Genomic DNA, 72,089 nt, shown 5'->3' on the forward strand with positions numbered 1-72,089 from the left:
CATTAAGCGGACCACAGAACTCCTGACAAGGTCTTATTGGTGGCCACACATGGCTCTGGACACTAAAGAGTACATTCAAGCATGCGTCTCTTGTGCTCGGAACAGGTCCTCTAGGCAGAGGCCGGCTAGGTTACTGTATCCCTTGCCGGTGGCAGACAGATCCTGGGAGATGGTCGGCATGGACTTTGTGGTCGGCCTGCCCAAATCTGGTGGCAGCACAGTCATCTGGGTGGTCACCGATCATTTCTCTAAAATGGTGCATCTGGTGCCACTCGCGCGGCTGCCTTCCGCTCGTGGTCTCGCCGTACTGTTCATAAAGCACATATTTCATTTGCATGGTATGCCAGACAAAATAGTCAGTGACCGAGGTCCCCAGTTTGCATCTCGATTTTGGAGGGAGCTCTGCAGTCTACTCAGTATTGAGCTTAATTTGTCCTCCGCATATCATCCTGAGACGAACGGGTTGGTTGAGAGAGCAAATCAAACTCTGGTCACATACCTGCAACATTTTGTTTCTGCCAGGCAGGATGATTGGGCATCCTTACTACCGTGGGCTGAATTTGCCCTGAATAACGCAGTGGCTGATTCCACTGGTCAGACGCCGTTCCTTCTCAATTACGGCCAGCATACGCGCGTCCCTTTTCAACAAACTTTATTGAATTTTCAAATATTAGCAGTAATATTATGTTATCGTCATATTACAATGTAAATTACAATATAACAGTAAAATATTGTTTCACTAATAACCAGTAGGGCTATCTTAAAAAAATTAAGTATTTAAACTTATTAACAGTAGTATATTTATATATATTAACATCCAGTGAGATGCAATAATACACTAACAGTAATATAAACATCACAATACTATTTCCATTAGAGAGGATATATTTGTTCAACCAAATTTTAAATTTGTTATATTATTTTACTAGTTATGCAATGGAAGGAGAATAAATAGAGTTCAAGACATATTTCTACTAGAGGCAAAATCCGCCCAAGATTTCCATCTTTTGTCGAATTTTACAAAATAGTCGTTCGCCAGAGCATGACTCTTCTCGTACGAGTAATGCAGCGACATTTTATCCAAAATGTCACTCACCTTAGGAATTGCATTTTCATTCCACAAGGACGCAATGGCGTTTTTAGTTATCAAAAATAAATGGATAACCATTGAAATATGAGAAGGATGGAATACATCAATATTTATAGATAATAATGCCATTTGTGGAGATATAGGAATTTTTTGTTTGGTCAATGTTTCGACTATTTTAAATATTTCTAACCACAGTGGTTTAATCTTAGGGCATTCCCAAAATACATGTAGCAAGGTACCTGGAAAACCGCATTCTTTCCAGCAATCAGGAGACCTGCCTGGAAAGATTCTGGCTAGTCTTATAGGGGTAAAATACCACCTGGAAACTAATTTGTAAAATGACTCATGCAAGGAAGCACATATGTTAGATGAATACGTGAGTTGAAAGGCTTGTTTCCACTGTTCTAGAGGGATCTGCACAATTAGATCTTTCTCCCAGTTTATCATAAACAATGTTTTCTCTGAGATTTCAGGATTATTTAAAAGCTCGCAAATATTACTCATTTTCCAGTAAAGCTTATTCTCATAGTTACATAATAATCGGCTAGTAGCCTCAGTAATATATGATTTCTTTCTCAAGAATTTCAAGATATGTTTCTTCAGTAAAGAAACAAGTTAAATCCGAAGGAGAAAATCCAAATTGAGACATTAAAGTTTTGTTGTTTTTAAATTTTTTACCGTTATGTAGATCACCTACTATTTTAATATTGGATTTTTTCCAAGAAGTCGGTAGTTCCTTATTTATTAGTAAACCAAAAAATCTCAAAGAAACATTCTTGAGCTGCTCATATCTTCGATTTTTATTTTTCTGAATTTGAGGCTTAGCCAATTGTTTCCATGCTACCAAAGTAGCTGAGATTGTTGGAGAATCATATTGTATTGGAGTTGAAGACATAAGACAATCCAAGATCGACCTTAACAATGAAATATTTTGGACTTGAAATCTCTCAATTTCCGCCCATGCTGGGATATTATGTGTGTTAATCCAGAAAAGGGATTGCTTAATCAAATTAGAATAATAATAGTTAACTAAATTGGGAAGAGCTAATCCGCCGTCCTGTTTACTTCTCGTTAATATATGAGAAGCTACCCTGGCTCTCTTTCCATTCCAGAAAAATTTGTTAACAATAGATTGTAGCTTCCTCAAATATTTCAAAGGAGTGAAAAGTGGGATTGCTCTAAAAATATAGAGGACTTTCGGAAAGGTAAATAATTTAAATAGAACGATTCTTCCTAACCAGGAAATCTCATGTTTTGAAAAATTATTTAACTCGTTCTGCGAAATTTTAGTTATATTCTGCATATTAAGCTCTACCGTTTTTCGAAAATCCCTAGTAATTGAAACGCCCAGGTATGAAATGGCCTCTTTTTCCCATTCGTATTGGGAAATACTTTTAATACCTAAAACAGTTGAGTCATTTAAGAAAAAATATAGAACTTTGTACTTAGACTCGTTTATTTTATAGTAAGAAGACTTAGAAAAACTTTCAAAAATTGGCAGAACTGCTTTTATAGAATTCAATGGATCTGACAAGCTGAGAATTACGTCATCTGCGAAAAGGCCTATTCTAAATTGACTATCACCTATTTGAATTCCTTTTACCTCTCTTTTGATTCTAATAGTCTCTGCGAGTGGTTCCATTATTAAAGCAAATAAAAGGGGAGACAAAGGGCACCCCTGTCTAGTCCCATTAGTGATTAAGATTTGCTTAGAAACGTGGTTATTAACATAAACCGTTGCAGAAGGAGAGGTATATAATGCCATAATCATCTTTATTACATTGTCGTTAAAACCGAATTTTCTTAAAGTGGCTATTAAAAAATCCCAACTGACTCTATCAAAAGCCTTTTCGGCGTCAAGAGCTAGGAAAAGGGATGGTATCTTCTTTTTTTTTTTATAAAATTTATAATATTAAAAGTTCTCCTTGTTCCATCACTAGTCTGACGCCCTTCGATAAAGCCAAGTTGGTCTTTGTGGATTATATTAGGAAGAATTTTCTTTAATCTACTTGCAATAATCTTTGAAAAGATTTTTACATCCATATTTATTAAGGAAATAGGTCTGTAATTTTTTACTAACTCTAAATCTCCTTTAGGTTTGGGTATTACAGTTATATTGGCTCGTAGCATCTCAGGTGGGAATTCACCAACCCGAGTCGCTTCATTAAACATTCGAGACAAATACAGAGATAAAATATAGGTGAAAGCTTGGTAGTACTCATTAGAGTAACCATCAGGGCCAGGTGATTTTTTCTTTTTAAGAGACTTGATGGCTTCTATAACCTCAGGTGTAGAAAATGGAGCTTCAAGACTAGTTAACTGCTGCTGACTAATTTTTGGTAAATCCAGAGGGGAAAGGAAGTCATCTATCCCTGTACTATCAGGTTGTGGAGTATCAGCATCAAGTTTAAGGTTATATATGGTGGAATAATATGTTGCGAAGGCATCGACAATTTTTTTAGGGTGTTCCAAGAGAGATCCATTGTGTTTTATTTTATTGATATTATTTCTAATTCTCATTGCTCTAAATTTTTGGGCCATAAGTTTTGTTGGTTTATTGAATGACGAGTAATAATTAGATTTCATGGACTTCGCAAATTTGTCATATTCGTCAAATAAAACTGACCTTAATTCCAATCTTAATTGAAGAATTTCTGAGTGGATATTAAGTGGGGGTAAAGATGATTTCTGTAATATTTCTTCTTTATTTTTGAGATCTAATTGTAATTTGTAAATTTTTTCCCTATTTTGCTTTTTCTTAGTAGACGTCAAATAAATCATGACTCCTCTAATTACCGCTTTATGAGCGTTCCAGATTGTAAAAGGACTCATATTATCAATATCATTTTCTGTAAAATAATTTTTTAAAGCTATTTCAATTTCTTTCTTTGAATCTGGATTAAAAAAAAGCGCAGAATCACACTTCCATAGAAAGCATGGTTTAAGATAAGATAGGATAAGATAATCCTTTAATCATCCCACCATGGGGAAATTCAGAGCATTACAGCAGTAAGGCAGGAACAAGTACAGATACAGATGCACAAAGGCATTACATTGACAGTAGGTAGGTACATATACGAAAAAAAAGAAAAAAAAATGTAAAAGGACTGTCACAACTTTGGATCTATCAGTTCACTGTTTGGGTCGTTCTCCGTTTTGGACAGTGCTGGTTATACAGCCTAACTGCAGCAGGAAGGAAGGACTTTCGATAGCGCTCCCTCTCACATTTAGGATGAAGTAGCCGGTCACTGACAGTACTGCACATCTTTGTCACGGTCTCATGCATGGGATGGGAATCATTCTGCACCATGTAGCTCACCTTGGCTAGTATCCTCCTGTCGCCTACTTCCTGAACTGGGTCAAGGGGGCATCCCAGGACAGAGCTGGCCCTTCTAATCAGTTTGTCCAGCCTATTCCTGTCCCTGGTTGATATTCCACTACCCCAGCACGCCACACCAAAGAAGATGACTGATGCCACAACAGAGTTGAAGAAGGATGCAAGGAGTGCCCCTCTAACTCCGAAGGCTCTTAGCCTTCTGAGCAGATAAAGCCTGCTTTGGCTCTTCCTGTACACTGCATCCAAGTGATGGGCCCAGTCAAGCTTATTATTGAGGATCACACCAAGGTACTTATAGGTGTCGACTATCTCAATGTCATTTCCCTGAATGTTCACCACTACTGGTGGATTTTTGCCCTTGCGAAAGTCCACCACCAATTCCTTGGTCTTCCCGGAATTAATCCTAAGGTGGTTCCTCTGACACCACTCCACAAAAGCTTGGTTAGTGTCTCTGTACTCTCTTTCATCACCTCCTGTGATGAGGCCTACTATTGCAGAGTCATCAGAATACTTCTGCAAGTAGCAGCTAGATGAGTTGCACCTAAAATCCGCAGTGTACAGTGTGAAGAGAAAAGGGGCAAGAACTGTACCTTGAGGTGCCCCTGTATTGCAGATCACCGTGTCTGACACACTGTCCCGAACCTTTACAAACTGAGGTCGGTTCGTGAGGTAGTTAAGGATCCAGGTGGAGAGTTGGAGGTCCACACCAACAAGGCCCAGCTTGTCTCTCAGTAGACCTGGCTGTATGGTGTTAAAAGCACTAGAGAAATCGAAGAACATTATTCTCACAGTGTTCCCAGGTTTCTCCAGGTGAGAGAGTCCTATCTAGAAGGTGGATAATGGCATCATCCACACCAATGCCTGGCCTGTAGGCAAACTGGAGAGGGTCCATATCCGAGCTCACTAGAGGACGGAGACGTGTGAGAACCAATCTCTCTAATACCTTCATCAGGTGTGATGTCAATGCTACAGGTCTATAGTCATTAAGGTCTTTCGGATAAGGTCTCTTCGGAACCGGTACCACACACGATAATTTCCATAGTTGTGGTACTATACCCATTCTCAGGCTCATAGTGAACAGATATGTAATGATCTCACTCAGCTGGTGCCCGCAGGTTTTGATTAGTCTTGCACTGATGCCGTCAGGACCTGCAGCCTTCAAAACTTTGATCTTATTCAGTTCTTTTGCAACCTGGGTGCTTGTGAAGAACAGACCCTGGCTCAGTTGACAAGTTGCAGCAGGGTGTGAGGTTATTGTAGCAGAGAGGTGTGAATGGTATGCAGGGGCAGGAGCAGCCAGTGTGTGATTAAATCTGTTAAAGAATAGATTAAGTTCATTAAGCCCCTCTTTATCTACAACCATCCTGGAGACAGTCTGTCTATGCCCAGATATAGACTTTAGACCCTCCCAGACTTCATGGATCCTTTTCTGTGACAGTTTCAGTTCAATTTTTCTCTTATAATTAGCCTTTCCCTGCCTGATTAGATTCTTCAGATCTTTCTGCACTTCTCGCAGACTGCCCTTGTCACCTGATCTGAAGGCCAACTTCTTCTCTGTGAGAAGAGCCTTTATTCCGGGGCTGATCCATGGTTTGTTGTTAGAGAAGCACCTCACTACTTTTGTGGGTATTCCAGCTTCCCAAAATTATCTCGGCAACGATCGGGGAATGGTCCGAGAAAGATCTGGGAAGAATATCTATCTTTTTAAACTATGAAATTGAGAGAGAATCTGTCAAGAAAAAGTCGATCCTGGAAAAGGTTTTATGTGCCTCAGAAAAATGGGTGTATTCTTGAGAAGACGTATTCAAACATCTAAAAACATCAAGATACTCATGATTACTAAGCCATTGTCTAAGCTCCGGGAATGAAGACCTAGTGGGAGAAGTTGAATCAATTAAACCATTTGGAACAATATTAAAATCTCCAATCAGAACAGTAGTGCCTCTCTTAACCTCTTCAACTTTTTTATCCAAATCATTAAAAAATCGCATTTGCCCATCACTGTGTGCATAAATATTTACTATTGTAGTAAGGTGATTGTCAATCAAACAAATTAGAATTAAGTACCTCCCTGCATGGTCAGAATATTCACTAATGAGTTCAAATGAAACTGTGTTTCTAATTAGAATAAGTACTCCTGCCTTTTTTTTTTCGTTTAAAGATTTAAAAATATACGGAAAGTTTTTGTTTTCAATCTTGGGATGTCCCTCTTTAGCTAATTTGACCTCTTGAAGGCAAATAACATCTGCCTTACTGTTCCTAATCTCCTTCCATGTATAATACCTTTTGACTGGGCTATTTAACCCTCTCACGTTAAACGATAAAATCTTAACCATAAATATAGTACAAAAATGTAAAGATACAAAAATAGAAAAATACAAATAAAGAGGAAGACTCTGTAACTTACAGATACTCTTCCTTAACTGGGAAAGTTCGTGAAAGCCTCTCAGGGCCTCTGCATGTTAGAATATGGAGACATAACGAAATATATCCTTGCATTCATCCAGGCGGTCCCCCTTCTTTATTCAACGTTGCAATGAAAGACATACCCTCTTTGACAGAAGAAATTGAAACAACTCTTCCCTCATGATTAATCAAGAGTTTTACTGGAAAACCCCACCTGTATATTACCCCTTTTTTTCGTAGAAGTGTGGTGACCTCATTAAAGTTTTTCCTTAGTTGGATTGTCTCTTTAGAGAGGTCAGCAAATATTTCAATATGGTCAAATGGTTGAGGAAACTGCTTATTAATTTTAAGGTAATTTAAAAGCTTTTCTTTAGTGAAAAAAAATGAAACCTTAAAATTGTGTCTGGGAAGTTCAGACGGTACAGATTGTGGGCGGGGGAGTCTATGGATCCTGTCTATCATTAATTCCATGTCCGGAATGGAGGGTAAAATTTTAACCAAAAGTTCTTTGACATAGTTTTGTAGATTATTTTGAGTTATCTTTTCCGAGATACCCCTTACTTTAATATTATTCCTTCTGCTACGATCCTCAAGGTCAGCCACCTTGTTACGTAAAAACTGTACCTCTTTTTGAGTATTCGTTTGTTCCTTTTGCATAGAGACTGAAGATTTTTCTAAGGTCTCTATCTTTTTTTCGTTTTTATCAATTCTGGTATACATCACCTTGAAATTAGTCTGCAAAAGCTCAGTATGCTTACTAAGAGTAAGTTCTAATTTTTTATCCATAGCCTCAATTTGCTCTTTAAGAGATTTTACTGAGTCATCTTCCAATGAAACACTCTTTTCCAACCTGAGCCTACTTTTATCAGGACTTTCAGAAGAAGTTTCATAGAACTCCTGATCAGATTCAGACAAAATGGATTTACCTCTCATGTTACCCCCTTTTCTTTTAGTTTGTTTACTAGCAGCAGAGATATCCATTTCTACTTGGATACTATCGAGTTCCTGTAGCAGTAACGTATTCACGTCTCCTTTTTGATCAATTGAAATTCTGGGAGATTTCAGGGAAGAAGGGGGGCTAATAAGTACAGCCTCATCCAATTTAGTAGTGTCTTTCCTTGATCCAGATTTGTCTCTTTGTTGCTTCGGTTTAGTATTTCTTTGACTCATTTTAAAATTATCAAACAGCAGTATTGAAAAAAAACTCCCAAATAAGCGAACAAAATCACTTTTACTCTACCTGGAAGCTCCTCAATTTTAAAGTAAAATGGTTCAAAGAATAAGAATCTATAGACCAAAGCTTTTTAGAAACAAATATGAGCCAAATACAATATTGATTAACCTATGTGGGAGAAAATAGTACTTTTATAAATCCCAACCCAAAAGAGAAGTATCCAACATAAAATTAGCCTAAAATAATCTCTTTAGTCCCTGGCACGACCTAAGACTCAAGGTCACAGATAGTATCAATGAATGCAATGACTCTGAAAATCTTCTTATTTAGGAGAAACAATTCCCTACAACTAAGGACTGTAATGATTTTCCTGAGTATCAAATCCCAAACCCCATAGAAGGACCCAATTCTTGAAAGGTATCCCTCCTAATTCAGAGTAGCATATATCCACAATAAACATAAAAAAATATTGCGTGTCCAGGAAACCGGCACGGCTATGGCTCAAGAGCCGGTTCTTACAAAAGCCCCCCACCACAGACGATTTCAATCTGTTTCTCACCAGGAGGCAATCAAACCCGGTGCCCCTGTCTCCAAAGAGCCCAGAGGAACTGGCCAGATCCACAGTAATAATCCACAGGTGATCGCTGCAGCAGAAACTCACGGCGGGTCCCGAAACAGCAGCCGCTGACAGTCAAGATCCGGCTCCCTCAGTACCTCCCACCACCGATGGCTTTAATAAAGAACTCTCCGAAAAATCAATGGAGCCTGGCGTGCCCAAGCCCTAAACACTCGGGGGGAAGGTCCAAGTTCAATGAAACAGGCTCTCACCTGATCCAAAGTCGGGGATGTCCACTGTATTCAAACTTCAGCGGCGGATCTAGGGGGCGGCTGCCACAGCTATGAATCGGCTCCTGCAGCTCCTTACTCCGCCGATGATTTTAGCAAAGAACTTTCTGAATATTCAAAGGATCTCGATGTGCCTGGTCTTGAATTGTTCAGGGAGATGATCTTTATCTGGATAAGCAGGCTCCCGTTGGATCCAGAGTTGCAGATGCCCGTGGTTGCCCAGGAAATACGGCGGATCCAAGAAACAGCCACTGCTGTCGTTCAAGAGCCGGCGCAAAGAACCGGCTCCTCCAGCTCCTGACACAGCCGATGATTTTAGTGTATAACTTTCCAAAAACCCACCAGTTCTCGGCGTGCCCGGTCTTAAATCTCTCCCATGGGCTGTTCAGACCCAAAGGGACAGGCTCCCGAGTGATCTACCAACACAGATGTCCGTTACAGCCAAAAATCCATAGCGGATCCAAGAAGCAGCCTCGGTTGTCATATATGAGCCGGTACAAAGAATCGGCTCCTCCAGCTCCTGACACCGCCGATGATTTTAGTGTAGAACTTTCCGAAAACTCACCAGATCTTGGCGTGCCCGGTCTTAAATTGTTCAGAGGGATGGTCCAGATCCAGGGGAACAGGCTCCCGTGCAGTCTCAAACTGCAGGTACACGTGGCAGGCAGCAGTTCACAGCGAGTCCTGGATTTAGCTGCGGTTGTCGTTCAGGAGCCGGATCCTTTAGCCTCTCCCACCGCTGATGATTTTCTCTTAAAACAACTTGGATAAGTCGCAAAACCCGACTTGCAGAGTCTCAAATTATTCAAGGAGGGAGCCCGAATCTAGTAGGCTAGGAGGAGGCCTCTTCCAGTCAGTATGACCTCTTTAAAACAGGGTGACTTGCTATGTGCTCCGGATCACCGGAGACTCAGGCTTCACCGCTGCTTCCCCACTGCAGGCCGCACTCCTACTCTCCTGTATTCTGTTAAGTAGGTGAATATAGGGAAATATCCCCACGGTCCAGGGGATGCCTGAAGTCCAAGGAAAGATTTTCCAATACTGGATGCCTCCAGATAGTCGCTTTAAATCGTCGCTTCTTCAGAAGTCCCTAGGAGCTCTGCAATGGACGTCTCACCCCATCCACCAGCAGGACACGCCCTCCATACGTGCGTCCCTGTCCCGATGCCAGTATCTTCCACTGATTCCAGGGTGACAGACTGGGCAGTGGAGGCTCGGAACATTTGGGATCGCACCCAGGATGCTATTTGAGCCTCTAAAGAGAGAATGAGAGCGTCAGCCGACACACATCGGCGTCCCGCTCCAACTTTTTTTACTTGGTGTGGCTCTCTGTGCGTAATATCAAGCTGCAGGCTGAGTCCTCCAAGTTCGCTCCGCGATATATTGGTCCCTTCAAGGTCCTCGAGCGCATCAGCTCAGTGGTCTACCATCTGGCTCCTCCACCACACTTGGCCATCTCTGACGTCTTCCATGTGTCCCTTCTCAAGCCTGTTCACATGGCTCGGTTTTCCGAGTCATCTGCCTGGACATCAGACCTGTCCTCGGATGAGTTTGAGGTCAACGCCATTGTGGGACGCAGGATTGTGCGTTTCAAAAAATTTGATTTGGTGGACTGGAAGGGTCATGGTCCGGAGGCCTGGACCTGGGAGCCAGTGAAGAACTTCCACGCCCTGCTCCTGATCACGGCATTTGAGCATGCTGAGGTTCAGAGGGGGGGTAATGTTAGGCGCCAGGTTCCTGCAGCTGCACAGCGGAAATCCAGAGCCTTGCATCCTGCGGTCTCCCATTCTTCTCTGACCGCTCAGGAGCCTGCACAGCAATGTCGGCGTCGCAGGCGCTCTGCTCAGACCAGCTCTGTAGGACTGGTTGTTGCTGCCACCTCTGGGTCAGCAATAGCAGCGCAGGCTGCCCTGCAGCAAGCCAATCCAGTGGCTAAAAGTCCTCTTGTCACGCTACTGGGCATGCTCACAAGATGATCTCACATTGGACATCGGGAGTCATGTGCTCAGGGCCTTCTCCTGATCTGATTGGTCCATCCCAGAGATCTGGAAAGTACCGCACGGCTATAAAAGGTCCGCATAGCTGCTCGGCCATGTGCTAGTATAGTCTCTAATTGCTACTGTGTGAATGTTGATGCATGCATGAACCTGCGAATGACTCATTAAGTTCCTCTCCCTCTGATATTACATGTGTGGATAGGGACTTAGCCTTAGAGTCAGCGCCAGTCAGTGGCATGCTAGAAGCCATAGTGCTCATCTCCATAGAGCTAGTGTCCGACAGTGCGCCCCTCCTGAGCATTGTCGTATACCCATGTGCGATATACCGCCATATTGTGCGTCTGCCATTATATAGCAGCAGTTTAACACCTCTGCACGGTGGACCCCGGGCGGCGAACGCACTTTCTATTATTTTATATTTAGTGCATTCCGCCATCCCTAATAGTCGGTCTCAACACCAACAACCACATTATGCACCTTCACATGGATATCAGCCTCCAGGTTCCCTTCCCTCCATCCCCATAGTGCACTTGGGAAGGAGTGCGATACAGCACAGATGTTACCAATGTGGGCAGACTGGGCATCTGCAAGACACCTGCCCTCAGGGTCAATTGAGAAATGGCCCTGCACCAAATCGGCCTATCAATAATTTACAGCCAAATACAAGGGAGGAAGAGGTGCCACCCCTCCAAATTGACTTGCCTAATGGCTCAGACACCCATGTTCGACTATTAGGGGTTTATGGGGTGCGGGTCACAGCCACGAGTTCCTTTAATCCCCAAAGAAAGCACTTACAGGAGGTTGCGCTGAATGATCGGAGAGTTCTTGGTTTTTGTGACTCTCGGGCATTTATCACCATCATCATACAGCATGGATCTGGGATTACCATTGAATTAGCTGGAGGCCAATGGAAGAATATCCCAAAAGCAAGTATAGAACTGGACTATGGCTTTGGCTTCAAGCAATGCGCAGTTGGGGTGATGAGGGGCCTGCCTTCAGATATTGTCCTAGGAAATGATGTGGGAGAGCTACAATGTCGATTTGTGGGTGCAGGAAGCAGAGCTTAAGTCAAAGACAATGTAAAGTGGAACTCGGCCTTCAACCCTACAACTTCCCCATACAATAAACATGTGGCAACACAAATGCTGATGGATTGTCCAGACAGGAGCCATGAGTTATGTCGGCCATATCTGCGTGTACTTGACATGTGAACTGCTGAGGTCACTAGTCTGTACACTACTTGAGGAGGGAAGGGGTTGTAACAGAGATTCACCCCCAGCCTGTACACATGGACCATACTGCAATCAAGCTTACATTAGCTTTCCTTGTCCTGAATCTGCTGGGGGCATGCTTGTCTTTTTTCCCCTCTGCAGGGAGCATCTCCACTACACAAACCTGTAAACAGACTGCAGACAGGGTTTCTGGAACATTCTTAATCCTTGGAGCTATATTTAAGGGGGTTGTGTTTTGGGATCAGCCCAATTCTTTGGCAGAGATACTAAGAGTGGTAGGACAATAATCCACATGTTCAGTTAGTTGATGCTGTGTCTTGGGAAGGAATGATCTGCAGCTGCGGCCAGGTGTTGTGTCATGATTGGAGATGGAAGATCATTGGCCACCTGGGATTGTGATGTCTTACAACACAGCTGGATTTAAGGACCGAATCTAGAGATAGTTGTTGCAGATTCCTTGGTGTCGGATTACCAGGTGGCGCCCCCGGGTCGGTTCCCTTTGTGTGGACTCATTGTGGACACATTACAGACGCTGTAGCATTATCCAAATTTGTGCTGCCCAGTTCCCTGTTCCAACAAATCTCGTTGGATTGTTTATCGGCCTGGTGTATCTTTCTGTCGCATGTCTCGATGAGACAGAAAGAGACAATATTGGAGAATATTGCAAATTCCGCAATCGTAAACTGAACATTGAAATATTCGCTCATCTCTAATGCTGGACACAGGGACAGAGTCACAGAAGATTTAATTCACTTTTATTGTATTCTTACACCATCTCACATGACACATCATTATTACATTACACAATTACTAATGAGTCATTGTCAGCTTGTTAAGGGGTAATATTAACATTAATTAGTTCTATCATAACAGTACATCTCCTAGTCAAATGCCAGACCTCACTAGAGCTGGTCAGTCCAGTATCCAGTGCCCACACTTAGTGACTGATGGCTCTACAGGTATATACAACCACAAGAGAAGCTGCCAATCAGTACTGTGTGGGCAGGAAAAACTTGACTCCCAGGCTTTGTCTTTGAGTGGGCAAAGGTTCCAATACTCAAAGTCTTTATCTATAAGTGAATAGAGCGTGCAGGACTCATAGGCTTTATCTCTAAGTGGACAGAGGTGCAGGACTCACAAACCTTATCTATGAGTGAGCAGAAGGTGTAGGTTTCAAAGGCCTTATCTGTAAGTGGGCAGAGGGTACAGGTCTCACAAGTTTTATCTATAAGTGGGCGGAGGGTGTAGGTCTCAAAGGCTTTGTCTATGAGTGGGTGAATGGTGCAGGACTCATAGGCTTTTTCCTATAAGTGAGCGGAGGGTGCAGGACTCACAGGCTTTTCTATTTGTGGGTAGAGGGTGCAAGACTCACAGGTTTTATCTATAAGTGGGCTGAGGGTGCAGGACTCACAGGCTTTATCTATTAGTAGGCGGATGGTGCAGGTCTCAAAGGCTTTGTCTATGAATGGGAGGAGGGTGCAGGACTCACAGGCTTTATCTATAAATGGGCAGCGGATGCAGGACTCATAGACTTTATCTATGAGTGGGCAGAGGGTGCAAGTCTCAAAGGCTTTGTCTATGAATGGGCGGAGGGTGCAGGACTCACAAACTTTATATATGAGTGGGCAGATGGTGTAGGTCTCAAAGGCCTTTGCTATAAGTGGGTGGAGGGTGCAGGTCTCACAGGCTCTATAAGTGGGTGGAGGGTGCAGGTCTCAAAGGCTTTGTCTCAGAATGGGCGGAGGGTGCAGGAATCACAGGCTCTATCTATAAGTGGGTAGACTGTACAGGACTCATAAGCTTTATCTATGAGTGGGAAGAGGGTGCCAGACTCACAGGCTTTATGACTAGATAGAGTGTGCAGGACTCACAGGCTTTATCTATGATTGGGTGGAGGGTGCAGGTCTCACAGGCTTTGTCTATGAATGGGCGGAGGGTGCAGGACTCACAGGCTTTATCTATAAATGGGCAGCGGATGCAGGACTCATAGACTTTATCTATGAGTGGGAAGAGGGTGCAAGTCTCAAAGGTTTTGTCTATGTATGGGCGGAGGGTGCAGGACTCACAAACTTTATCTATGAGTGGGCAGATTGTGTAGGTCTCAAAGGCCTTTGCTATAAGTGGGTGGAGGGTGCAGGTCTCACAGGCTCTATAAGTGGGTGGAGGGTGCAGGTCTCAAAGGCTTTGTCTAAGAATGGGCGGAGGGTGCAGGAATCACAGGCTCTATCTATAAGTGGGTAGACTGTACAGGACTCATAAGCTTTATCTATGAGTGGGAAGAGGGTGCCGGACTCACAGGCTTTATGAGTAGATAGAGTGTGCAGGACTCACAGGCTTTATCTATGAGTGGGTGGAGGGTGCAGGTCTCACAGGCTTTATCTATGAGTGAGGGGAGGGTGCAGGACTCACAGGTTTTATAGGTGGGCTGAGGATGTAGGAGTCACAGGGTTTATCTACGAGTGTGCAGAGAATAGAGGACACACTAGTTTGTCTATGAGTGTGCAGAGGATGCAGGTATCACAGACTTTGGCTATAGTGTGCAGGTCTCACAGGCTTTATGAGTGCGCAGAGGGTGCAGGTCTCAGGCTTTATGAGTGGGCAGAGGGTGCAGGACTCACAGGCTTTCTATATGACTGGGCAGAGGGTGCAGGTTTCACAGGCTTTATCTATGGGTGGGTGAAGGATGAGAAGTCATAGGTTTTATCTATGAGTGGGCGGAGGGTGCAGGACTCACAGGCATTGTCTATGAGTGGACAGAGGGTGCGGGTCTCACAGGCTATATGAGTGGGTGGAGGGTGCAGGTGTCACAGGCTTCATCTATGAGGAGACGGAGGATGCAGGAGTCACAGGCTTTGTCTATGAATGGGCAGAGGGTGCAGGTCTCACAGGCTTTAGCTTTGAGTGGACAGAGGGTGCAGGACACACAGGCTTTCTCTATTAGTGGGAGAGGGTGCAAGACTCACAGACTTTTTTATCAGTAATGTGAGGGTTGCAAGACCCACGTGCTTTATCTATGAGAGAGGGGTTCAAACGCAGCAACTGGTTTAACTCTGCAGTGTCTCATGGTACTATTCCCTAAGCAGGTACAGGCGCTTCTCACCAAATTAGAATATCATCAAAAAGTTAATTTATTTCAGTTCTTCAATGCAAAAAGTGAAACTCCTATATTATATAGAGTCATTACAAACAGAGTGATCTATTTCAAGTGTTTATTTCTGTTAATGATGATGATTATGGCTTACAGCCAATGAAAACCCAAAAGTCATTATTTCAGTAAATTAGAATACTTTATAACACCAGCTTGAAAAAATGATTTTAAAATCCAAAATGATGGCCTGCTGAAATGTATGTTCAGTAAATGCACTCATTACGTTGTCAGGGCTCCTTTTAAGGTTATCAGCCTGTGGCATTGCTGAGGTGTTATGGAAGCCCAGGTTGCTTTGATAGCAGCCTTAAGCTCGCCTGCAGTGTTGGGTCTGGTGTCTCTCATCTTCCTCTTGACAATACCCCATAGGTTCTCTATGGCATTAAGGTCATTTGAGTTTGCTGGCCAATCAAGCACAGTGACACTGGGTTTTTTTAAACCAGGTATTGGTACGTTTGATAGTGTGGACAGGTGTCAAGTCGTGCTGGAGAATGAAATTTCCATCTGTCGGCAGAGGGAAGCATGAAGTGCTCTAAAATTTCCTGGTAGATTGCGGCACTGACTTTAGTCTTGTTAAAACAGAGTTTTGTCAAGACCTTAACTCCATAGAGCATCTATGGGGTATTGTCAAGAGGGAGATGAGAGACACCAGACCCAACAATGCAGATGAGCTGAAGGCTGCTATCAAAGCAACCTGAGCTTCCACAACACTTCAGCAGTGCTACAGGCTGATCGCCTTCATGCCATGCCGCATTGATGCAGTAATTGATGCAAAAGAAGCCCCGACCAAGTATGGAGTACATTAACAGAAATAAACACTTCCCAGTTTATACACATGGGAAGAAGGAATCAATATCACCGTTACACACTGAACAGAAAACCACTGGGTAAATCTGACATGAACAAGGACTTGGGGATTCTAGTTAATGATAAACTTAGGCTGTGTGCACACACTGCGGATTTTGCTGCGGTTACGCAGCTGTTTTGGCCGCTGCGGACCTGCAGCAGTTTTTGCTGCGGTGTACAGTACCATGATTCCCTATGGGAATCAAAAACTACAATGCAGATGGTGCGGAATTTTCCGCGCGGATTTGCTGCGGTTTTTAATCTGCAGAAAGAATTGACATGTCAATTCTTTCTGCGGATTCCGCTGCGGTTTGCCATCTCCTCCATTGAGGAGATGAAAAACCGCAGGGCAAAACCGCAGAGCAATCCACAGGATGAATCCGCACCTAAATCCGCAGCATGTGCACACAGCCTTACCTGGAGCTGCCAGTGCCAGGCAGCGGCTGCCAAGGCAAACAGGATCATGGGGTGCATTAAAAGAGGTCTGGATACACATGATGAGAGCATTATACTGCCTCTGTACAAATCCCTGTTTAGACCACACATGGAGTACTATGTACAGTTTTGGGCACCGGTGCTCAGGAAGAATATACTGGAACTAGAGCGAGTACAAAGGAAATTAATAAAGGGGATGGGGGAACTACAATACTCAGAGAGATTAGCAAAATTAGGATTATTTAGTCTAGAAATTAGATGACTGAGGGGCAATCTAATAACCAAGTATAAGTATATAAGGGGATAATACAAATATCTCTCCCAGGATCTGTTTATACCAAGGAAGGTGCCGGTCACAAAGGGGAATTCTCTGCATCTGGAGGAGAGAAGGATTTTCCACGAACATAGAAGAGGATTCTTTACTGTTAGGGCAGTGAGAATCTGGAATTCCCTGCCTGAGGAGGTGGTGATGGCGAACTCAGTCGAGGGGTTCAAAAGAGCCCGGATGTCTTCCTGGAGCGTAACAATATTGTATCTATCAGTTATTAGGTTCTTTAGATCTGGGGATTTATTCTGACAGAATATAGGCTGAACTGGATGGACAAATGTCTTTTTTCAGCCTTGCTAAACCATGGTAAATAGATCACACTGTTTGTAATGACTCTAATATATGAGTTTCACTTTTTGCATTGAACTGAAATAAATTAACTTTTTGATGATATTCTAATTTTGTGAGATGCAATTGTATTTAACTTTACTGACATCTTGTATATCCATTATATCTGCTTCTGAGTGGCTCTGTTGGCTAATGTGAGGGAAGGTAGGATCCATAGTAGGCTATGAAAGCAACCAGCTTTCTTACACTCTCTGGGCTTTATTTTCCCCCACAGAAAGCTACTTAGCATTGCACTTGCAAGGCTTAGTCTTCAAAGCAACCTTTTGGTGTTTGCTAAGGCTAGTTTCACACTAGCATTTGGCCAAGCTACGGAGGGCTGCGGACTTCCTCCTTGAAGCTCTGCCCACTGCTGCACCTCCTCCGGTCAGCTCCGCCTATGTCTGCATGTGGCCTGCGTACCCATCTTCAAAATTTAGGCTGTGTGCACACGTTGCGATTTTTAAGCGTTTTTGCCGCGATTTTCACAGCGAAAACGCTGCGTAAAAACTTTAAAAACACATACAGAATGCACTCCATGCATTCCTATGGCCTTCCACACATGCTGTGCTAATGCTGCAATTTTTTTCCGCGGCGTAATAGCATCACGGAAAAAAACGCAGCATGCTCATTCTTTTTGCGGAATCGCCGCAATTCCGAAAAGAATTGCCGCGATTCCGCACCCATAGGAATGCATGAGATCCACTTACTTCCCGCATTTGGCTATGCCCACCATGCACAAAATGAGCGGCTCATGTGCGGATGGTACCCACGGTGTGGAGGAGAGGAGACTGTCCTCCAGGCCCCGGGTACCACATCCCTGTAAAAAAAAGAATAAAAAATAAAAAATTGGGTTGTATTCACCTTCCGGCGTCCAGCGCAGCCTTGCCAGGCCTCAGTGATGCTCCCGTTCCCAGTAATGCCTTGCGGCAAGTACCTGTGATGACGTAGCGATCTCGCGAGACCGCTACAGTATCGCGGGACTTTACGTCATCAATGGTCTTGCAAAGCATTACAGGGAATGAAAGCATCGCTGAGGCCTGGGAAGGCTGCGCGGGATATTGGAAGGTGAGAATATCACGATTTTTTTTTTTTTTTTTTTTTTTAACATTCTATCTTTTACTATTGATGTTGCATAGGCAGCCTCAATAGTAAAAAGTTGGTCACACTAGTCAAACACTATGTTTGATGAGTGTGACCAACCTGTCAATCACAAAGTGCTTGAATTTCGCACGCATGCTGGATGCTTAAACTTTCTCTATGAGTAGATGGGGTAAATATATTCACAGGTGTTTTCCATGAGTGGACGAGGGAAGCAGGACTCAAATACTTTCATTTTTTGGCTGCATGCTTGACTCTAAGAAGTAAAATCTTCTCCATATAAGTGTCCAAATAAATGAATGAACATTTGGGGGTTCAGGATAAATCATCTGGACTTGGAGTTGATTACTGCCATGGCCACTTGAATCCTTTCTGGGAAGAACTCTGCTTCTCTTTCTTCTGTGTGGAGTGGGCTTGTGCTGATGAGCTCATTCCAAAAGAAGGTGGTTGCTGGTGGAAAGTCTCTGGTTTCAATTGAGATTCTAGGTGAAGATTTGGCTGTGTTGTGGTATTTTGTCCAATGCTGCGGTTTCTGATTAGTTTTGGAGATTGCTGAGAGAGCACATACAGAGGATTCTGTAATGGTGACGAATCTTTGTTCTCTTCCACATTTTGAGGTCTAACAGCTGCAGCGCCCTGCTGTACCAAATGCTGTTCTGTATGCACTGGCCATGATGAGGATATGTGCTGCTGTGTTTCTGAAGGAGTCTGCTGGGAGGCTGAATGTAATCCATGACTCTGCCAGTGATCAGTATGCTTCTCTGAGCTATGAAACATTTGACTGTATAAGTCATCTTTCATATCTTGTTCACCTTGTAGGAGATCAGAAGCCCAGACATGGTGAGAAGGCTGACCACCATGAGTGTGGTAAGTATAATGTATCTCAGTGCATGTGACTTGACTTTGGGGAACATCGTGGGGCAACCCAAGTCCTAGACTTGATGGTTGTTCAAAACATGAATAATATTTCTGAGTATCCTGGTGGTCTGGAGGTGGACATGACTTGTAGACAGTCACATCTGCCCTCTGTATTGACTCCAGCTTCTCCTTTGCATACTCCATCTTGTAAAGACTCTCTTTTTGTTCAATTACCTGTTTCTGAGGGCCCCCCTGCAGTTTAGTGGTGTCTTTCATTGTTGTTTGTTCTGTGTGGGTTAGTTCTTGTTTGTGTATTTGGCCTTCATTCTGGGTCAGGTCTTGTTTCTGGGTCATTTCTGATTTCTGGTTCGAGTCTTGTTTCTGGGTCATTGTTGAGTCTTGTTTACCAATCAGTTTCAGAGTTGGTTCTTGCTTCAGGGTTGGCTCTGTTATCTGGGCTGAATATTGTTTCTGGGTTATTTCTTGTTTCTGAGTTAGTTCTTGTTTAATGTCTTGTTGGGAGGTTGGTTCTTGCTTCTGAATTGTGTCCTGCTTCTGTGTTGGGTCTTGTTTCTGGGTGGAGTCTTGTTTCTGGGCTGGTTCTTGCTTTTTGGTTGAGTCCTGATTCTGGCCAGAGTCCTTTTTCTGGGTTTGGTCTTGTTTCTGGTTTTGATCTTGTTTCTGGGTTGGGTCTTGTTTCTGGGTCGGGTCTTGTTTCTGGGTCAGCTCTTGTTTCTGGATTGGCTCTTGTTTCTGGGTCAGGTCTTGTTTCAGGATCATTTCGGATTTCTGGGTTGAGTCTTGTTTCTGGGTCTGTTCTTGTTTCTGGGTCGGTTCTTGTTTCTGGGTTGTGTCATGTTTGAGGTTTGCATCTTGTTTCTGGGTAATTTCTGTCTTCTGGTTTAAGTCTTGTTTCTGGGTCATTTCTGGCATCTGGGTTGGGTCTTCTTTCTGGGTTGTATCTTGTTTCTGGGTTGAGACTTGTTTCTGGGTTGTATCTTGTTTCTGGGTCATTTCTGCTTTCTGGGTTGAGTCTTGTTTCTGAGTTGGGTCTTGTTTTTGGGTTGGCTCCTGTTTCTGGGTTGAGTCTTGTTTCTGGGTAGAGTCTTTTTTCTGGGTCATTTCTGATTTCTGGATTGAGTCTTGTTTCTGGGTTGAGTCTTGATTCTGGGTTGAGTCTTGATTCTGAGTTAGTTCTTGTTTAATGTTAATGTCTTTTTGGGAGGTTGGTTCTTGCTTCTGAAATGTGTCCTGCTTCTGTGTTGTGTCTTGTTTCTGGGTGGAGTCTTGTTTCTGGGCTGGTTCTTGTTTCTTGGTTGAGTCCTGTCTCTGGTCAAAGTTTTGTTTTTGGGTTGGTTCTTGATTCTGGGTTTGGTCTTTTTTCTGGATTGAATCATGTTTCTGAGTTGAGCATTGTTTCTGGGTTGAGTCTTGTTTTTGGGTTTGCTCTTGTTTCTGGGTTAGTTCTTGTTTAATATTCAAGTTTTTTTGGGAGGTTAGTTCTTGCCTTTGAATTGTGTCCTGCTTCTGAGTTGTGTCTGGTTTCTGGGTGGAGTCTTGTTTCTGGGCTAGTTCTTGTTTCTTGGTTGAGTCCTGATTCTGGTCAGAGTCTTTTTTATGGGTTTGGCCTTGTTTATGTGTTGGGTCTTGTTTCTGGGTCATTTCTGTTTTTTGAGTTGAGTCTTGTTTTTGGGTTGAGTCTTGTTTCTGGGTTGAGTCTTTTTTCTGGGTCATTTCTGATGCCTGAGTTGAGTCTTCTTCCTGGGTTGAGTCTTTTTTCTGGGTCATTTCTGATTTTTCCGTTGATTCTTGTTTCTGGGTTGTGTCTTGCTTTTGGGTTGTGTCTTGTTTCTGGGTCAAGTCTTGTTTCTGGGTCGAGTCTTGTTTCTGGCTTGTGTCTTGTTTCTGGCTTGTGTCTTGTTTCTGGCTTGTGTCTTGTTTCTGGGTCATTTCCGATTTCTGGGTTGAGTCTTGTATCTGGGTGGAGTCTTGTTTCTGGGCTAGTTCTGGTTTCTTGGTTGAATCCTGATTTTGACCAGAGTTTTTTTTCTGGGTTTGGTCTTGTTTCTGGGTTGGGTCTTGTTTCTGGGTTGTGTCTTGTTTCTGGGTTGGGTCTTGTTTCTGGGTTGGGTCTTGTTTCTGGGTTGGGTCTTGTTTCTGGGTTGGGTCTTGTTTCTGGGTTGGGTCTTGTTTCTGGGTTGGGTCTTGTTTCTGAGTTGGGTCTAGTTTTGGGGTTTGTTCTTGTTTCTGAGTTAGTTCTTGTTTATTGTTCATGACTTTTTGGGTGGCTAGTTCTTGCCTCCGAATTGTGTCCTGCTTCTGTGTTGTGTCTGATTTCTGGGTGGAGTCTTGTTTCTGGGCTAGTTCTTGTTTCTTGGTTGAGTCCTGATTCTGGTCAGAGTCATTTTTCTCTGTTTGGTCTTGTTTATGGGTTGGGTCTTGTTTCTGGGTCATTTCTGTTTTTTGTGTTGAGTCTTGTTTTTGGGTTGAGTCTTGTTTCTGGGTGGAGTCTTTTTTCTGGGTCATTTCTGATGCCTGTGTTGAGTCTTGTACCTGGGTTGAGTCTTTTTTCTGGGTCATTTCTGATTTCTCCATTGAATCTTGTTTCTGGGTTGTGTCTTGTTTTTGGGTTGTGTCTTGTTTCTGGGTCAAGACTTGTTTCTGGGTCGAGTCTTGTTTTTGGGTCGAGTCTTGTTTCTGGGCCGAGTCTTGTTTCTGGGTCGAGTCTTGTTTCTGGGTCGAGTCTTGTTTCTGGCTTGTGTCTTGATTCTGGCTTGTGTCTTGTTTCTGGCTTGTGTCTTGTTTCTGGCTTGTGTCTTGTTTCTGGCTTGTGTCTTGTTTCTGGCTTGTGTCTTGTTTCTGGGTTGAGTCTTGTTTCTGGGCTAGTTCTTGTTTCTTGGTTGAATCCTGATTCTGGTCAGAGTTTTTTTTCTGTGTTTGGTCTTGTTTCTGTGTTTGGTCTTGTTTCTGGGTCGGGTCTTGTTTCTGGGTCATGTCTTGTTTCTGGGTTGGGTCTTGCTTTTGGGTCGGGTCTCGTTTCTGAGTTGGATCTCGTTTCTGGGTTGAGTCTTGTTTTTGGGTTTGTTCTTGTTTCTGAGTTAGTTCTTGTTTAATGTTCATGACATTTTGGGAGGCTAGTTTTTGCCTCTGAATTGTGTCCTGCTTCCGTGTTGTGTCTGATTTCTGGGTGGAGTCTTGTTTCTGGGCTAGTTCTTGTTTCTTGGATGAGTCCTGATTCTGGTCAGAGTCTTTTTTCTTGGTTTGGTCTTGTTTCTGCGTTGAGTCTTGTTTCTGGGTCATTTCTGTCTTTTGGGTGTAGTCTTGTTTCTGGGTTGTGTCTTGATTCTGAGATGTATCTTGTTTCAGCGTCATTTCTGATTTTTGGTTTGGGTCTTGTTTCTGGGTCAGGCCTTGTTTCTGGGTCGGGCCTTGTTTCTGGGTCGAGTCTTGTTTCTGGGTCGAGTCTTGATTCTGGGTCAAGTCTTGATTCTGGGTCGAGTCTTGTTTCTGGGTTGAGTCTTGATTCTGGGTCAAGTCTTGATTCTGGGTCAAGTCTTGCTTCTGGGTTTTGTCTTGTTTTTGGGTTGAGTCTTGTTTCTGGGTTGAGTCCTTTTTCTGGGTCAGGTCTTGTTTCCGGGTCATTTCTGATGTCTGGGTTGAGTGTTGTTCCTGGGTTGAATCTTTTTTCTGTGCTGAGTCTTGTTTCTGGTTTGGTTCTTGTTTCTGGATCATTTCTGATTTCTGGGTTGAGTCTTGTTTCTGAGTTGAGTCTTGTTTCTGTGTCAATTCTGATTTTTTCATTGAGTCTTGTTTCAGGATCCATTCTGATTTCTGGGTGGAGTCTTGTTTCTGGGTTGAGTCTTGTTTCAGGGTTGTGTCTTGTTTCTGGCTTGTGTCTTGTTTCTGGCTTGTGTCTTGTTTCTGGCTTGTGTCTTGTTTCTGGCTTGTGTCTTGTTTCTGGCTTGTGTCTTGTTTCTGGCTTGTGTCTTGCTTCTGGGTTGTGTCTTGCTTCTGAGTTGTGTCTTTCTTCTGAGTTGTGTCTTGTTTCCGGCTTGTGTCTTGTTTCTGGCTTGTGTCTTGTTTCTGGCTTGTATCTTGTTTCTGGCTTGTATCTTGTGTTGGGGTCGGGTCTCGTTTCTGGGTCGGGTCTTGTTTCTGGGTCGGGCATTGTTTCTGGGTCAGGTCTTGTTTCTGGATCGAGTCTCGTTTCTGACTTGTGTCTTCCTTCTGGATTGGGTCTTGTTTCTGAGTTGGGTCTTTTTTCTGGGTTGGCTCTTGTTTCAGGGTTGGCTCTTGTTTCAAGGTTGGCTCTTGTTTCAGGGTTGTGTCTTGTTTCTGGGTTGTGTCTTGTTTCTGGGTTGAGTCTTGTTTCTGGGTTGAGTCTTGTTTCTGGGTTGAGTCTTGTTTCTGGTTTGGATCTTGTTTCTGGATGATTTCTGATTTCTGGGTTGAGTCTTGTTTCTGAGTTGGGTCTTGTTTCTGGGTCATTTCTGATTTCTCCGTTGAGTCTTGTTTCTGGGTCAGGTCTTGTTTCAGGATACATTGTGATTTCTGGGTGGAGTCTTGCTTCTGGGTTGAGTCTTGTTTCTGAGTTGAGTCTTGTTTCTGGGTTGGGTCTTGTTCCTGGGTCATATCTGATTTCTGGGTTGAGTCTTGTTTCTGGGTGAGTTCTTGTTTCTGGATCGGGCCTCGTTTTTGTGTCGGGCCTTGTTTCTGGCTCGAGTCTTGTTTCTGGGTCGGGTCTTGATTTTGGGTGGAGTCTTGTTCCTGGGTTGAGTCTTTTTTCCATGTTGAGTCTTGTTTCTGGTTTGGTTCTTGTTTCTGGGTCATTTCTGATTTCTCCGTTGAGTCTTGTTTCTGGGTCGGGTCTAGTTTCAGGATCCATTCTGATTTCTGGGTTGAGTCTTGTATCTGGATGGAGTCTTGTTTCTGGGCTAGTTCTTGTTTCTTGGTTGAATACTGATTCTGGCTAGAGTCTTTTTTCTGAGTTTGGTCTTGTTTCTGGGTCGGGTCTTGTTTCTGGGTTGGGTCTTGTTTCTGGATCGCGTCTTGTTTCTGGGTTGGGTCTTGTTTTTGGGTCAGGTCTTGTTTCTGAGTTGTGTCTCGTTTCTGTTTTGGCTCTTGTTTTTGGGTTGTGTCTTGTTTCTGGGTCATTTCTGATTTCTGGGTTGAGTCTTGGTTCTGGGTTGGTTCTTCTTTCTGAGTTAGTTCTTGTTTAATATTAATGTCTTTTTGGGAAGTTGGTTCTTGCTTCTGAATTGTGTCCTGCTTCTGTATTGTGTCTTGTGTCTCGGTGGAGTGTTGTTTCTGGGCTAGTTCTTGTTTCTTGGTTAAGTCCTGATTCTGGTCAGAATCTTTTTTCTGGGTTGAGTCTTGTTTCTGTGTCGGGTCTTGTTTCTGGGTTGAGTCTTGTTTCTGTGTCGGGTCTTGTTTCTGTGTTGGGTCTTGTTTCTGAGTTGAGTCTTGTTTCTGGGTCGGGTCTTGTTTCTTGGCCGGGCCTTGTTTCTGGGTCTGATCTTGTTTCAGGATCCATTCTGATTTCTGGTTGTAGTCTTGTTTCTGGGTTGAGTCTTGTTCTTGGGTTGTGTCTTGTTTCTGTGTTGAGTCCTGTTTCTGGGTTGAGTCTTGTTTCTGGGTTGAGTCTTGTTTAATGTTCATGTCTGTATGGGAGGTTATTTCTTGCCTCTGAATTGTGTCATGCTTCGGTGTTGTGTCTGATTTTTGTGTGGAGTCTTGTTTCTTGGCTAGTTCTTGTTTCTTGGTTGAGTCCTGATTCTGGTCAGAGTTTTTCTTCTGTGTTTGGTCTTGTTTCTGGGTCATTTCTGTTTTTTGGGTTGAGTCTTGTTTCTGGGTTGAGTCTTGTTTCTGGGTTGGTTCTTGTTTCTGGGTTGGGTCTTGTTTCAGGATCAATTCTGATTTCTGGGTTGAGTCTTGTTTTTGAGTCGAGTCTTGTTTCTGGGTCAAGTCTTGTTTCTGTGTCGAGTCTTGTTTCTGGGTAGAGTCTTGTTTCTGGGTCAGGTCTTGTTTTTGAGTCGAGTCTTGCCTCTGGGTCGAGTTTTGTTTCTGGATCATTTCTGATTTCTGGGTTGAGTCTTGTTCCTGGGTTGAGTCTTGTTTCTGTGTTGAGTGTTGTTTCTGTGTTGAGTCTTGTTTCTGGTTTGGATCTTGTTTCTGGATCATTTCTGATTTCTGGGTTGAGTCTTGTTTCTGGGTCAGGTCTTGTTTCAGCATACATTCCGATTTCTGGGTGGAGTCTTGCTTCTGGGTTGAGTCTTCTTTCTGGGTTGAGTCTTGTTTCTGGGTTGGGTCTTGTTTCTGGGTTGGGTCTTGTTTCTGGGTTGGGCCTTGTTTCTGGGTCGAGTCTTGTTTCTGGGTTGGGTCTTGTTGCTGGGTCATTTCTGATTTCTGGGTTGAGTCTTGTATCTTGGTGGACTCTTGTTTCTGGACTAGTTCTTGTTTCTTGGTTAAGTCCTGATTCTGGTCAGAATCTTTTTTCTGGGTTTGGTCTTGTTTCTGGGTCAGATCTTGTTTCTGGGTCGGGTCTTGTTTCTGGGTTGCGTCTTGTTTCTGGGTCGGGTCTTGTTTTTGTGTCAGGTCTTGTTTCTGAGTCGGGTCTTGTTTCTGGGTTGGCTCTTGTTTCTGGGTTGTGTCTTGTTTCTGGGTAATTTCTGATTTCTGGGTTGAGTCATTCTTCTGGGTTGAGTCTTGTTTCTGGGTTGGTTCTTGTTTCTGATTTAGTTCTTGTTTAATATTAATGTATTTTTGGGAGGTTGGTTCTTGCTTCTGAATTGTGTCCTGCATCTGTGTTGTGTCTGATTTCTGGGTGGAGTCTTCTTTCTGGGCTAGCTCTTGTTTCTTGATTGAGTCCTGATTCTGGTCAGAGTCATTTTTCTGGGTTTGGTCTTGTTTCTGGGTTGGATCTTGTTTCTGAGTCAGATCTTGTTTTGGGGTAGGGTCTTGATTCTTGGTCAGGTCTTGTTTCTGGATTGAGTCTTGTTTCTGGGTTGAGTCTTGCTTCTGGGTTGTAACGTGTTTCTGGATTAGGGCTGACTCCTTGTTTGTTACTTGTTTTTGGGTTGGATCTTGTTTCTGGTTTGAATCTTGTTTCTGGGTTGAGTCTTGTTTTTGGGTTGAGTCTTGTTTCTGTTTTTGTTCTTGTTTGTGGACTGCATCTTGTTTTTGGGTAAGTTGTTTCTGCTCTGGGTCTGTTTTATGGATTGGGTCTTGTTTCTGGTCTGTGTGTTGTTCCTGAGTTGTTTCTTTTTTCTGGGCTGAATCTTGTTTAATGCTTGGGTCTAATTTGAGGGTTGATTCTTGTTTCTGTTTTGGTTCCTCTTTTAGGATTTTGTCTAGTTTTTGGGCTAGTTCTTCCCTTTGTTTTATGTCTTCTTTTTGAGTTAGTTCTTTTCTCTGGGTGAAGTCTTTTGTATGTGCTTGTTCTTGCTTCTGTTTTGACTCTTCTTTTGGGGTTAGTTCTTGTTTCTGGGTTGAGAGTTGTTTCTCATTTTCATCTTGTTTTTGAGTTGAATCTTTCTTGTGGTTTGGGTCTTCTTTCAGAGTTGAATCCTTAACCTTTATTTGATCTTGTTTTGATATTGGTTCTTGTTTCTGGATTGCATCATGTTTCTTGGTTGTGTCTTGTTTATTAGTTGACTCTGATATTTGTGTTTGATCTGATTTGGGAATCGATTCTAAAATTTGTGGAAACAATGACTGCGACTTCAAAACGTTTTGGGATGCGCATATCCGACAGCCTTTCTTGGACCTCAGAGCATGAAAATAAGCAACAGCAACTTTTGCTATAAGTTCAAGAAATTCCTTAAAATCTACTTCACCATCATTGTTTTGATCAAGTGCATGCAGTATTGCTTCAATTGTGTGTGGATCATCACAATCCTGAAGAAACACATAAGGAAATTATAGAAAAAAACAGTTATGAGTGAATTAAACCACATACTACATTTTCTTGTCATTTAGTATTCAGTGTTGGAAAGCTGGATGAAAACTTCTAAACTACAGCACATGTAACAAACAAACTAGACCAAATTTAAAGGTAATCAGTCACCCCTGGGACACTTTTCAGCTTTCACTATAGGTATACAAATAAAAGAAATGTTAATCTAGTCTTACCTGTATTCATCATAGTAGCTGTCTACATGGGCAGAAATAGAGTTTTATTTCTTATGGTAATGATTTTTTCCAGGCTCCGGGGTGTGCGGTGCCTGAAACAAATTTGTGCCTTTGCTCTTCATTATACTATCACCCCCCTCCCATGCACGTCACACTGACCTGTAACGTGCTATTGTGGCCTTGGAATCCCACGCATGCACCCTGCACTTGTGCGACAATCTGTACGTCTCCCTTCTCTATATGGTCAGTGTATTCAGCGTTTGCCACAGCACACCAGGATTGGCAAATTCGCCACTGGCACCCTGTGGTCTTCACAGATGAAAGCAGGTTCACACTGAGCACATGTGACAGACGTAACAGAGTCTGGAGATGCCATGGAGAGCAATCTGCTGCCTGCAACATCCTTCAGCATGACCAGTTTGGCAGTGGGTCAGTAATGGTGTGGGGTGGCATTTCTTCGGAGGGCCGCACGGTGTTGGGCTGTGAGCACAACCCACATCTGTGGATGTCGGGCACTCAGACCATCCTCATGGAGTTAGTTTCTAATGGTTTGTGCAGACACATGCACATTTGTGGCCTGATGGAGGTCATTTTGTAGGGTTCTGGCAGTGCTCCTCTTATTCCTCCTTGCACAAAGGCAGAGGTAGTGGTCCTGTTGCTGGGTTGTTGCCCTCTTATGACCCCTCCACGTCAGCTGGTGTACTGGCTTGTCTCCTGGTAGCGCCTCATGTCTCTGGACACTGCGCTGACAGACACAGCAAACCTTCTTGTCACAGCTCGCATTGATGTGCCATCCTGGATGAACTGCACTACCTGAGCCATTTGTGTGGGTTGTAGAGTCTGTCTCATGCTACCACAAGTGTGAAAGCACAACCACCATTCAAAATTGACCAAAACATTGGTACTGAGATGTGGTCTGTGGTCCCCACCTGCAGAACCACTCCTTTATTGAGGGTGTCTTGATAATTGCCAATAATTTCCATCTGTTGTCTATTCCATTTGCACAACAGCATGTGGAATTGATTGTCAATCAGTGTTGCTTCCTAAGTGGATAGTTTGATTTCACAGAAGTTTGATTTACTTGGAGTTGTAGTCTGTTGTTTGTGTTCCCTTTATTTTTTTGAGCAGTGTATATAGTCCATACTCACCAACTGCACCTAATCCCCGAAGCCTTCGCTCACCTGAAAAAAAAATTAAAATAATAAACAAACACTATGCCCCCTGTATCCGACATAATCCAATTAATAACGATTGTCCCATGACAATCTCCCATGGAGAGCTGTCACATCAGCAGATGCGACTGCTCTCCAGTGGCTCCCGTGTTACAATGATGGAGATAATCCTCCGCATTGTATCACTCCGCCGCCAACAGGTCACCTGAGTTCACCTGTCACTCTGAGGCACTACAGCATGAGAATTTTCTCATGCTGTAGTGCCAGAAAGCGAGAGGCTTAACTCCGATGACATACTGTGGGAGGGTTATCTCTGGTCAGTGTGTCATCAGAGGCCTATAGAGCTGTCACATCTGCTGATGTGAAAGCTCTACAGGGGAGATCGTCATGGGACAATCGTTATTAAACAGGGACTGCGTCAGATCAGGGAGTATACTGTTGGTTTGTTTTTTTAATTTTTTTGAAGGTGATCGATGGCTTCAAATGGATTTAGGCGTACAAGAAAAATTATGAAAAAAACTGTTTATTTAATTAAAATAATTTATTCTTAATGTGTGTGTTTTTTTAACCCTTTCTCACTATAAGATTAATAATGAATAGGCGTCTTATTGACGCCTCTCCATTATTAACCGGGCTTAATGTCACCTTACAATAGAAAGGTGACATTAACCCCTTTTTACCCCATATGCCACAGCTACACGGCAGTGGGAAGAGAGGGGTTAAGTACCGGAATTGGCGCATGAGTCTCAATACCCGGCACTGCCGCCGGCACTCGGGACCGGATTGTGCAGCTGCATGTATTTCTATGCAGCTGAACGCTCCAGTCCGAGTGCCGGCGGCAGTGCCGGGTATTGAGGTGCGAGACTCATGCGAGTTTCTCGTAAAGTGTGACCCCGGCCTTAAACGCAACATCTGTTTAGTTTTTTAAAAAGTGGAAAAATAAAAATGCGTGGGCTCCCACGCAATTTTCATGTCCATAGTGGGAAAGCTGGTAACTGGGGGCTGGTGTTTATAGCCTGGGAAGCGAGTAATACCCATGGATCTTCCCAGGCTATGAATATCAGCCCACAGCTGTCTGCGTAGCCTTTACTGGCTATTAAAATAGGGCCCCCCAAAGAAATGATGTGGGGTCCCCATATAATTAATAGCCAGAAAGGCTACGCAGACAATTATGGACTGATATTAATAGCCTAGGAAGGGGCCATGGATATTGCCCCCCCCCGGCTGCAAACACCAGCCCGCAGCTGCCCCAGAAGTGGCGCATCTGTAAGATGCGCCAATTCCAGCACTTAGCTTCTCTCTTCCCACTGCCGTGTAGCAGTGGCATATGGGGTACTAAGGGGTCAATGTCACCTTTGTATTGTAAGGAGACAATAAGCCCGGTTAGTAATGGAGAGGTGTCAATAAGATACTTATCCATTACTAATCCTATAGTTGTTAAGGGTTAAATAAACACACACACTGTCAGAAAAAGTATTTTAATGAAATAAAACACTACACAGTTTTCCCATGTTATTGTACACCTATAATCCATGCAATGCCCTCGATCTCCTGAAAAAAAAGAAAAATAATAAAAAAAACTACTACCTGTTCCAATGTAATCCATTTACTAACGTGTGTCCTACAACGTTCTCCCCTATAGAGAAGTCACATCAGGAGATGTGACCTCTCTACAGGGTCTCCAGTGACTCACTGACAGGAGACAATGGCTCCTGCAGTGCATCACTGAGGTTACCTGTTTTCAGGCTCTCACTTTTCAGCAATGCTGCGTGAGAATTAGGGTTAATGTTAGGGTTATGGGACCTCTTTCCCGGTGGCAGAGGGATGCATCACGGAGGATTACCTCTGCCTGTCATTTCATCGCGGGAGCCCCTATAGAGCACTGACATCACCCGATGTCAGTGTTCTACATTGGAGATCGTCGTGGGACACTCATTATTATCTGGACTATGGCAGAAAGGTAAGTATAGGTTGGTTTATTATTTTTATTTTTATTACAGGAGATCGAGGGCTTCGAGGAATTAGGTTTATATGGTGAGTATGTACTCTATGTTATATTTTGTATGTACTGTGTGTAATGTATGTGTATATATACTGTATGTTATTTTTTTTTACACTTTACATACATTGTCTGATAGGACTACTTTCCTATCATCGGCAATGCAGTAGTCCCATCAGACAATAGCTGCTGCACAGCAGACACTCACACACCAGGGACACACAGACACGCACATACACACAGACGCAGACCCACACGCACAGTTTCATGCAGACACCGGCGCACACACATACACGCACACCCTGCCCGCACACAGACATGCACACAGTCACTGCCCACACACTTTCCTCCTCCTGATCCACAGCGTTTCATCCGCAGCAAAACCGCAGGACTTTTTTAGACCTGCGGTTTTGCTGCGGAAGTGCTTGACTCAATGCAAGTCAATGGGTGCAGAAACGCTGCAGACCTGCACAAAGAATTGACATGCTGCGGAAAATAAAACGCTGCGAATCCGCGTGATTTTTCCGCAGCATATGCACAGGAAATCTCCATTTCCCATAGGTTTACATTGGCTGTGCACTACACAGCGGATTTGATGTGAATCCGTGCGGCAAAAAATGCTGCGGATCCGCAACGTGTGCATATACCCTTATGCTTTTTTTTTATCAAAAAACAGTGTTTACTAAATACCCTATGTTAATTACTTAATGCATCTGTTTTTTTACTTATTTATTTTCATTAGGGTATATGCACACATTGTGTTTTCTTTGGTTTCGTTTGCTTCTATGGCCAGCGTGAACATGCCTGTACATCATGCATGTTTTCAAGTCATACTCCGGCTCAGTTTTCTGTTTTTTTCTTCCATATTCCAACTTCCATGTATCAAAGAAATAGTATGCGTCTCATAGTAAGGGATGAATGTAGCTTCTGAAGCAATATATATATATATATATATATATATATATATATATATATATATATATATATATATACACTACCGTTCAAAAGTTTGGGGTCACCCAGATAATTTTGCGTTTTCCATGAAAACTCATACTTTTATTAATCAAATGAGTTGTCAAATGAATTTAAAATCTAGTCCAGACATTGACAAGGTTCAAAAAAGATTTCTATTTGAAATAATAATTTTCTCCTTCAAACTTTGCTTTCATCAAAGAATGCTCCCTTTGCAGCAATTCCAGCATTGCAGACCTTTGGCATTCTAGCAGTTAATTTGCTTAGGTAATCTGGAGAAATTTAATTCCATGCTTCCAGAAGCCCCTCCCACAAGTTGGTTTGGCTTGATGGGCACTTTTTGCATACCATACGGTCAAGCTGCTCCCACAACAGCTCAATGGGGTTGAGATCTGGTGACCGCACTGGCCACTCCATTACAGATAGAATACCAGCTGCCTGCTTCTTCCCTAAATAGTTCTTGCATAATTTGTGCTTTGGGCCATTGTCCTGTTGTAGGATGAAATTGACTCCAATCAAGCGCTGACCACAGGGTATGGCATGGCGTTGCAAAATGGAGTAATAGCCTTCCTTATTCAAAATCCCTTTTACCTTGTACAAATCTCCCACTTTACCAGTACCAAAGCAACCCCAGACCATCACGTTACCTCCACCATGCTTGACAGATGGCATCAGGCACTCTTCCAGCATCTTTTCAGTTGTTCTGCATCTCACAAATATACTTCTGTGTGATCCAAACACCTCATACTTGGATTCGTCTGTCCATAACACTTTTTTCCAATCTACCTCTCTCCAGTGTCTGTGTTCTTTTGCCCATATTAATCTTTTCCTTTTATTAGCCAGTCTCAGATATGGCTTTTTCTTTGCCACTCTGCCCTGAAGGCCAGCATCCCGGAGTCGCCTCTTCACTGAAGACGTTGACACTGGCGTTTTGCGTATACTATTTAATGAAGCTGCCAGTTGAAAACTTGTGAGGCTTCGATTTCTCAAACTATAGACTCTAATGTACTTGTCTTGATGCTCATTTGTGCAGCGGGGCCTCCCACTTCTGTTTCTACTCTGGTTAGAGCCTGTTTATGCTCTCCTCTGAAGGGAGTAGTACACACCGTTGTAGGAAATCTTCAGTTTCTTGGCAACTTCTCGCATGGAATAGCCTTAATTTCTAAGAACAAGTATAGACTGTCAAGTTTGACATAAAAATTCTTTTTTTCTGGCCATTTGGAAAGTTTAATGGAACCAACAAATGTAATGCTCCAGATTCTCAATTAGCTCAAAGGAAGGTTAGGTGTATAGCTTCTCTAATGAGCCAAACTGTTTTCAGCTGTGCTAACATACTTACACAAGGGTTTTCAAGGGTATTCTAACCATCCATTAGTCTTCTTACACAATTAGCAAACACAAAGTACCTTAAGATCACTGGAGTGATGGTTGTTGGAAGTGGGCCTCTATACACCTATGAAGATATTGCATTACAAACCAGACGTTTGTAGCTAGAATAGTCATTTACCACATTAATAATGTATAAAGTGTATTTCTGAATCATTCCAGCACTGAAATCTCATCTCTCGAGATCTCAGTCCCGAGATCACCATCAGCGCATGCGCCGTCCCCGGCGGCGGCCACCATATTGGCGGAGCCAGCCAATACAGAGGGAACCGAGAGGGAGCCCTGGGGCTCTGGCCTGTCACAAAATGTTGGCAGAGCCCCGGGATGGGAACCGGAGACACCGCTGGGCACGTGGAGATACGACTGGGCACCCGGAGACACCCACAGTGTCGACGGACACCCAGAGACACCCGGACACCCCTGCGGCCTTCACCTGATAAGGTATATCCTCTTTGTAAGATGCACCCCCATTTTCCCCCAAAGTTTGGGGGATAAAAAGTGCGTCTTACAGAGCGGAAAATACAGTATATAGAGAGAGAGCGCTCTGACAAAAATTAAGAGACCACAGTTTTATAAAAATCAGCTTCTCTACATGTCTGACAGCCATTCCATTCCAGTATCAGTTGAATTCCAGCCAGAGTACACCTCATTCTTCTTAATGTGCTTCTGATTAGGTGATCACCTGAAACAAATCTTATTTAATGAAGGAAAGTAAAAAAAACCCTGCTGTGGTGTTCACAATCATCTTGCAATAGGACAAGCTGGATGGCAAAACAAGTGCTAGTATTATCCTAAACATAATAGGAATGAAAAAAGAACTTTTAACCATGACAAAAGAGTTAAAAGAAAAGTCTTGAGTGAGGAAAAGAAGGGCTCAATTCTGGCTTTACTAGCAGAGGGATACAGTGAGCATCATGTTGCCTCCATCCTTAAAATTTCTAAGACGGCAGCCCATTACAACAAGGTCAAGCAGAAGACATTGGGGACAAGAAAGCTACAGACCGGCAGAGGGCGAAAACAACTCTCCACTGACCAGGATGACCGTCATCTCATTCGAATGTCATTCAGCAACTGCAGGATGACAACAAGTGATCTACAAAAGGAATGGCAAATGGCAGCTGGGGTGAAGTGCACGGCAATAACAGTTTGTAACAGGCTCCTAGAGGCAGGGCTCAAGTCATGTAAAACTAGAAAAAAGCCTTTCATCAATGAGAGGCAAAGGAGAGCCAGGCTGAAGTTTGCCAAAGACCATAAGGATTGGACCATAGAGGAATGGAGTAAGGTAATCTTCTCTGATGAGTCTAATTTGCAGCCCACGTCACAGTAAGGTTGCTTGGTCTCTAGCTTCACTTAACTATCAGTTATGTCGCATATACTTTTTTCATGGCTAACTAGCACTAATGGTAGCAGTCATTCTGATATCAGGTTAAAGCCTTTTTGTCCGTGGTTTATTTTGTAGGTCTGGTTTCAGGATTACTTTATTGCTTTTAGATAAATGTGCAAATAATGGTAGTAGTCACATTTGATACAAGGTTATAACCTTTTTATCCATGGTCAATTCTGTAGTTCCGGTTTTTAGATCACTTTATTATGCAGTGACTATTGCACCTTATATGACTATTGAGAGATATTTGTGCCTTCATATATATATTTTTTGCATATCTTCCCCTTTTTGGTGGGTAATACTTTTTGAACATTATTTATTCCTTTTTTGTGCATTTTTTTAGGCCAATTTTATTGGTATATGTGATTGATACTATATTGCCACTTCTCCACCCAACCCCACCTGAGTGTGGTACCTAGGTGTTGCTGATTCCTTTATGTACGTAATTTCTGATTATTTATAATTTTGAATTTTATTACCTCTTGGATAGTAATAAAATCTATATATTTTATTTACTGCTCCTGGCTCCATTTTTTCTTGGGTATATGTGATGCTATAATGGATGAGCTTTAACCCTCCGTCAGGCGCAATAGATCTGACAGGCACACAGTAATTAGTTTCACTTCTCTCTCCTTGCCCACTTATCAGAAAACCCCACCCCTCCTAGTTATCACCTGACTCTACAGGCTCTGTGAAACCTGATATCACAGTGACTCAGCAGACCTTCTAGTGAGCAGATATCAACACTTTGGCTTCTCAGGCACATTGCGCCTGATTTCAACACAAATTGAAAGGTTAGTATTTTCTTTTTTTATTCATCACGATTGTGTATTTAGCTTGTTTTATGAAGGATTAATGCTAAGTTAGTGTACATAAGTACTGTTTTCTTAGACAAAAGGAGGGTGGCTTCTAAGGCACATTGCGCCCTAACACATACTCTTTCTCTCTTGCTTCAGATTTTCTGCTGCAATGGCCAGAAAACAGTATGATTCATCTAAACCCCTTCATTTAGAAGAAATGAAGATTTTTTTGTTAGAAGATGATGAGGAAGAACCAGCAGTAACTGAGGATTTAGAGGAATCTAGTGACATTTCATCTGAAGATGAGGTAGCAGAATGTAACACTGATTCTGGAACAGAGCAGGATGGTGATGACACTGATACAGAGGAAACAGACACAGATCTAGCTTATTATTTGGGCAAAGATAAAAATACAAAGGACGTCCCAAAACAAACACCGACTCTACCACCTTCTAAAAGACGCAGTTGTACTACCTGCTCATTTGTATCTGGTTTCAGAAGGCTTTCTAAATATGACTGCAAAATATGTAAAGAATCAATCTGCCTTTCCCATGCAACTTTCGTCTGCCAGCCTTGCTTTTCTAAGCGTACCTGTGCTGCTTCTGCTGCAATTGAAACCACTGAAGATGAGTAGAAAATAATTAAGTAACATCTAAGTGCAATATCCTTTAAGTTTTTTTCCATAATTTTATATTTAAGCAATAGTTAAGTAAAGATAACTGGAGCCTATTTGGCGGTACTACCGAAAAGTGGTACTTTTAGTTTTAATAAGTTTATGGTTAATAAATGTTTTTTTTGCATCTGATTTGGTGTAATCTCTTTTAATACATTCCTATGAAGGTCACTGACTACTTCTATAGTCCTGAAATTGAAATATGTAGCTACTATAGGTGGTTTTCTGACCTGTGCTTGTCAGGCACATTGCGCATGAACTGAGGAGAATCTATATTGCGCCTGACGGAGGGTTAATATTTGTAGCCTTTTTTTTGTATAATTTGCAGCTTTGCCCAACACCTGGTCGTCTAATGGTTAGAAGGAGACCTGGCGAGCTGCACAAGCCACAGTGTCTTGCACCCACTGTGAAATTTGGTGGCGGATCTGTGATGATCTGGGAATGGGCAGGTTAATCTTTGCGAAGGACGTATGAATCAAGCCGCATACAGGGTTATCCTGGAAAAACAGCTGATTCCTTCTGTTCAGGCAATGTTCCCCAACTCTGAGGACTGTTTTTTCCAGCATGACAATGCGCCATGCCACACAGCTAGGTCAATCAATGTGTGGATGAAGGACCACCACATCAAATCACTGTCATGGTCAGCCCGATCTCCAGACCTGAACCCCATTTTGAACACCATTGAAAACCTCTGGAATGTAATCAAGAGGAAGATGGATAGTCACAAGCCATCAAACAAAGAAGAAGTGCTTAATTTTTTTTTGCCAGGAGTGGCATAAGGTCACCCAAAAGCAGTGCGAAAGACTGGTGGAAAGCATGCCAAGACGCATGAAAACTGTGCTTAAAAATCATGGTTATTCCACAAAATATTGATTTCTGAACTCTTCCTGAGTTAAAACATTAGTATTGTTGTTTCTAAATGATTATGATCTTGTTTTCTTTGCATTATTTGAGGTCTGCAAGCACTGCATTTTTTGTTATTTTGACCATTTTTCATTTTCTGAAAGAAAATACAAAATTTAGTGCTTGGAAATTCGGAGACATGTTGTCAGTAGTTTATAGAATAAAAGTGCAATTTACATTTTACTCAAAAATATACCTATAAAGAGAAAAATCAGACAAACTGAAAATTTTGCAGTGGTCTCTTAATTTTTGCCAGAGCAAAATATATATACACAGACTCATATATGTTTAAGATTACTAATGCAACTGTGAAAAATATTTATTGAGTTGATTACTAAGAGAAATGTGTGCCCCATAAATAGAAAGTTTTGTGGTGTATGTTCTATTACAATCACCTATGTTCCCGTGTAAGGTTGAATAGTTACACCCTATGTGACCTACTCCCAACCAGGAGACACCCAACGAGGATGAAACTCACGACAATGATTAACCATTGTGATGCTGTCAGCGAAGAAGAAGAAGAGATCACACGTGAGAACCCAGCACCAAGATTCGAAATATTTGGCAATGACGTCAATTTGTCTTCATTGTGTGAACAGCAGCTTGACAGTACAGACTGTTGGGTGAAAACTGTGATAGTCGGATCTCACCTCAATAACATCTGCAAACTGTGTCTGGATGAGGCTCTGAAATGCTGTGATGTCCAGTTTATCACAAGGGGTGCTGTGACTGCTGTAACTGTGGAAGGTGTCAATGATCCTGCGGATGGCAGTCAGGAGGTTGGCCATGGCTACGGGACAGATACTGGAAGAGGAAAGGAATAGTTTTGTTAGGGTAAATGCTCCATATGCAGCTTACATAATATTAAGTCATTGACAGATTGGGGCTTACAATGCTCAGACAGCCATGAATCTTACAGAGCTCTTCTCATCATCAGTGCAGTAGGGATCATTGCGGCACAAGCTTAAGGTTAATCATTCACCTGATATCAGCTGACTCCAAATTGTCATTAATGATGATGTAGAAGCTGCCAGGTGTAACGCACCACCCAACTACTCATGAAGGGTGTAACAAGAGACCATGCGAGCTCTGGTATCACTGCAGGGCCAATTATGTAATGGGAGTAATTATAGGACATTAATACTATAGTAACTGATACTGAAAAGACTCCCCACTGCACGACACATGCAGTACATACAGATGAGAATATACACTATATGGTACTAGTTTGTTCTTGAAAAACAAAAAAAAACTTGTCTCAAAAATCTGATAAAAAAATGTTATTGTGGAGACATGGATAGGATCAGTGGGTGCCGTAGAAATTATATAAAAAAATCTCCAACATGTCATTCAAAAAATAAGCCCTTATACAGCTTTGTCCACCAAAAAGTTACAGCTCTCAGAAGATGGTGACAAAATAACTAATTTTTTTTTTTTAAATTACTGTATGACAGCAGCAAAACCTAAAAAAGCTATAAAAATCTGGTATCACTGTAATTACATTGACCCAAAGAATAATTTCGCCTTATCATTATACCGCATTGTGAACCCACTCAAAAATAACAACTGTTCTAGTACAGCTGTCAATATGTTCATTCTACCTCCCTCCCAAAAATCCAAATAAGGACCGACTCACATTTATCCTGCGCTCTTCACTGAGTGCTTACACCGTTAATTACCCAAACTGTGATTTAGACAACCCCCAACGGAACCACTCATTTATGATGCACGTGGAGTCATTTTAAACTACATCTGGTCTCCGTTCCAGTGGTGTCACTTTTTTAGGTGCACAAGTCTAGACAACCACAGTTATGTGAATACCTATAAAGATGGATACCACTGAAGCAGACACCAATATATGGTACACAACAATATATGGGGGAACTTCAATATATGAGGGGTGCTACAATATATGGGTGTGCTACAATATATGGTCCTACAATATGTGGGGTTACAATATATGAGGGTGCTACAATATATGGGGATGCTACAATATATGGGGGCACAATATACTGTAAAGGCCCCGTCACACTAAGCGACTTACCAGCGATCCCGACACCGATATGAAGGTGTCAGGATCGCTAGTAAGTCGCTATGTGATCGCTGGTGAGCTGTCACACAGACAGCTTCACCAGCGATCAGCACAGCGATGCCGAGCGCCCGGCATCGCTGGCTATCGCTGTAGAAAATAGAATCAAAATAAAAAATATAGTTATTCTCACCTTCCGACGTCCCGTTCAGCCATCTCGCCTCTCTCCACGCTCCGGTCCCAGTGATCCTTTGCACGAATGACCGCGAGATGTCACGGTCTCGAGGGATAACAAAGTCTCGCGGTCATTCATGCAAAGGATCACTGGGACCGGAGCGTGGAGAGAGGCAGGATGGATGAACGGGACATCGGAAGGTGAGAATAACTATATTTTTTATTTTTTTTATTATTTTTTTACACCTGATCGCTGGTCTCCCGCTGTCACACACAGCGATGCGTGCTGGCCAGCGGGAGACCAGCGACCAAAGAAACGTCCAGAGGTTTCTTGCAGCGATCAGCGATACTGGCAGGGGGGCCGCTCGCTGATCGCTGTCACACACAGCGATCTCGCTGGTGAGATCGCTGTTACGTCACAAAAGTTGTGACTCAGCAGCGATCTCGCTACCGAGATCGCTTAGTGAGACGGGGCCTTAAGACTTTGCCCAAAAGAACAACCTTGTACACCCTCAAAGTCCTCCTAGATGGAGATAGAAAAATGTTGTTTTAAGAAGATAAGGAGAGTTGTGGTCATGGGGGATTCCCTGTTGAAAGGAACTAAGGCTGCTATCTGCAGACTGGATATAGCCTCAAGAGAAATGTGCTGTCTTCCAGGTGCAAAAATTAAAGATGTGTCTGACAGGCTATCAGGACTCTTCAGACTCTTCAGACCTTCAGACCTACCCATTCCTGCTAATACATATGGGGACAAATGACACCGCAAGGAAGGACCTTGAAACCATCTGCAGTGACTTTGAAATCTTAGGTAAGAAAGTGAAAGAACTGGTAGTGCAGGTGGTCTTCTCTTCCATCCTCCTAGTGGATGGCCATGGATCAAGGAAGTGAAATAATATTCTGCAGGTGAACAACTGGCTAAGTCGATGGTGCCGTCAGCAAGGATTTGGATTTCTGGATCACGGAGTGAATTACCTACACGATGGACTACTTGCTAGAGATGTGGTACTCCTTATGAACACTGGAAAAGCATGTATTTGGAAGTCGCCTTGCTACACTCATCAGGAGAGCTTTAAACTAGAACAATGTGGGAAGGGACGCAAAAGGCCAGAAATAGCCAAAGAGTGGACAAATACTATGGATGCCTCTGCTATTAGAAGTGGTAAGGAAGAACAAAGACAAAAAATCTAAATAATACAAATATTGGAGACAGAGAAACCAATCACAAACTAAAATGTTTCTATACAAATGCACAAAGCATGGACAACAAACAAGGAAAATTGGAACTACTAACGCAAGAAAAAAAATATGATGTCATTGTAATCACTGAAACTTGGTGGGACAATACACATGATTGGAATACAAGGCTAAAAGGATACAACTTATTTGCAAGAAACAGACTTGATACGTGAGGAGGAGGTGTTGCATTGTATGTTAGAAATGCCATGGACTTCCTTAGCCCCCACCCTGTACCCCATCCATCGTTCCTTCAGTCCCCACCCATTATCCCCACCATCCCTACTCCCTATTCCCTACTGTTAGTTTTGGCAAAACTAATGTTTATTTGGTCCTGCCAATAAAGCTTCTTTGAATTGAATTGAAAGCATGTGTCTGCACAGAGATTGAAGCTTCAGAGACTGGGAGATATGTGGAAACTGTTTGGGTAAGAATACAAGGACTGAACAATGGAAAGGACACCATTGTAGGCATTTACTACAGGCTGCCTGTGTATGCTGAAGATATGGATGAACTCTTTATGCATCAAATGGCCAAGTTCTCCAAAAAATATGACATAGTGGTCATGGGAGATTTCAATTATCCAGACATTTGTTGGGAATATCTCTCAGGCAAAGCTAGCAGGTCAAGCAAATTCTTATCCTCTCTCCTCTCTTTCTGACAACTTTATCTTCCAAAACCTAGGGGAGAAAACAAGGCGATCTGCTACCTTGGATCTAATCCTTATAAACAGGGAGAAAATGGTTGAGGAGGTAAGAGTGATTGGGACCCTAGAGGAGGAATACCTGTGAACACTCAGACTTCAAGGTTAGATTTCAAAAAGGCTTAAAATGTGCCTCAGAAAGACTCAGAAAGAGAGTTGGAGGGATCCAATGGCTGGATATCTTTAAGGACAAAAATGTCCAGGAAGTATGGGAAATCTTGAAAAATAAGATTCTCAATGCACAATCATTAACAATTACAAAAAGAGGAAAGAATACGAAGCATTTAAGTAAACTAGGATGGATGAACACAGAACTTAAACACATGCTGAAAAGGAAGAAAAATGTTTATCAAATGGAAAGAAGGAGGCATATCTAAAGAAGAATATAATGCTGTCTGCAGAACCTGCAGGGCACAAATTAGATTACTAAAGCTGACAATTGATTTAGGTTTGCAAGAGACATCAAAAGCAATAAAATAGGATTTTGGGGTTATGTCAAAAGTAAAAGAAAAGCAAAACAACGCTGGGTGCACCACAATGAAATAATACAATCACTTAAATAGCAAGGTGCTACTACATGTATGGAAGAAACCACAATTAATACAAGAAGAAAAGAGACCATAACATATGACTAGTGCACACTTGAAAGTACATAATGTAAATAATCCTTTATTAACATCACAACACACATGAAGTTGTGATGTTAATAAAGGATTATTTACATTTTGTACTTTCAAGTGTGCACTAGTCATATGTTATGTCCTCTTTTCTCTTGTATTAAAAGTAAAAGAAAAGTCAAAGATGCTATAGGATTTTCATAGGATGAAAATAATGAAATGGTAAGAAAGGATGTTGAGAAGGCCGAACTTTTAAATTCCTATTTTCTCTCAGAAAGGAAATGTAACATCAACTGATCTTCACTGTCTTACTAAAGGAATAGAATAATCCAGGATATCTATAAACAGAAATATAGTGAGGAAACATTTAGCTAACCTAAATGAATTCAAGTCTCCATGTCCAGATGAATTACACCCTAGAGTACTGAAGGAGATAGCAGAATAAATTTTTGAATCACTCGCCATAATCTATGAAAATTCTTGGAGAACAGGAGAAGTCCCTGAAGACTGGAGAATAGCAAATGTTGTTCCTATCTTCAAAAAGGGAAAGAAGGTGGACGCAGGGAACTATAGGCCGGTGAGTCTGACTTCTATACCAGGAAAGATCTTTGAACAAATTATTAAACAACATGTATGTAAGTACCCGGATAAGAATGAAGTGATTAACCAGAGTCAGCATGGATTTGTAACTAATAGGTCATGTCACACTAACTTATTTTCCTTCTATGACAGAATCACTGATTGGGTGGATCAGGGAAATGCTGTAGATATAGTATATCTTGACTTCAGCAAAGCATTTGACAAAGTATCTCACACAATCCTTATTGAAAAAATGACTAAGTATGGAATGGACAAGGCAATTGTTAGGTAGATTCATAACTGGCTTAGTGATCGGACCCAAAGAGTGGTCGTAAATGGCTGCACATTCAGTTGGAAGAATGTCTCAAGTGAGGTACCACATTGCTCTGTCCTGGGCCCTGCATTGTTAAACATCTTTATCAATGATTTAGATGAAGAAATTGAGGGTAAACTGATTAAATTTGCTGATGACACAAAGCTAGGTGGGATAGCTATTACTAGAGAAGAGAGAGGATTCAAAAAGATATAAATAAACTGGAGCAGTGGGCAGCAACTAATAGAATGGTTTTTAGCAGGGGAAAATGCAAAGTACTACATCTGGGCAATTAAAATGAAAAAAGCATACACAGAATGGGAGGAATAGGGCTAAGCAACAGCACATGTGAAAAAGACTTGAGTATTCTAATAGATCACAAACTGAACATGAGTCAACAGTGTGATGCAGCAGCAAAATAGGCAAATGCAATTCTGAAATGTAATAACAGAAGCATACAGTCTAGATAACTTGAAACCATTATTGTCCTCTACTCCTCTTTGGTCAGACCTCATCTGGAATACTGTGTCCAGTTTTGGGCACTACATTTTAAAAAAACATCAACAAACTGGAACAAGTTCAGAGAAGAGCGACCAGAATGGTGACCGGTCTGCAAACCATGTCCTATGAGGAACGGTTACAGGATTTGGGAATGTTTAGCTTGCAAAAAAGAAAACTTAATAGCTGTCTACAAATATCTCAAGGGCTGTCACACTGTTGAAGGATCATCTTTATTCTCATTTGCACAAGGAAAGACTAGAAGCAATGGGATAAAACTGAATGGGAGAAGACACAGATATTAGAAAAAAGTTTTTGACAGGGTGATCAATGAGTGGAACAGGCTGCCATGAGAGGTGGTGAGTTCTCCTTCAATGGAAGTCTTCAAACAGGCTGGACAGACATGGGGCACAATATATGAGGGCACTACAATATATGAAGTGGTACCATATATGGGGGTGCTACAATATATGGTGGTACAATATATGGGGTTGCAATATATGAGGGAACTACAGTATATGGTGGTACAATATATGGGGTACAATATATGGGGCACTATATATGGGGTGCTACAATTTATGGTGTTTTAATATATGGGGTTACAATATATGGGGGAACTACAATATATGGGAGCACAATATGTGGGGTTACAATATATGGGGCACATTATATGGGGGATGCTACAATATATGGTGGTACAATATATGGGGTTACAATATATGGTGGTGCAATATATGAGGGCACAATATATGGGGTACTACATTATATGGTGGTACAATATATGGGGTTACAAAATATGGGGACACAATATATGGGGGTGCTACAATATATGGTGGTACAATATATGAGGCACAATATATTGGAGTGCTACAATATATGGGGCTACAATATATGAGGGCACCACAATATATGGGGTGCTCCAATATATGGGGTTACAATATATGAGGTTACAATATATGGGGTGCTGCAATATATGGGGTTACAATATATGAGGTTACAATATATGGGGGCACTACAATATATGGGGGAATTACAATATAAGGTGGTACAATATATGGGGGTGCTACAATATATTGTGGTACAATATATGGGGCTTTACAATACATGGGTGCACTACAATATATGGGGTTACAATACATTAGTGCATTAAAATACATGGGGCAATTCTCCAGAAAAAAGCCCAGTGTGGTTGTTAAAAAGTAGTCACTGCAGCAGTAGATTAATTCATATAGAGGTGCAATTTCTAGAATGGGGTAACTTTTGGGAGTTTTCTGCAGCTTTGGAACCTTAGGGGCTCCGGAAATGTCACCCATAACCTATTTTATCTAAATCTGTGCTCTAAAAGCCAAATAGTGCCTCAGCCTTCTCAGCTCTAATGTGTGGCCTAACAGTAGTTTCTGACAACATATGGGGTAGCACCATGCTCAGGAGAAATTGTGCAGTAAATTGTGGGGTCTAATTTCATGTATTAACCCTTCTGTAACTGACAAATTTGCAGCAAATAAAAAATATCATTAAAATATTGTATTTACACGTCCTACTGTTATAAAATTCTGTGATGCACCTCTAGGGTGGAAATATTTACTACATCGTGAGCAGTGCGCCTATCTGAAGCCAGGAAGCCCATAGGGGCGGGATAACATGCTAAGCGTAGTCTAGGGAAACTAACGCCCCATCAACTAGTCAAAGGCCTCATTTACATATCTTAAACTGACTTAAGAAATACTTTTTCTAAAGATCTGTTTATGTGCATCATATATTAGAGGGACTGTTAGATGGGGTATTTATCTATGTAGACACAATTGCTGGTGGTTTTGGGGACCCTTTAAGCAGTGAAGTTTCCAATATGGGGTCACCTGGGGAGTTTCTGCTGATCTGGCAGCTCAGGGGTTGAGCTAATGGAGACCACAGTCAGATCCTTCCTATCCAATCCCTGCCATGAGTTCATACAGAAGTGCGCAATCACATATAGGGTGCTGCCATGTTTGGTAAAAATAGAATTAGACTTACCGGTAATTCGGTTTCTACAGTAGTATCCCACCACAACAGCACACCAAATGATGTTACCCCTTTCCTGAAAGGGACAGGAAATACCAAAGAGGTAAAATAACACCTCCCACATCCTCCCCTCAGTGTTATTATAAAGGAACCACAGTAGTATGAATGCTTCAAACAATATGTTATTCTACTTATCTGAGAAAATGCAAAAATAAGCAAAGGGAGGGAATTACCCGTGCTTTCATGGTGGGTTACTAGAAACCGAATTACCGGTAAGTCTAATTCTATTTTCTCTAGTTACCCCCACGACAGCACACTGGAGCAGTACCCAAAAGTAACATTAGGGAGGGAATATAGCCTGGAGGACTTTTCTCCCAAAGGCCAAGTCTTTGACAGACATCAGGTCTAGCCTATAATGTTTGGAAAATGTATAGACCAAAGACCAGGATGCAGCTCTGCATATCTGATTGATGGAATCACTGGCTTTCTCGGCCCAGGAGACAGATACCGCTCTGGTAGAATAAGCCGTAAATTTCTCTGGAGGTGGAAGATCCTGGATGTGATATGCCTCAGAGATTGCTCTCTTGTTCCAGTTGGCAATCATGGATCTATAAGTCTTCTACCCTTTATTCTGACTTTGAAGGTGAACAAACAGTTTTGGATCCTTCCTAGTCTTCTCCTTCTCCTGGAGATAGTGGAGCACCGCTCTCCAAATGTCCAGAGTGTGGAACTCTTGCTCTTCCTTATTCCTTGGATCTTGATAGAAGGAGGGAAGAATTATCTCCTGGGATCTGTGGAACTCTGAGACCACTTTAGGAAGAAATGACGGGTCCAGCCGCAGAATAAGTTGGTCCTCCAGGATTGTCATGTAGGGCTCATTAATTGAGAAAGCCTGCAACTCGCCCACTCTCCTGGCTGTAGTTATGGCTACGAGGAAGGCTGTTTTCCAGGAGAGTTTGTCCACATCTAAAGATAAGGGCTCAAAGGCTGGTAGTGTGAGCTCTTTTAGGATAACATTGAGGTCCCAGGAAGGTACTAAATTTGTAATTTTCAGATATAGGCGAGATGCTGCTGTCATAAATATTTTAATCCATTGGTGGTTGGCTAACGTCTGATCGAAGTAGGAACTAAGAGTCTCCACCTTGACTTTGAGGGCACTAGATCTAAGACCCTTTTCTAGACCTTCTTGTAGGAAATCCAGGATCCGTGCCATATTTGGTTGGTGCAGGTTAGGTTGTTCGGGTGCACTCCAAGAGATGAAGGTCTTCTATATCTTCTGGTATATGACATTTGTCACTGGTTTCCTTCAGCATTCTAATAACCCTTTCAGACAATCCTCTGGTCTTCAGGATTGAGAATTCAGAAGACAGGCACTCAGATGTAGCTTCTTGGGATTCGGGTGATAGATTGGGCCCTGGAGCAGGATGCTTCTGATCGGGATAAGCAGTACAGGTCTATCTATACCTAAGCTGGTCAGGGTACCGAACCAGCTCCTTTTGGGCCAGAATGGTGCTACCAGGATTATCTTGATCCCTTCCAATCTTGCTTTGTGTAGAATTCTTGGCAGGATTTGCATTGGAGGGAAGGCATATGCCAGTTTGAATCTCCATGGGTGGGTTAACGCATCTACGGCTAAGCAAGGATCGGCTGGATTTAGTGAGAAATATTGATCCACCTTTGCGTTCTTACCACTCGTGAAGAGATCTACTTTTTTCTCTTTTTGGGACTATGGAAACTACTTTTGCGGATAATAGATCTCTCACTCCTGCTATCAAGGTGGATTGTAGCTCCGGAGAGGAGAGTCGCATGATTTACAGTTTCCTTTGATGATATGAGGCAAACTCTATCTTTATTCCCTCCCTGACTGATGTTAGAATCCAGAGGTCTGACCAGACCTTGTGCCATTGAGGAAGGAATTATGAGATGTGACCTCCTACCATGTTGGTATCAAGGTCTACTTTGTCTTTAAGCATAGGGAAGAAAAAGATTTCTGCCTTTTCCCCCTTTTGGGTAGCTGACTTGCCTTTGCTCTTGTATTGAGGCGTAGGTTCCTGTGGGGGACAAAAGGGTTTCTTCCTAGTATTCCTAGGTTCTGGCAGGTTCTTTTTCTTATCCGAAGCCTTTTCTAGCAGATTGTCAAGGGCAGGCCCGAACATGTACTTCCCGTTAAAAGGGATAGAACATAACTTCATCTTTGAAGTCATGTCCCCACTCCTGGATCTTAGCCAGAGTGCTCATCTTATAGAGTTCGGCAATCCTGATGATCTCGCTTCTACCCTTATGGATTCTGCAAAGGTATCTGCTAGGAACCCTGTTGCCGTCTGGAGGAGAGGAAGAGAAGCCAAAATGTCTTCCCTAGGATTACCTGTAGACAGGTGATCTTCCAGCTGTCCAAGCCAACGGTACATAGACCAGGCCACACAGGTAGATACTGCATTGGTGTTCAATAGGGCTGCCAAGGCTTCCCATGACTTCCTTAACAGACTATCCATTTTGCGTTCCAGAGGGCCCTTCATTTGTGAGGCATCCTCAAATGGTAGTATAGTTTTCTTGGATACCCGCACAATCTGGACATCGATCTTCAGAATCCTGACCAGCATGCCACTGTTTCGTCGACCATGTGAAACCTGTCCTTCATTTCCATGGGAGCGGTCAGCCTTTTTTCTGGAGCTTGCAATCTATTCCAGGCAAATTTGCACTCCAAAAATCAAATAGGTCTCCTTCCTTTCCAAGCCCAGACATGTGCCCAAACAGCAGATTCTCACTAAATGTGGAGTATCATTGCATTTAGGAGAAGATGCTTAATAAATCATGCTGTCCATTTTCTTTGATTATTCACTGTGAAAATTACAATTTTTTTGTTTTCACATCCACATTTTAAAAAGTTATGTGAATCACTTAATGGGTTAAACATGCTCAGCACAGCCCTATATGTATTCCCTGATGGGTCTAGTTTTCAAAATGTGGTCACTTTTGGGGGTTTCTGCTGTTTAGGTACCTCATGACCTGCAAATGAGACATGGCATCTGCTATCTATTCCAGCCAAATTTACATTCCAAATAACAAATGTTGCTTCTTTCCTTCCAAGACCTGCCATGCACTCAAACAGAGGTTTTTTACTACTTGTGGGCTATTGGCATGCTCAGAAAAGAGTGGGGAACAAACTCTGCCATCCACTTATTTATCTTGCAAAAGAGAAAAGTTTGGGGCTAAAGCAAAACATTTTCATGAAAAAATGAAAATTTGTAATATGATGTCCTAATGTTAGCAATTTCTGTGTAGTACCTCTGGGTTCAAAATGCTCACTTTAAACCAGATAAATGACTTGCGCGGTATAGTTTCCAAAATGGGGTCACTTGTGTTTGTTTTGGGTTTTTTTGCTGTTCAGGCACCTTATGGGGCCCTGTAAATGCCACATAACGCCCGCAATCTGGTTCAGTCAAATTTGTGTTCCAAAATTCCAATGGTTCTCCTTCCCTTCTGAGCCCGGCCGTGTGTCCACACCACACTGCTACATGGTTAACAGAATTGGCATTCTCAAGACACCCATACTGTTAAGAGTTGTGACGAAGGTATCATTAGAAATATTGGTCTTGTAGTAAATCTTGCTTTCCTCCACGCAGTGTAATCATAGTAATATATCCCATCTGGTGCTTGGGGATGGGGACAGCAAATGCTAGGGCTGAATTTCAGCCCTAGTTCGTACCTGGTCCACACAGAGGTTTCTGACCACATGTGGGGCATCAGCATGCGCAGAAGAAACTGGGTAACAAGTTTTGTGGTGCATTTTGCTATAATATTCCTTGTAAAAGTGAAACATTTGGGGCTAAAGCAGCATTTTAGAGGTAACATTTAAATGTATTGTTTTTTTCATTCCACTTTGTGTTAATTCCTGTGTAGCACCTGAAGGTTATAACATTTCTAGACAGCAGTTTTGAAGTATTTGAGGGGAGCAGTTTTTAAAATGGTATCACTTTTGGGGAGTTTCCAATATATCGGCCCCTCAAAGTCCACTTAAATCTAAATAGGTCCCTAAAAAGAAACAGGTTTTGTAAAAAGTAGACAAATGGGAAATGTTTTTTTATTAATTATTTTGTACAACATGAGTAACTGGTTTAAAGATCTAAAGAGTGAAAGTTTGAAAATTTTGAATTTTTTTAAATTCTTGCCAAAATGCCAATATTTTCGCAAAATATATCAACCTAAATTTATGACTAACAAAGTACATAATGTGTCACGAAAGAACCCTCTCAGAATCACTGGGAGACATTGAGGAGTTCCAGAGTTGTTATCATATAAAGTGACATCCGTCAGACTTCTATAATTTGGCTCGGTCACTAAGGTCAAAATTGGCTCTAAGAGGTTAAAACAGGTAGTCAAAAAATGAAAACATCTCTTGTATTAACCCTATCACAACGGGGCCAATTTCCGCTGCTTTTCTGTTTTTACCTCCCCTGCGTCCCAGAACCATAATGCTTTTAATTCTCTGTCCACATAGACATACGAGGACTTATTTTTGAATGACATTATTCATTTTACTACATAGTGTATGGGAAATAAGGACAAAAATTCTAAGTGCAGTAAAATTGTGATAAAAACAACAATTCTGACATGGTTTTTTGGTAATTGTTTTTACAGTGTACATTTTGTGGTAAAAATGACCTCACAATCTGATTCTGCTCATCACTATGATGAAAGCGATACCAAACATGTTTTGTTTTGTTATTATTTTAGTGAAGACAAAAGAAAAATCAGAATTTTGAGAAAATAAATTTTGGGGTTGTGTCGCCATTTTCCAAGACCTGTAACGTTTGCATATTTAGGACGATGGAGACTTACTTTTTGCAGGGGTGAGACATTTTTTATTGGTACCATTTGGGGATAAATATAAAATCTTGTTTGCTTGTTATTGCATTTTTTGTGGTATTGCAGAAACCATAGAACTGTAATTTTGGCGTTCTTGATTTTTTTCCACTTACGAGTTTTACCAGTTGGGTTGATTATTTTTTACATTTTGATAGATCAGACTTTTCTGAATACGGTGATGCCACATCTATGTATTTTTTTAATAGTGTTTATTATCTATTTTTGTGATGGGGAAATGGAAGAGTTATTTGAGCTTATGTTTTTTATTTGTATACAGTAATAATCCCCATCTCCTCTGAAGCCTGGCCACAGGTGGGTCCAAGGGAGGTCCGTAATGACAGGCACTGGGGTCTTCAACAGACCTAAAAGCAAAGCCTCAAAAAGAGGATTAAAAAACTTCCAAAAATCAAAATGCAGAAAAAAATGGCAGCAATGTTTACCTTCCCCAGTGTCAGAACTAATGCACACTCAGGATGCAGCAAACCCATGCAGTAAATGTAAGAGGATGAGCCAAGACAAAGTCAGCGGTTTCCGGTGCCCTTTAAGGCCGGAACTATTGGGACTGTCACCACTGTTGCCGAGGGATGTTTCTTCTGGGAGAGAGGGACCTTCACGCTGTACAGCAGGGGGTGCAGGGGATATAAGGAGGACTGCGCGTGGGAACGGGTCAGACTTGGCGGGAAAGCGGCAAAAGAAGGTTGACTCCCTCTCTGCTGCTCCGGCTGACAACTCCACACCACTCATCCCTCAGCATGCTGACTGTAATTTTGACTTTTACGCTATTGAGTTATTGTCTGACCCTGTATGTGTGGACAGCCCTGACCTGCCTGTGGTAACAGATAAGCTGCCTAGAGACTACTCCAAAGAGCTGACCACTGCTGCTGACCTTGTGCGTACTCACGACCCGGGTTCAGCACCATTCCTTAGGAATCCACCTAAAGGACTGTTTCCACGTTCCAGCGCACTCCAGTCAAGAAGGACTGGCTCCATCAGGACTGTCAGGAGACAGTGCCTCTCATTCCTCCATGATAGACAAAGTCTCTGGCTCTATGATTTGCGTCTCTGTCAGGAGATTTTCCAGCCTTTCCCCTGCAAGAACTGCAAGCGATAAGTTAACCTGTTTCTTATTCTTGAACACTGTTTTGTGTGCAATTACTGTTGCTGCCATTTAGTTTTGCCTCCCTGTGCGGAGTATTACTTGTTTATTGCCTGTTCAGTAAATCCTGTTAACCTCTTCTCTGCATACGGCTATTCACTGCATCCCATAAACCTTTCTCCCTTTTACATAAAGATGGCAGCAACACAGCTGCAAATCACTGGTGAATCCACCACTCCCAACCTACCAATGCATGGAGGGGGCAATTGCTTAGTATTAGATTGCACAGAAGCAGCTTGTATAGGGTGCTGGTCACACACAGGTAATGTACAGTGTCCAGCTTACAGCCTATTAGTGACGCCAATATTATTAGATCAGCACTAAGTGCTCCCCATAAGAACAGACACACCAGTATGCAAGGCCAAAAATGGTGGGTCTGGCTGCACCCTGAAAAATGACATGCCAAAAAATATACATGACATGTTAGGTATTGGTCGATATTGCAAGCTGACATCCCACGTCAAGGGTCCTTACACTTGCGAGAGACCACCAATTGTCTTAGCAACTCATTGGTGACAAGCAATTAAGTGAAGTGCCGATGGAGTGATGAACCGCCATCTCATGTGGCTTTGGTAAAACTCCATTGATATAGTCACGTGCGGATTATATGTCTTTTTAATGTGTTTCTGCACTTAATACACACATGCATTTTTTGCTTGAGGATTTTTCTAATCTAATGCAAGTCTATGGAAAAAACTTCACATAAAACTCAGCGTACCCGCAAGAGAGATTAAAGTCAGGGGTTAATACTACCCGTGCTTGTTCACGCTGTGTGAACTTTCTTTGTATTTTTACACGAAGCTATGAAGGTGCCGTTACTGCAGCATATCACAGATGTAGATATGCAACTTCCCTTTCTATTCACAGACTGAGACTATCACTCCCATTTTCACTCTGGTCCATCAGTACTGAACTAGCCGCCACAATCACCTTGGGCTTGTTTCTATCCCCATGCTGTGTACTCTGAGCGCCTATCCCTTGCCCGGCCCCTATAATTTATACTGGTAGTGATAGCACACCTTATTGGCTGGGAAAGACCTTGTGATCTGATTGCTGCAGGACATTCTAGTGAAGACAGTTTAGCATCACCTGACGCCGTTAACCCACTCTCTGAGTATTCACCAGTGAGATGCTACCAAGCATTTTTTATCTGTATCTTAACCCCTTCACCCCCAAGGGTGGTTTGCACGTTCATGACCGGGCCAATTTTTACAATTCTGACCACTGTACCTTTATGAGGTCATAACTCTGGAACGCTTCCATGGATCCCGGTGATTCTGACATTGTTTTCTCGTGACATATTGTACTTCATGTTAGTGGTAAAATTTCATTCAAATAACTTGCGTTTATTTGTGAGAAAAACGGAAATTTGGCGAAAATTTTGAAAATTTCGCAATTTTCCAACTTTGAATTTTTATGCCCTTAAATCACAGAGATACGGCACACAAAAAACTTGATAACTAACATTTCCCACATGTTTACTTTACATCAGCACAATTTTGGAACCAAAATTTTTTTTTGTTAGGAAGTTATAAGGGTTAAAAGTTGACCAGCGATTTCTCATTTTTGCAACACCATTTTATTTTTAGGACCACATCACATTTGAAGCCACTTTGAGGGGTCTATATGATAGAAAATACCCAAAAGTGACACCATTCTAAAAACTGCACCCCTTAAAGTGCTCAAAACCACATTCAAGAAGTTTATTAACCCTTTAGGTGCGTCACAGGAATTTTTTTGAATATTTAAAAAAAAATGAACATCTAACTTTTTTTCATAAAAAAAATACTTCAGGTTCAATTTTTTTCATTTTACCAAGGGTAACAGGAGAAATTGGACTGCAAAAGTTATTGTGCAATTTGTCCTGAGTACACAGATACCTGATATGTGGGGGGGAACCACTGTTTCGGTGCATGGCAGAGCTCAGAATGGAAGGAGTGCCGTTTGACTTTTTCAATGCAAAATTTGCTGGAATTCAGATTGGACGCCATGTCACGTTTGGAGAGTCCCTGATGTACCTAAACAGTGGAAACCCCCTACAAGTGACCCCATTTTGGAAGCTAGACCCCCCAAGGAACTTATCTAGATATGTGGTGAGAACTTTGAACCCACAAGGGCTTTACAGAAGTTTATAACGTACAGCGGTACAATTAAAAAATCATATTTTTTCCACAAAAATGATCTTTTCACCCCAATTTTTATTTTCCCAAGGGTAACAGGACCCTAAAAGTTATTGTGCAATTTGTCCTGAGTACGCTGATACCCCACATGTGGGGGTAAACCACTATTTGGGCGCATGGCAGAGCTCGGAAGGGAAGCAGTGCCATTTGACATTTTTGGCTGGAATTGAGATCGGACACCATGTCGCGTTTGGAAAACCCCTGATGTACCAAAACAGTGGAAACCCCCCACAAATGACACCATTTTGGAAACTAGACCCCCTAAGGAACTTATCTAGATGTGTGGTGAGAACTTTGAACCCCCATGGGCTTCACAGAAGTTTATAACATAAAGCCATACAATTAAAAAATCATATTTTTTCCACAAAAATGATCTTTTCACCCTCAATTCTTATTTTTCCAAGGGTAACAGGACCCTAAAAGTTATTGTGCAATTTGTCCTGAGTACGCTGATACCCCACATATGGAGGTAAACCACTATTTGGGCGCATGGCAGAGCTCGGAAGGGAAGCAGCGCCATTTGACGTTTTTGGCTGGAATTGAGATCGGACACCATGTCGCGTTTGGAAAACTCCTGATGTACCAAAACAGTGGAAACCCCCCACAAATGACACCATTTTGGAAACTAGACCCCCTAAGGAACTTATCTAGATGTGTGGTGAGCACTTTGACCCCCCCAGTGCTTCACAGAAGCTTATAATGCCCGGGCGTGAAAATAAATAATTCGTATTTTTTCCACAAACATGATCTTTTAGTCACCATTTTTTTATTTTCCCAAGGGTAACAGGAGAAATTGGACCCCAAAAGTTGTTGTCCAATTTGTCCTGAGTATGCTGATACCCCATATGTGGGAGAAAACTACTGTATGGGCACACGTCGGGGCTCGGAAGGGAAGTAGTGACGTTTTGGAATGCAGACTTTGATGGAATGGTCTGCGGGTGTCATGTTGCCTTTGGAGAGCCCCTAATGTACCTAAACAGTGGAAACCCCCCACAAATGACACCATTTTGTAAACTATACCCCCAAGGAACTTATCTAGATGTGTGGTGAGCACTTTGAACCCCCAAGTGCTTCACAGAAGTTTATAACACTCGGACGTGAAAATAAAAAAATCATTTTTTTCCACAAAAATGATATTTTTGCCCCCAATTTTTTATTTTCCTAAGGGTAACAGGAGAAATTGGACCCCAAAAATTGTTTTGCAATTTGTCCTGAGTAGTCTGATACCCTACATGTGGGGGTAAAACACTGTTTGGGCGCATGGCAGAGCTTGGAAGGGAAGGAGCACCATTTGACTTTTTCAACTCAGAATTGGCTGGAATTGAGATCAGACGCCATGTTGCATTTGGAGAGCCCCTGATGTGCCCAAACAGTGGAAACCCCCAATTATAACTCCAACCCTAACCCCAACACACCCCTAACCCTAATCTGAGCCCTCACCCTAGCCCTAACCCTAGCCCTAACCCTAACCCTAACCCTAGCCCTAACCCTAGCCCTAACCCTAAGGCTGTGTGCACACGCTGCAGATTTTGCTGCGGTTCCACAGCGGTTTTGGCCGCTGCGGACCCGCAGCAGTTTCTGCTGTGGTGTACAGTACCATGATTCCCTATAGGAATCAAAAACCGCAGTGCAGACAGTGCGGAATTTTCTGCGGTTTTCAATCCACAGAAAGAATTGACATGTCAATTCTTTCTGCGGATTCTCCTGCGGTTTGCCATCTCCTCTATTGGGGAGATGAAAAACCGCAGGACAAAACCGCAGAGCAATCCACAGGTAAAACCGCAGGTCTTTTGACCTGCGGTTTCACCTGCGGATTTTACAAAATCCGCGCGGATGAATCCGCACCTAATCCGCAGCGTGTGCACACAGCCTTACCCTAACGGGAAAATGGAGATAAATACTTTTTTTTTAATTTTATTATTTTTCCCTACCTAAGGGGGTGATATCGGGGGGTTTGATTTACTATTTATGGCGGTTTTTATGTTTGGCGGCTGTCGCACGCTAAAAGAGGCTTTTTATTGTAAAATAGTTTTTGCATCACCACATTTTGAGAGCTATAATTTTTCCGTATTTTGACTCACGGAGTCATGTGAGGTCTTATTTTTTGTGGGACGAGTTGACGTTTTTATTGGTACCATTTTTGGGCACGTGACATTTTTTGATCGCTTTTTATTCCTATTTTTGTGACGCAGAATGAACAAAAACCAGCGTTTCATGAATTTCTTTTGGGGGGGTGCGTTTACACCGTTCCGCGTGCAGTAAAATTGATAAAGCGGTTTTATTCTTCGGGTCAGTACGGTTACAGCGATACCTCATTTAGGTCGTTTTTTTATGTTTTTGTTGGTTTTATGCAATGAAAACTATTTTATATAAAAAATAATTATTTTTGCATCGCTTTATTCTGCGAGCTATAACTTTTTTATTTTTTCGCTGATGATGCTGTGTGGTGGCTCGTTTTTTGCGGGACAAGATGACGTTTTCAGCGGTACCATGGATATTTATATGCGTCTTTTTGATCGCGCGTTATTACACTTTTTGTTTGGCGGTATGATAATAAATCATTATTTTTTGCTTCGTTTTTTATTTTTATTTTTTAAGGGGTTCGCTAAAAGGGTTAACTAATGGGACAGTTTTATAGGGCGGGTCGTTACGGACGCGGCGATACCTATTATGTGTACTTTTATTGTTTTTTTTTATTATTATTTGCAAAAAATGGATTTATTGGGGGAATATTTTTTTTTTTTTCTAATTTATTTGGCGATTTTTTTTAAATTATTTTTACACTTTTTTTTATTTTTTTTTTTACTTTATTAAATAGTCCCAGGTGGGACATCACTGTCCTGTGACAGATCGCTGATCTGTCACATCACAGATCACTGTGACAGATCAGCGATCTGACACAGGCACTGCAGAAGGCTTCCTCATGCCTGCGCTTTGCAGGCACTGAGGAAGCCAGCTTCCGAAGGCCCCCGTCGCCATCTTGGATTCGGGGGCCTGGAGGATAGGAGCCCCCCGCAGCAGCGCTGCACATTGCGCTGCCGTGGGGGGCTCAGGGAAGCACGGAGGGAGCCCCCTCCCTGCCGATGCTTCCCTTTAACTCCCGGTACACCGCGATCATGTTTGATCGCGGTGTACAAGGGGTTAACGTGTCGGGGGCGGTCCGTGACCGCCCCTGACACATTGTGCCGGGTGTCAGCTGTGATAATCAGCTGACACCCAGCCGCGATCAGCGGCGCTCACCACGTGGGCGCCGCTGATCGCGCCCGACGTACTATCCCGTCCATGGGCATAGGGGCCCAGGTCCCATGGACGGGATATACCGTCGGATGTCGGGAAGGGGTTAAATTGAATAGCAAAGTGTTCGAATTCACGTTGATCCAAAAAATTCAGAAAAATTCCACTTTAAGATATGGATGATACAGAATGATAAGCTTCAGCATATAGCAGGTATGGCTGATACAGTCTAAGAAGATACAGAATACAGCAAATATAGCTGATACAGTGTAAAAAGATACAGTATACAACAGATATGGCTGATTCAGAGGTAATAGAATAGAGTGAACAGCAGATATGACTGATACAGGATAATAAGATACAATATACAGCAAATATGGATGTTACACGGTAAGAAGATGCCTCTACCTTGTGCCAGTCATTACACTGGCTACCCATCCACTCCAGAATCCAGTACAAACTTATTACCCTCACCCACAAAGCCCTCCATGGCTCAGCACCACACTACATCTCCTCCCTTGTTTCAGTATACCACCCTACCCGCGCCCTCCATTCTGCTGATGACCTGAGGTTAGCATCCTCAATAATCAGAACCTCCCACTCTCGTCTCCAAGACTTTACACGTGCTGCGCCAATTCTTTGGAATGCACTTCCCAGGTCAATATGATTAGTCCCCAATCCCCACAATTTTAAGCGTACCCTGAAAACGCATTAACCTAATCTATCCCTGGGTGGCACAGCCAAAAGTTTTACCATAACCAGGTTTCCCGTATCATGTTCCCACATGCTTTATGCATCCATTAGCCCTCTGTGTCTGTACTGTTACACACTTAACATTATGGCTGGTCCAAACAATCAGGGCAATTGTTACCACCCACTTTTCGTGTCTACCTCTTTCCTCATAGACTGTAAGCTTGCGAGCAGGGCCCTCATTCCTCTTGGTATCTGTTATGATCTATGTGATTATTGTTAGGCTGTAATGTCTATTGTCTGTACAAGTCCCCTCTGAAATGTAAAGTGCTGCGGTATATGTCGGCGCTATAGAAATAAAATGTATTATTATTAAGAAGATAAAGTGTAACACCTATATCTTCAGTATACTGTAAGAAGATACAGAATACGGCAGATATGGCCGATAAAGGGTAATAGTATACAGTATACAGCAGATATGGCTTATACAGGGTAATAAGATACAGTATAGAGCAGATATGGATGATACAGAGTGACAAGGTGCAGTATTCAGAAGATATGGATGATACAGAGTGACAAGGTGCAGTATTCAGAAGATATGGATGATACAGAGTGACAAGGTGCAGTAGTTAGAAGATATGGATGATACAGGTTAATAAGATACAGTGTACAGCAAATATGGTTGATACAGTATACAGCAGATATGGCTGATACAGAGGTAATAGAATGCAGTATACTGCAGTTATGGCTGATACAGGGGTAAAACGATACAGTACACAGCACATATGGCTGATACAGACGTAACAGAATACACTGTACAGCAAATATAGCTGATACAGGGGTAATAGGATACAGTATACAGCAGATATGGCTGACACAGAGTGATAAGATACAGTATACAGATATGGCTGATACAGGGGTAACAGTATACATTATACAGCTGATATGGTTGATACAGAGGAAGTAGAATACAGTATAGAGCAGATATAGCTGATTCAGAAGCAATAGAATATAGTATACAGCAGATATGGCTGATATAGGGTAATAAGATACAGTATAGAGCAAATATGGCTGATACCATGTAAGAAGATACAGTATACAGAGCAGATATGAGTGATACAGGGTAATAGGATACAGCATACAGCAGATATGGATGATACAGAGTGATAAGATGCAGTATACAGCAGATATGGTCGATACAGTGTAAGAAGACACATAATACACCAGATATGGCTGACACAGACATAATAGACTACAGTACACAACAGATATGGCTGAAACAGGGTAATAAGATACAGTATACAGCAAATAAGGCTGATACAGTGTAAGAAGATACATTATAAAGCAGTTATGGTTGATACAGCATACAGGAGATATGGCTGATAAAGTGTAATAAGATACAGTATTCAGCAGATATGGCTGATACAGAGATAATAGTATGCAGCATATATAGATGATACATAGGTAATAGAATGCAGTACACAGCAGGTATGGCTGATACAGAGATAATACAATCCTTTACACAGCAGATATGGCTGAAACAGAGGTAATAGGATGTAGTATACAGCAGATATGGCTGATACAGGGGTAATAGGATGTAGTATACAGCAGATATGGGCAATACCAGACATGGCCATATACAAGGGTGGCGCTGTTTCTGAATGTAAATTAGATGCATCTTTCCAATCTGGAAAAATATATGGTATGTGCTGGTGAAGAAGCCTTTGTCTGCTGATGTCAGCGCCATCCTGGGTAGTGAAGTCACATATCTACCAGGTTTGTGGCACCTGGTGATGTCCGCAGGTGAGTTACCTGTTCAGATGAGCTGCAGTGTCCGTGCAGTGTCTGGCTGGGAGCACAAGTGACAATTGAGCAGGGAGGGTGTCTTTATATTGGACACAGGTGACACCCTTCACCTCCACACCCAGCATGGACCTCAGTGCAAGCCAGGACTGCAGGTATTCCACCCTGACAGAGAGGGGTTACACCCTCCCTGAATTATTCTGCAGTAACTCACAGTGCAGACAATGGAGAACCTCCATCACCTGCCGCAGCCTAATCCTCAGCGAATTCCATGGAGCGGTGTGTCACTGGCTTCTACCTGTGATCACCATATGAAGAAGCTGGACGGTATGAGAACCCTGAACCCTGAGACCTCCGACATAATGCGCTGCAGCAGCTGCACAAATGGGTGATGAACCTCTGTGTCTACTCGAGAAGCAAGACTGGAGGAGAAGGTGCTATATCATAATAAAAGTGTGAATATTAACCTTTCCATGACTAGAAGCCTTATTAAACCACAAAAACATACTGTAACTATAGGATATAACACCGCCATACGCATTAAACTGCCATACACATACCATTGATACACACATAATACTGTCATACACATAACACCGCCATAAACATACCACCACCATATACATACCATAACTATACACATAACATCGCTGTGGTGATATCGCATTTAATCTGAATTATCCAGACTTATTATTTCAATAGGCCCAGGGACATGAACTAGAGTTCATGTGAGAATGACTGTTGACCGTTAATGTCACTAAATTATTGTTCATTGGCTGTGTTCTGCCTTCATACACGTTGACACGGTGTACAATCTATCATACAACATAAACCACGGCCCTGTCTTCCAAAATAAGCAGACTGTTCTCTGTAGTCTAACTTGCTTATTTGCGAAGAGTATAGAACATGTGAGCGGTGAAACTATAAAGAATGCAAATAACATAAGTAAGTATTGGGCAGATGATCATACAGCTAGCACAATTACAGTAAGTATTCAGTGTGATGCAACTTAGGCTGGTTTCATATTAGCGTTTCTGACGCAGCGCATCGTGCGCTATCGGGCACATGCGCCATGCTCCCCAATGTTTAACATGGTGGGCGCATGGTCTAGCACTTGAACGCATTCATCAGCGTTTTCGTGCTCTGCGCTTTTTCCACGTGTGCGCCCAGAGGCGCTAGACGCAACATGTTGCATTTTTTGCTCCGCCCAACCTCATTAAAAAAGCGCATGTGCACGCGTGCACATGGAATGTGCCAAAAAATCACATTACAGTCTATGGGGTCGCTGGCGTGTGCTTGGTCGTGCGCACTTCAGCGCTTTTGAGCGCATGCGATTTTTGAGTAAACAATGTCTACACACTGGTTTAAACCACCTCCTACACAAAGAAACATTGTTTGGGGGTTGTGGAGATAAAAGAAGGTATTTGCACTAGCAGACCACTATCTACAGAAAGCCTTGAAGAGACCAGACAGCCTGTAACATACAAGAGCCATTTGGATCAAAGCTGCATCAGCAAGAATGTGAGTATTCTAAAATCTAATGTCTGCCTGTACATATGTATTATGTACTAATGCCTTTTTTTTTTTTATTGCAGCATGTCTTCTGGGATGAATATTTGCCGTCCCTTGATAAACTGGCCTAAGCAGAGTGTGATGTGATTATCTTCCTGCCCTACATTTTGGGTAAGTATAGCTGCTGCATCTACACAAGTGTACTAGAGTTGAGTGAAACGGGTCGGTCAAAATTAAAAAATAGCCGACTTTAGCTAAAGTCGGGTTTCCCCGATCGAAACCCGACCATAGCGTGAGGTTGGCCATGAGGTCGCCGAGCGCCAGAGTCGCGTTTCAAATAATGCTTCCAGCGCCTTTTCTCAGCCAATGATGGAGGACGCACATTGTGGGCAACGCGATTACATGCGCAGCGGCCACCACCATCTTAGAGAAGGGCATTGAAGTGATTGGCTGGCTTTGTGTGGCGTCACAGTGGGTATAAAAGGCCATGACCGCCGACCGCCATCTTACTTCTGCCGATCTTAGAATAGGGAGAGGTGCTGCTGCTGCTGCTGATTCTGAATAGAGAGAGCGTTAGGCAGGGAAGAAGAAATAAAAAATTGCTTCTGCTGATAGCGCTTTTCACTGTACAGTTAGTGTGCAGAGAAAGGGGAGGATTTTTGTTGTGTGCAGCAGCGCTGGTGGTGATTAGGCTGCCTTTTAAGGCTACCTGCTAGTTGCATTGCTGTGTGCACACTGCTGTTCAAACTGCTTCTTTCAAAGCACTCAAACTTTTATTATTTTGTTCTGGTGAGTTACTGAACGTTCATTTTTTCACACACCGTATAGCGGTGTACGCGCCTCACACACTACCGTGTACCGGCTGGTATCACGGACAAATAGAAGCTATCTGGGTGTGACTCTGGAAAAACAAGCCGAGGAGATTTTCCATTTTTCCAGACCTACACCTTAGAGAGCTGTCCACTTTTCAAACAGTTTCATATATCTTCTGTTTGATTATGGTCAAAACTAGACAGAGACAGCGTGTGTCAGTCAGTATACAAATAGACGGAGATTGACAATTTTCCATACACACACCTTATAGAGCTGTCCGATTCTCAAACAGTATTGTATATCTGCTGTTCGCATTACAGTCACTTCTATACAGAGTCAGTGTGTGTGTGACACTCTGTAAATACATATACGGAGATTGTAAGTTACACAAAAACGTATACAGCTGGACACTTCTGATACAGTTCCGTATATCTGCTTGTTGTATTACGGTCAAATACATACTGTGAGGGCGTCAGTGACTAACAAAATATATACGTAGATTTAATTTTTTTAATACACCTTACACAGGTGGACGCTCCTCATACAGTACCATCTCTCTGCTGGTATTTTTGGTACAATTTCCCAAACATGAGGAAAAATGGTGGAAGAGGCCGCGGACGTGGGCAGGGGGGCGCAGCTGGTCCTGATGGTGGTGGTGCATCGGCTGGTTCTGGCAAAGGCACAATAGCAGCTAAGGCAGGAGGTGTTGAGCCTGCATCATCGTCTGGCCCAAGAAGGCCTGTAAGGTTCCCTTTTCTTGGAGTAGGAAAACCGCTTTTAAAGCCGGAGCATCAGGAACAGGTTTTGGCGTACATTGCCGAAACAGCCACCAGCTCTATTGCCTCCTCTTCTGAACGTTCGAAACCTGCAAGCATGGAGTCGTCAGTGCAGGGTTCTGGTCAGGAAAAACATCTTTCCTTGTGTCCTTCACCCCCACCAAAAGTTATTGATGCGGCAGCCCACACATCAGATGACTCTATGGAGCTCTTTTCACATACCATGCCTGGGTTATCCAGTCAAATCCTGAATTCCCCAGTCTAAGATGAATCTGACATGGAGTGCACTGATGAACAGCCACTGCTAGATGATTCTGCTGGTACATTGACCCACAGCACTATATTGCTCTCGCAGTCTATTGAGCCAGAATCTGACCCTGATGAAACTCAGGTGCGCCTTCCCGCATACTATACCACCATAAATGGTGACACAGAGGAAGGTAAAGAGGAAGGTGCAGATGACTTTGAGGAGGAGGTGATGGATGACCCAGTTCTTGACCCGGATTGGCATCCATTGGGAGGAGGGTGGCGCTGGAAATAGTTCAGATAAGAAGAAGGATCCGCAGCAGGCATTGACATCGCAGCAGCGGTTATCTGCCAGGTCCGTAGCTGTCCAAAAAAGTGGACCAAAACCTAAAAGAGTTGCAGGACAGCTTGGCCAGACGGTCAACTTAACACAGTGTGCAAGGCCAGAAAATGTATACCATAGTAGGAAGAGTGCAGTGTGGCACTTCTTTGTCCAAAATCCTACTGATGAGGCAAAGGTTACCTGTAAGAAGTGCAGAAGGACCTTTAGCCGAGGTAAGCAACTCAGAAATTTGAATAAAAGTTGCATTATTAGACATTTAATCAACATGCACTTGCAAGTGTGGACGGACTACAAAACCTCAGGTAGCACATGTGTACCTGCTCCGACTGAAGGTAGCCAGCAACGCTCCATCGCTTCCCCCACTGTAAGACCACCGCCACCGTTAAGCACACCACCAGCACTAAATGTGGAGGTGTCGTCGCAAAGCCAAAGCACTCAGGGAATTACAATGGTTTTGCAACACAACACTGAATCTAGGCCATCACAACCAATACCATCACCAACCCCCTCTCACTCTGTCCGGTCCACTGCTACTTCCCCCATATGCAGCTCTCCAGTCCAGCTCACCCTACCAGACACTCTGAGTAGGACAAGAAAGTACTCATACTCTTATCCCCGTACACTGTGTTTGAACGCCTATAATGCCAAACTAATCTCATTAGAGATGATGCCCTACCGTTTGATTGAAAGCGAAGCTTTCCGCGATCTCATGGCCTACACTGTCCCACACTATGACCTACCCAGTCGGCACTTCTTTTCTCGAAAATCCATCCCTGCCCTCCACCGGCATGTGAAAGACCGCATTGTCCATGCACTAAAACAGTCAGTGAGTGGAAAGGTGCACCTCACAACAGATGCATGGTCCAGTAGGCATGGCCAGGGCCATTATGTGTACATCACTGTGCACTGGGATAATGTGGTGGATGCAGGCTTCACAGGGGACAGCGGCTGTGGAACAGTGCTGCTTAGCCCATGGTATAGGAAACAGTTGGCTATAGGCTTTCGACCTTCCTCCTCCTCCATCAGCGAAAGCTCGTCCACAGAGCGCAGTCGCAAGATGCACTCCATCCGCAGCTGGCAGTGTTGCACATGAGGTGAATCACTATCGAACAGCTAGTGGTAAGCGTCAGCAGGCTGTGTTAATGATGATGTCTTTGGGCAACAACAGACACACTGCGGAGGTACTGGCCGACTACTTGCAGCGACAAACTGAGTCATGGCTGGGCAGTGTACATCTTGAGGCAGGCAAGGTAGTCAGTAATAACGGCCGTAATTTTGTGGCAGCCATAGCTCGTGCAAAACTCACACACATACCTTGCCTGGCTCACACTTTGAACCTGGTGGTGCAGTACTTCCTTAATAATTATCCGGAGTTAACATCCCTGCTACATAAGGTGCGAAGACTGCGCTCGCACATCCGTCGCTCAAACGTCCACTCCACTCGTATGCAAAAGCTGCAGCGATTTCTTCACGTCCCCAAGCACCGCCTAATCATAGACGTTGCAACAAGGTGGAGCTCCACCCTGCACATGGTTGAGAGGCTGTGCGAACAGAGGCAGGCAGTAATGCATTTGTGGGAGGATACACGGGCAGGCAGTTTGAGGGAAGACATGGAATTGTCGGGTGTGCAGTGGTCAAAGCTGAAAGACCTCTGTAAAGTCCTTCAGTGTTTTGAGGAATGCACACGGCTGGTAAGCGCAGACGACGCCATCATAAGCATGATCATCCCACTTACACGTCTGCTCATGCAAAGTTTGACGCACATTAAGGATCAGGCGTCTGCAGCGGAGGAGGAGGAGGAGGGAAGCCTTGATGACAGTCAGCCATTGTCTGCTCAGGGAACTGTCCTGGACGAGGTGGAGGAAGAAGAGGAAGAGGAGGAGGAGGATGAGGGGGATGATTATTTTGGGCAGGAGGATGCTTTTCAGGGGGCAAGAGAAAATGTTGACGTTCCAAGGTCACATACAGTGTTTGTGCGAGACTGTAGGGATGTGGATTTGCCAGAAAGTGCTCCTCCACCCAGCAGTGGCAGTGCAGCATTGACGCCTGGAACATTGGCCCACATGTGCGATTATGCCTTGCAGATAATAAAAAGGGACCCCCGCATTGCCAAAATGATGAGGGATGATGACTACTGGCTGGCCAGCATCCTCGATCCACACTACAAAGGCAGATTACACAACCTCATGCCATAGGAGAACCTAGAGATAATATTGGCTAACAAACAAGCAACTCTGGTAAACCGTTTGTTTGAGGCTTTCCCAGCACACCAGCGGTGCTGGTTCTCCCACAAGCTGTAGTGGGCACAATGGAAGAGGTGTTCGTGGTGCACACAGCGGAAGTGGCGTTGGAGACAGGGGTTTAATGACCATGTTGTGGAATGATTTCTCAAGTACCGCTCACACGACTGCTAATACTGCATCGATTAAAAGTGACAGGAGACAGCAGTTGTCAACTATGGTTACAAACTACTTCTCCTCCCATATCGATGTTCTCCATCACAGGTCATTCCCCTTTGACTATTGGGCCTCTAAACTGGACACCTGGCCTGAATTGGCACAATATGCCTTACAGGAGCTCGCTTGCCCTGCTGCTAGTGTGTTATCTGAAAGAGTCTTCGGTGCTGCTGGATCATTCCTGACAGAAAAAAGGACCCGTCTGTCGACCCAAAATGTTTATGATCTAACCTTAATTAAAATGAACCATGCATGGGATTCAAAGGATTTTGTCCCACCTTCCCCTGATGACACATAGGTTGCCAGAAAACTGCCTCGCTTTTGTCCTCCTCTTCCTCGGACTTGCCCAATTCCGCCCTTTGCAGCAGCTGAATGTCCAGCCAACACATCAACATATGCCATTTTTTTAACCTCCCTAAGTGGGCTGCCCACCCACCCCCCAATGGCTGGGGTCAACACCTGGTGGATGTCACGCTCGCGCCTTGGCTGAATGGCGCGAGCCGGGGGTTGTGGCCCCACTGTGCCACAGACCAGACTACCCTGGAAGGGGCGTGACTGCAACAGCTACCCTGGTCTTCACTGGAGCCTCTGATGGTGAGGTCAGGCTTGTGCGGCAGATAGCTGTCGGGTGCCACTCCAGGGCGGTGTCTGGCTGTGGCTGCTGATCCCACTTGGAGACAAGTCACTTGGACAGATGTGACTGACAGGCAGACTGAGACACAGGGCAAGAAGGTACGACAGATACAGGGCAAGCAGGCGTGGCTTGGAGACACTGGGCAAGCAGGCGTGGCTTGGAGACACAGGACAGGCGGGCACGGCTTGAGACACAGGACAGGCGGGCACGGCTTGAGACACAGGACAGGCAGGCACGGCTTGAGTCACAGGACAGGCGGGCACGGCTTGAGACACAGGACAGGCGGGCACGGCTTGAGACACAGGACAGGCGGGCACGGCTTGAGACACAGGACAGGCGGGCACGGCTTGAGACACAGGACAGGCGGGCACGGCTTGAGACACAGGACAGGCGGGCACGGCTTGAGACACAGGACAGGCGGGCACGGCTTGAGACACAGGACAGGCGGGCACGGCTTGAGACACAGGACAGGCGGGCATGGCTTGAGACACAGGACAGGCGGGCACGGCTTGAGACACAGGACAGGCGGGCACGGCTTGAGACACAGGACAGGCGGGCACGGCTTGAGAAGGAACAGGTAGGGACCTGTTCACACAGCAGGTATGGATGCAGGCAGGCAGGCGTGAAATATGAAGGAACGGGTTTGGACCTGTTCACACAGGAGGTGCAGGTATATATGGATGCAGGCAGGCAAGAGTGAAATAAGAAGGAACAGGTTTGGACCTGTTCACACAGGAGGTGCAGGTGAAGGCAGGAGTGGAGAGAGAAGCTGCAGAAAGAGGTTCTGCAGCGGCAGCAGGAGTAGAGCAAAGCTGAACCACAAGGTCTGTGGAGAGAAGCTGCATCAAGAGGTTCCGCAGCAGGAATGGAGCAAAGCAGAACCACAAGGTCTGTGGAGAGAAGCTGCAGCAAGAGGTTCTGCAGCAGCAGCAGGACTGGAGCAAAGCAGAACCACAAGGTCTGTGGAGAGAAGCTGCAGCAAGGGGTTCTGCAGCAGCAGGACTGGAGCAAAGCAGAACCACAAGGTCCGTGGAGAGAAGCTGCAGCAAGGGGTTCTGCAGTGGCAGCAGGAATGGAGCAAAGCTGAGCCACAAGGTCTGTGGAGAGAAGCTGCAGCAAGAGGTTCTGCAGCGGCAGCAGGAGCCGTGCAGACAGAGCGGCTAGAGTGCAGATGCACAGACTGGGAGGACACAAGGAAAAACACAGCAAGGAAGGGAGCCACGGACAAGGAGAAAGGGAGACTGATAGACAAAGGAAAGACTGAGTTCAGACAGAGACATAAAGACTCAAGGACCAAGACTCAAGGGCCAGGATATTCTGCCACCTGGCAGGCGGACAGAGAAATGCTAGGCAAGGTACCAAGACACAAGAGTATGCAGTAAGAGCCTTCAGAGAAGGCAAGACAGGGCCTGGCTGGCTCAGCAGCAAGGAGCTAACTGAGTTTCGACATTGCACAGGCAATGTTACAGTGGGAGTGGTGAAACTAAATAGTCAAGGGCTCCAGGTGATTGGTCAGGGACAGATTACCCAGGTGCACCCTGACTGCATAAGAACCAGAGAGTTCAGGCGCCGCCCCCCTATACGCACAGTCAGGAAACATGGAGAGCAAGTAGGAAAACACGAGGCATAGCACATGGAGCACAGGGCTGGCAACAGACAGTATTCACAGCATGGCTTGAAGCAGAAAGTAAGTTGGTGTGCGGGGGATGGGAGACCATGTAGTGATGCCAGCAGGGTTGTTACAGTACCCCCCCCTTTACGGCCCCTCTTCCTCAAGCCTGCCAGAATGACCTGAAGAAGGAGTATGGAACCACACACAGTCCAGGCTGACAGGGCATCCTTCTGGTGAGACGAAGTAGGTGTGCCATCCGGAATCACCGAGTGCCAAGTTTCTTGGTGCCCAACAGCCTCCAACACAGAGGGTACAAGGACTTCTTCCTCCTGATTGGCAGAAGGCAGGGACCTGGAAGCTTCAGATTTGACCCCTACATCAGCTGGCCAACTAGAAACAGCAGACACCTTCACTGAGTCCAACTTCAGCCCGACATGCCAGAAAAATTGGACCTCCTCCTCCCGATTGGTGAGAAATGATGATATGTAGGTCATTGTTCCAACCTCTTCACCCACCTGCCAAATGGAAGCTGGAGGCATACATACAGGGAGCCACTTCAGCCTGTTACCCTGAAAAAACTGGACCACATCTTCCTGGTTAGAGGATGAGTGAAGCTCTGTCTTGGGACCTTCACCCCTAGGCCACAGGGGAGCTGAAGGCATACACTCTGGATCCATCTTCAGCCCTTTATCCTGGGGAAGACAATCAAGAGGCAGGGGTGCTCTTGGGAGCAGAACACTGGTATAGTCGCTGGGGATGTGTGAGGAGACTGAGACCGCCTCCCCCTCTTCAGAGGCATCCTCACACCTTGACTCGGCGACTAGCAAACCAGGCGAAGAAGACGACCTTGCTGACTGAATGCGACGCAAGGGAACCAGACACCTCTTGTCCCTTGGTTGTTTCAAGTGTGGTGCCTTGCTGGGTCTCCAAACATAAATGGGCATCAGGATCTCTGGTTCAGAATGACCCATGGGCATACCAGTCAGCAGATGGAAGATGAACTTCTTCACGTATAAAGCTCCGACCTGGAGCTGTAGTTGTCCTTGCAGGACTAGACTGTTCTCCAATAGGGCTCGGCCACCTCGAGACATCGCCCACGCTGGCTTCGGGAGCTGTATGACAGAGACCACACACTGACTCAGTCTGACTGGCGACTTAAACACACCAAAGCTCCCTGAAGGCAGAGAAACAGTCAAAGAGTTTAATGGAGAGGGAGTACTCTCGCCAGGGGCAGCCTCTTCTACTGGCCCAGGGTTCTGGAGTACAGGCTTCACAGGGCAGAGGCCAGATTCCGGTTGCAACTTGGCCCGCTTCTTCTTTTTAGACCTCTTGGATCTTGCACGGGAGGCTGCACCGGCAGACTGTGGAACAGGTGATGGCTGGACGGTCATAGGTAGTTGAGACGTTTCACCCACAGGTTCCTCTTGTCTGGTCTGTCTCTGGAAGCTTGGAGGGGAAGACTTTACAGGAGCAACTGGACGAGGCACATCAAAGACTTTACGGAAGGCCACCAGGAAGGCCCCTAGGTTCATGACAATAGGATCCCCTGCTTCCCAGAGGGGAGTAATCCATATCAGAGCATCTCCTGCTAGGTAGGACATGATGTATCCTACCCTGAACCGGTCAGAGGGGAACCAGGCTGCATTCTGCAGGATCTGGTGCAGGCACTTTTTCAGGAACCCTTGGCACTCGTTAGGATCCCCATAGAACCTAGGCGGGTCATCTGGGTTGTGCTCCTCATAGGCCAGAAGTTGCTCATACATAGCCCTGGAGACAATGAGTGGTTCAGACGTCTCAACAATTGGAACCACGCAAGGCGGAACAAATTCTTCCGGTGGCTCATACTGGCAGGAAGAGAGTTCATCATGCTCTGCAAGCGGAAGGACATGGGACTCAGCGGGGACCATGGCCTGTGCAAACTGTCACGCTCGCGCCTTGGCTGAATGGCGCGAGCCGGGGGTTGTGGCCCCACTGTGCCACAGACCAGACTACCCTGGAAGGGGCGTGACTGCGACAGCTACCCTGGTCTTCACTGGAGCCTCTGATGGTGAGGTCAGGCTTGTGCGGCAGATAGCTGTCGGGTGCCACTCCAGGGCGGTGTCTGGCTGTGGCTGCTGATCCCACTTGGAGACAAGTCACTTGGACAGATGTGACTGACAGGCAGACTGAGACACAGGGCAAGAAGGTACGACAGATACAGGGCAAGCAGGCGTGGCTTGGAGACACTGGGCAAGCAGGCATGGCTTGGAGACACAGGACAGGCGGGCACGGCTTGAGACACAGGACAGGCGGGCACGGCTTGAGACACAGGACAGGCAGGCACGGCTTGAGACACAGGACAGGCGGGCACGGCTTGAGACACAGGACAGGCGGGCACGGCTTGAGACACAGGACAGGCGGGCACGGCTTGAGACACAGGACAGGCGGGCACGGCTTGAGACACAGGACAGGCGGGCACGGCTTGAGACACAGGACAGGCGGGCACGGCTTGAGACACAGGACAGGCGGGCACGGCTTGAGACACAGGACAGGCGGGCACGGCTTGAGACACAGGACAGGCGGGCACGGCTTGAGACACAGGACAGGCGGGCACGGCTTGAGACACAGGACAGGCGGGCACCGCTTGAGACACAGGACAGGCGGGCACGGCTTGAGACACAGGACAGGCGGGCATGGCTTGAGAAGGAACAGGTAGGGACCTGTTCACACAGCAGGTATGGATGCAGGCAGGCAGGCGTGAAATATGAAGGAACGGGTTTGGACCTGTTCACACAGGAGGTGCAGGTATGTATGGATGCAGGCAGGCAAGAGTGAAATAAGAAGGAACAGGTTTGGACCTGTTCACACAGGAGGTGCAGGTGAAGGCAGGAGTGGAGAGAGAAGCTGCAGAAAGAGGTTCTGCAGCGGCAGCAGGAGTAGAGCAAAGCTGAACCACAAGGTCTGTGGAGAGAAGCTGCATCAAGAGGTTCCGCAGCAGGAATGGAGCAAAGCAGAACCACAAGGTCTGTGGAGAGAAGCTGCAGCAAGAGGTTCTGCAGCAGCAGCAGGACTGGAGCAAAGCAGAACCACAAGGTCTGTGGAGAGAAGCTGCAGCAAGGGGTTCTGCAGCAGCAGGACTGGAGCAAAGCAGAACCACAAGGTCCGTGGAGAGAAGCTGCAGCAAGGGGTTCTGCAGTGGCAGCAGGAATGGAGCAAAGCTGAGCCACAAGGTCTGTGGAGAGAAGCTGCAGCAAGAGGTTCTGCAGCGGCAGCAGGAGCCGTGCAGACAGAGCGGCTAGAGTGCAGATGCACAGACTGGGAGGACACAAGGAAAAACACAGCAAGGAAGGGAGCCACGGACAAGGAGAAAGGGAGACTGATAGACAAAGGAAAGACTGAGTTCAGACAGAGACATAAAGACACAAGGACCAAGGGCCAGGATATTCTGCCACCTGGCAGGCGGACAGAGAAATGCTAGGCAAGGTACCAAGACACAAGAGTATGCAGTAAGAGCCTTCAGAGAAGGCAAGACAGGGCCTGGCTGGCTCAGCAGCAAGGAGCTAACTGAGTTTCGACATTGCACAGGCAATGTTACAGTGGGAGTGGTGAAACTAAATAGTCAAGGGCTGCAGGTGATTGGTCAGGGACAGATTACCCAGGTGCACCCTGACTGCATAAGAACCAGAGAGTTCAGGCGCTGCCCCCCTATACGCACAGTCAGGAAACATGGAGAGCAAGCAGGAAAACACGAGGCATAGCACATGGAGCACAGGGCTGGCAACAGACAGTATTCACAGCATGGCTTGAAGCAGAAAGTAAGTTGGTGTGCGGGGGATGGGAGACCATGTAGTGATGCCAGCAGGGTTGTTACAGTGGACCCAGGCAAGTGCCGTTGCACTGAACAGGTGGATGGGCCCACTGATGGCCGACGGCACTGGCACAGGGACCCTCATAGTACAATACAGTGTCTCTGATGGTGGAGGGGGCCCACTCGCTATCAGACACACCAGCATACTATGAGGGGCCCTGTGCCAGTACCATTGACCACAAGTGGGCCCCCCCTGCTTGGTCATGGCCACAGCACTTGCAAGTTGCAATACTTACCTCTCCCTGCTCCACCGCTGTGTAGTCTGTGCAGTTAAATCCTTCACAGGAACGGCCACTAGAAATTTGGTGTATTGATCGATGATGGTTAAGATGCAGCTATGGCCTGTCCTGCTGGCCTCTACCTTCAGGTGATCAATGGCTACCATTTGTAATGGATGTCAACTTACAAGCGGATGCAGTTGCGCTTTATGATCACCTTTCACAGTTGTGATAGTCACAGATGTGTGATATTCCTGCCACCATTTCTCAATGTCTCCTCTCATGCCAATCCAATAGAATCGCCTACGGCTTGTGGCTTCTGTCTTTTGCACTCCAAAATGACCAGACACATCATGATAGGCAGTGAGGACCATGTCTACATCTCTCCCTGTGATCACAATTTGATGGAGACGACTAACGGTGATGTGATCCACGCTACTGCGATAAAGCAATCCTTTCTTCACAAAGAACCATTTTTGCTGTCTCCACAGACACAGTAATTGAGGGTCTGCATCGCCTCTGCAACATCTATCGGGAGGTTTTCCCACGATGAGTAATTCCCAAATTTCTGCTAACACTCGACTTTCCGTCTGTACTTGTATCCATGTAGTTTCCAGTAGCGGAGAGTCTGGACTAGCTTACTGAGATTGAAATATATACGAATAATAATAATAATAATAAATTTTATTTTTATAGCGCCGACATATTCCGCAGCACTTTACATTTCAGAGGGGATTTGTACAGACAATAGACATTACAGCATTACAATAATCACATACAGTAGATTATAACAAATACCAAGAGGAGTGAGGGCCCTGCTCGCAAGCTTACAGTCTATGAGGAAAGAGGTAGACTCGAAAGGTGGGTGGTAACAGTTGCCCTGATTGTATGGACCAGCCATAATGTTAAGTGTGTAACAGTACAGACACAGAGGGCTAATGGATGCATAAAGCATGTGGGAACATGATGCTGGGAACCTGGTTATGGTAAAACTTTTGGCTCTGCCACACAGGGATAGGTT

At 44.0% G+C, this 72,089-nt stretch overlaps 1 protein-coding gene across 1 annotated transcript; it reads right to left on the reverse strand.

Moving 5' to 3' along the window:
- Nucleotides 1–12,820: 12,820 nt before the first annotated feature.
- On the reverse strand, nt 12,821–58,754 carry LOC141075858 (uncharacterized). Its single transcript, XM_073563019.1, has 3 exons — nt 58,621–58,754; nt 37,189–37,342; nt 12,821–27,015 (listed from the first exon to the last, which is right to left on the reverse strand). The coding sequence occupies exons 1-3, from the start codon at nt 58,737–58,739 to the stop codon at nt 18,607–18,609; spliced, it is 8,682 nt and encodes a 2,893-aa protein (XP_073419120.1). The 5' UTR covers nt 58,740–58,754; the 3' UTR covers nt 12,821–18,606.
- Between the last annotated feature and the right edge of the window lie 13,335 nt (nt 58,755–72,089).

The sequence above is a fragment of the Dendrobates tinctorius genome, unplaced genomic scaffold (assembly GCF_039654945.1).
Source record: "Dendrobates tinctorius isolate UK_male_01 unplaced genomic scaffold, ASM3965494v1 ptg000377l, whole genome shotgun sequence".
NCBI classification, from domain to species: Eukaryota; Metazoa; Chordata; class Amphibia; order Anura; family Dendrobatidae; genus Dendrobates; species Dendrobates tinctorius.

Coding starts and splice junctions, on each gene's coding strand:
- LOC141075858 (XM_073563019.1), bottom strand. CDS start 58,739: ATGCTGGGTGTGGAGGTGAAGGGTGTCACCTGTGTCCAATATAAAGAC. Junction 37,343..58,620: donor ACTGCAGCTCATCTGAACAG/GTAACTCACCTG, acceptor TTCCTCTTCCAG/TATCTGTCCCGTAGCCATGG. Junction 27,016..37,188: donor AGTTTGCAGATGTTATTGAG/GTGAGATCCGAC, acceptor GTGTTTCTTCAG/GATTGTGATGATCCACACAC.